Here is a 69,342-nt window from a genome sequence, read left to right as displayed (position 1 = left end):
AGGGGAGGAAATAGTTGATGAGAGTGGCACAAGTCAACACTGGGGTTCTCCGTGGTGAGTGCAGTGGTCTTTCAGGAGGGGCACTACAGGAACTGGAGGGATCTGGAGCCCCAGGCAGCACCCTGCCCCCCACACTCCACATCCGGCTGCTCTTCCAGTAACTACCAGGGATTTATGGCCCAGTTTATCACGTGGGGGAGGTTGAATAGCAGTGAAATCCCATGGGATGACCCCAGAGGCCAATGTGAGGGGTAAAGAAATCTTTCAGAGGTAACTTCTATGGAACAGGGACTATTTGAAACCTCATTTAAGCTCCACCCTTTTCAGCCACTTAGCCACCTAACATTGTCCTGGCCGTTCTCTGTTGCCACGGTTTGCAAGGTTGGTTCTCTGTTGCCACGGTCTGGAAGGTTAATTGACTTGCTCAGCTTGACTCCAGAAGCCAGATTGGCTTAGCCCTCAGGGGCCTCCACACAGGGTGCATTATTCAGAAGAGTACAGATTAGTGCATGCATGTGAAGAAAATGCCTGAGGCCAAGGGGAGAACCATCTGAAAGGATTAGAAGGAGCAGTGGTTGGCACTCATACAGGCAAAAGAATAGTACCTGCTCCCACCAACCAGACTGGAAAAACACACATAATTCATGAGGCACTGAGTAGAGTCCTTAAGAAGGTCTTGTCCCGTAGTTGTGCAGAATAATTAGCCCTAGACTGGGACTGCTTCAGGACCCCATCTAACAAATCATAAAGACAAGACCTGAAAGAATAAAAAGATTTCCAAGAAACCTAACTGCATCCCATGCATCCCCAAACGAAGTTCAAGAAGATAATACAACACGACCAGGCGCCTGGGTGGCTGAGTCAGTTGGGCGTCTGCCTTCAGCTCAGATCACGATCCTGGGGTCCTGGGATCGAGTCCCACATCGGGCTCCCTGCTCAGCAGGGAGTCTGCTTCTCCCTTTGCCCCTCCCGCCTGCTCATTCTTGCTCTCTCTCAAAAATAAATAAATAAATAAATAATCTTAAAAAATAATACAACGCAACCATGTAGGATTTATCCCTGGGATGCTAGCTTATGATTAACCTATGCCAATCAATCAATTTCATGCACCACATTAACAGAGTGAAAGATAAAAACCAATGATCATCTCGATAGATGCAGAAAAAGCATTTTACAAAGATCAACATCCATTCATGATTTAAAAAAAAACAAAACACCTTAACAAAATAGGTATACCAGAAACTTACCTCAACACAATAAAGCACATTTATGAAAATCCCACAGCTAACATTATAACTAATGGTGAAAATCTGAGAGCTTTTCCTCTAAGATCCAGTACAAGGCAAGCCTGCCCACTCTCACCACTTCTATTCAACATAGCACTGGAAGTCCTAACGAGAGAAATGAGACAATAAAAGAAAATAAAAGGCACCCAAATCAGAAAGGAAGAACTAAAATTATCTCTGTTTTGGGGCACCTGGGTGGCTCAGTCATTAAGTGTCTGCCTTCAGCTCAGGTCATGGTCCCAGAGTCCTGGGATCGAACCCCACATCAAGCTCCCTGCTCAGCGGGAAGCCTGCTTCTCCCTCTCCCACTCCCCCTGCTTGTGTTCCCTCTCTTGCTGTGTCTCTCTCTGTCAAATAAATAAATAAAATCTTTAAAAAAATAAAATTATCTGTTTTTGGATGACAAGATCCTATTTGTAGGACATGAAAAGATGCTCAACATCACTCATCATCAGGGAAATGCAAATTAAAACCACAGTGAGATAGCAACTTTACACCTGTCAGAATGGCTAAAATGAAAAGCATAAGAAATAGCAAGTATTGGGGCGCCTGGGTGGCTCAGTTGGTTAAGCGACTGCCTTCGGCTCAGGTCATGATCCTGGAGTCCCGGGATCGAGTCCCACATCAGGCTCCCTGCTCAGCAGGGAGTCTGCTTCTCCCTCTGACCCTCCTCCCTCTCATGCTCTCTGTCTCTCATTCTCTCTCTCGCAAATAAAAAAAAAAAAAAAATTTAAAAAAAAGAAATAGCAAGTATTGGTGAGGATGTGGAGAAAAAGGAACCTTCATGCACTGTTGGTGGGAATGCAAATTGGCGCAGCCACTGTGGAAAACAGTATGAAGGCTCTTCAGAAAATTAAAAATAAAATTACCATATGATCCAGTAATTCCACTACTGAGTATTTACCCAAAGAAAACAAAAGCATGAATTCAAACAGATATCCGCACCCCTATGTTTATTGCAGCATTATTTACAATAGCCAAGTTATGGAAGCAACCCAAGTGTCCATCAATAGATGAATGGATAAAGATGTGGTATATATACAATGGAATATTATTCCACCTTAAAAAAGAAGATCCTGCCATTTGCGACAGTAGGAATAAACCTAGAGGACATTATGCTAAGTGAAATACGCCAAAGACAGAAAGAAAAATGATTAGTGATCTTGCTTAAGTGAGGAATCTCAAAAAGTTGAATCCATAGAAACAGAGAGGAGAACAGTGGTTACCAGGGGTGACCCTGGGGAGGTAAGGAGGGTAGGGGAAATGAGAAGATGTCGGTCAAAGTTTATAAATTTGCAGCTATGTACGATGAACAAGTTCTAGCGATCTAACATACAGCATGGTGATTATAGTTAATAATACTGTATTGTATACTGGAAATTTACTAAGAGAGTAGATTTCAGGGGTTCTTAATACACACACACACAAAGGTAACTATGTGAGAAAATAGATCTGTTAATTGGCTTGACTGCAGTAATCATTTCACTATGTATATCTACTTGCCTAGTGGCTATTACCAATGGAATATGACAAATGCATATATGTTTCTCCAGAATACTTTTTTCCATCTCTAGGAACGCTGGAAGGGCAAGGGCTCTGCCTGCCTTCAGTGCTGAGGATATACAGCAGGTGACTAGAAGTTTATTTCATATTCAAGAAATATCTTCCCACGAGGAAAACAGTAAGCCCGCATGGCTTGAAGTTCAAGTTGTGCAATGCATTCAAAAAGCAGTTCATTTGAGGCTACATAAACTCTTTCAGAGAATAGAAACAAAAGGGTAAAATCCCCAGTCCAGTTTATGAAGATAGCATGTTTGTTTCCTAGGGCTGCCCTAACAGAACGCCACAAACTGGGGGGCTTAAAACAACAGAACTTTATCGCTTCACGTTTCTGGAGCCTGGAAGTCTGCAATAAATGTGTTGGCAGGGCCACGCTCCCTCTGGAGCCTAAAGGTGACCCCTCCCTTGCCTCTTCCTAGTTTCTGGCAGTTTGCCAGCAATCTTTGGCACTCCCTGATTCCAGATGCATAACTCGACCCTCTGCCTTGTTACCACATAGCATTCTCCCTGTGTCCCCCTGTCTTCACATGTCTTCTTTTTTTTTTTTTTTTTAAGGATTTATTTATTTTAGAGAGAGCGAGCAAGCAGGGGGAGGGGCAGAGGGAGAGAGGAGAGAGAGAATCCATAAGCAGACTCCCCAGTGAGCACAGAGCCTGATGCGAAGCTTGATCCCAGGACCCTGAGATCATGGCCTAAGCCGAAATCAAGAGTCAGCCCATTAACCAACCGAGTCACCCAGGCGCCCCTTAATTTTTTTTTATTACGTAAACTCTTCGCCCAATGTGGGGCTCAAACTCACGCCCCCAAGATCAAGAGTTGTGCACTTCCCTGACTGAGCCAGCCAGGAGCCCCTGGCCGTCTTCTTATAAGGACTAAGGGCCCGCCTTACAGCAATATGACCTCATCCTAACTAATCCCATGTGCAATGACACTATTTCCACATTAGGTCACATTCTGAGGTACTGGGGGTTAGGACTTCAACATCTTTTCCGCAGGAGCACAGTTCAACCCATAACAGCATAATGAACAACAACAAAAATTTCAGGTTTATCTCATTCGGGAATATAGATGCAAAAATCCTAAATGAAATACTAGCAATATGTAAAAAGGATAAAGTATCATGACAAGATGGGTTTATCCCTGGAATACAATGTTGGTTTATTATTGGAAAATTGAACAATGTAACTTACCGTATTTACAGATTAAAAGAGAAAACTCATGATTGCCAAGAAAGACATAGAAAAAGTATCTGACACATTTTAGCAACCATCTATAATTTTTTTAAAAACTTAGCAAAGTAGGGGCATCTGGGTGGCTCAGATGTTAAGCGTCTGCCTTCGGCTTGGGTCATGATCCCAAGGTCCTGGGATGGAGCCCCACATCCTGCTCAGTGGGGAGCCTGCTTCTCCCTTTCCCTCTGTCCCTCCCCCCTACTCATGCTCTCTCTCTCTCTCTCAAATAAAATTTTTTAAAAAAATTTAACAAAGTAGGAAGAAATGGGAACTTCTATAACCTGGTAAGGATCTCTACAAAAAAAACCATTATTCTCTTGGGGCGCCCAGGTGGCTCAGTCGTTAAGTGTCTGCCTTTGGCTCAGGTCATGATCCCGGCATCCTGGGATTGAGCCCCGCGTCGAGCCCCGCGTCGAGCTCCCTGTTCAGCTGGAGGCCTGCTTCTCCCTCTCCCACTCCCCCAGCTTGTGTTCCCTCTCTCACTGTCTCTCTGTCAAAAAATACAGTCTTTAAAAAAAACAAAACATTATTCTCAGTGGGAAATGTTGAAAGATTTCCCTTTAAATGAAATTTTAAAAACACTGCAAGTGTTCTACTATCAATGTTTCTCTCCACCATTGTACTGAAAATTCTAGCCAATTCAGTAAGAGCAGGAAAAAAAGGGTATAAGGGATCAGTGGTCTGTAGGGTCAGCGATCGTAGAGAAGTAGGTTTATGAGGCTCAGGTCAAGAGCTCAGGCTGCAGGGTGACAATGTTAAGGATACTTAAAACAGAGCTCCTGGATATTTCAATGTACACCCTCAGGAAACTACACGGCCTCCTTTCTAAGCTAACAAAATTTAAAACTTCCCGGATACCTACCTGGGCTAACAACCAAGAGATCTGTATCTGGACGATGACCATGCTGGCCTTTCTCTGAGCCAAACCGCTGAAGCTGATAAGACACATGGAGATCAGATTTTTTTTTTTTTTTTGCACCCTGCAATATGCTACAGACCTGCTTCACCAAAAGCCACGCCCTCTCCACAGTGTCCCCCCCACCCCCATCGTCCAAGTCCTGAATTCAGAGTGGTGTACCCCAGTGTATTACCATCCTTTCCCCCCCAAATTGTGCATGGCCTTACACCCTGGCGATGCTGAGGATTTTCCACAGTAATATTAAGATATTATACATATTATATACTATATATATTATATGCTATATTATCTCCATTTTATAGATAAGGAAACTGAGGCTCAGAAGGAGTAAGAAATGTAACCAAAGTCAAACCATGCTGGCATGAGATAATAGAAAATATATATATTGGTCTCTGCCCCCTGGTTCCTCACATGGAGCTCCTAAAACCCTTGAATCTCCTAAGTGATAAAAGCACAAGAGCATCTCTTGTTCTAATATTTGCCTCTGACCCTTGTTCCTGACACAGGGCTCCTGAAACCCTTGTAAATTCCTAAGTGATAAGAACATTAAGAGCGGGGCACCTGGCTGGCTCAGTCAGAAAAGCATGTGACTCTTGATCTTGGGGTCATGAATTTGAGGTCTACTTTGGGTGTAGAGATGACTTAAATAAATAAAACTTAAAAAAATAGAACACTAGGAGCATCTTTTGTTCTAATGAGGTGACTCTAGTTGAGCTCCTGGGTGGGGCTGGTTACCAGAAAGACCAAGCCATGATTAGGAGCCTGGGATTTTCAGCCCTGCCTTCCCCCACTTCTCCAGAGAAGGGAGAGGGCTGGAAACAGACTTAATGACCAATCATGCCTACATGAGGAAGCCTCCATCAAAATCCCAGTAGCATGGGGTTCAGGGAGCTTGCAGTGGGGGTGAGTGCATCCACACACTGGAAGAGTGACACACCCCAACTCCACAGGGACAGAAGCTCCTGTGCTCGAGACCCTCCCAGACCTTGCCCTATATATCTCTTCATCTGGCTGTTCATCTGTATCCTTTATCATGTCCTTTCATAAACAGATAAATACAAGTAAGTGCCTCCCTGAGTTCTGTGAGTCGCTCTGGCAAATTAATCGAACCTGAGGAAGGGGTCGTGGAAACTTCTGATTTGTAGCCACAACTTCTGGGGGTAACCTGGGACCTACGACTTGCAGGTGGCATCTAAGGTGGGCAAGGGGGCGGTCTTGTGGGACTGAGCCGTTAACCTGGGGGATCTGACGCCATCTCCAGGTAGATGGTGTCGGAATTGAGTTCGATTGTAGGACGCCCACCTGGTGTCACAGAGAATTGCTGGATGTGGAGAGAAACCTCCACACCTCTGGTGACCAGCTGTGTCAGAAGTGAAGTGTTCTGTGTAGAAGCAAAGGAAGAAAAAACCGAATTCAGGAAACAAACCCAAAATCGGGCCCACATAAGCACCAGCACCACGGCCCCTCTCCCAGGGACTTGACGGCCACAGATCCTCAGCAGCCGCCTCACAGGCCTCCAACCACTAATTACCTCAGGAACTCAAATCCTTAGGGCCACGTCCCTGACACCACCGGCAGCTGACCTTCCACAACTGCCAATGGCCAAACCATAGGGCACGTCAGAACACACAGAAAAACAAAAGAAATCCCTCAAGTCTTGACTGTCAGGGTCTGAGACTTGACCCTCTGGGAAGCTAACAAGTTTTATAGCTGCTGACAGAAGGCACAAGACTCGTGGGGACTTTACGGAGGACTTTCTCCTCAGGGCACAGCAGGATGCTGGCACTCCATGTCCTCCAAGTCTCGAAGGGGTGATGCGGAGGGGCCATGGTGGATGCTACCCATGCAGTGGGTTTCCAGTACAGCCAAGAAACGCTGAGCTTGGAGAATCCAGCCTGCTCTTTGTCCCGGAGGGAGACATTACCTCATCCCGCCAGGTTGTTCGCTGTCAACACAACCCTGAGAAATGGCCAAGGTAATGAGCGGTCAGGGCCTTGTATTCTTAGACATCCAGGAAGTAGTCTACGGCCAGGCTATTATCCTGCAACCCACACGGAGGAGTTTAGGCTGATTTGCTGGTGTTTGGTGTCACTGTCAATGATTATAGGGACTACATGGGTCCAAAAGCCAACTCCATCCCCAATGGAAAGATAGTCTGTTCCCCATTCTTCCCCCCTCAAATACAAATCTATAACCCAAAGGGCACAGTTTATTCCGGTTTAGGATTTGTTGTTAGCCTTGATTGGAAAACACCATTCCATTGGTTTGGTTAAGTCCCATGGGTGGTGGCATCAAGGGCCTGGAGCCAATTTGCTGAGCTCTGGCATCATCTGAGGCCATTCAGGTAGCAGGAGAAGAGAATGAATTTGTATCAGTCAGATCTAAACAAGGCCATGTTGGCCCGTGTGTGTGTGTGTGTGTGTGTGTGTGTGTGTGTGTAGGGATGAGGGAGATTCAGGAGCTGACATTGATACATCAGGCACAGCAGAATAGTTTAGGCCTGGCCATGTTCACATGAGTTTTTCTGTTTTTGTCATCCCGAGGAAGTGATGACAGACCGAGCAGGAGGTCAGATTGCCAGCTGCGTCTGCTGCTTGACTCCGGGAGACCGTGTGACTGTTTCTCCAGGCTTCAGGGCTTGATCAAGGGGGACCAAGAGAGGATTAATCGTCTCCTCACCTCACACCTCTCAGAGGCTAACCCACGTGCTCCCCAAGTCCTCTCCTTGCACTGCCAGGAAATCAGTGTGTCCTATCCCAGTGCCTGTAACTTCACTTTTATCCAATCATCTCCTACTTGGACCCAGATCTTTTATCCAGAAGGGTCAGGTGCAAAAAGACCAAAGGCATTTTTACGAAATTTACAGGGTTTTGTTGTAGGGGTTTTTTTTTTTTTTTTTTAATGTCTTCTATCTTGGCCACTGGGGGTCACTGTAGGGGAACTCAGGGAGCGTGTACTCAATCATGTGATCCTCATCCTTATGATCTAGCACCGTGTCCATCCAACAAGAGAATCCAGGTGACTGAACCAAAAAGAAGTTTGAATCTCCTAGGCCTCTTTTGGGCTGAGCTGCCACCCAGATGGTTACCAACCAGGTTAGCCTGGGTTTGCCATGAGGAGGAAGAAAGATGGTGTCCAAGACTGGCAGAGCAGAGTCTCTGATTTTCAAACTAGGTCTCTAAGACCCCCCCCCCCCCCACCTTTTGTTCTGATCATCATCTAGGAGGTATCCAATAGGAGATGATCCCTTTTTGGTGATAGCCACCTTCAGTGATCAATCTGCCTTACTAAGGTGTGTGGACCAAGAGGAGGTGAGAGGGGTAGTCTGAGATTCTTCTGAGTCCATTTTTGAGGAGGCTGTTCAATGGTCATCAGCTATCTGCCAATGGTAGGGAGCTTGGGATGTCTATCAAATACTTCGACTCTTGACCCATTGTGGGGTGGCCTTTGTAACAAAAGGTACACCACTGTCAAGACTGCAAATGGTCTGCATCAGAAACATAGTCTTTAACTTTGTGTCCTGTCTCTGATGATGGATGCACTGTCATGTCCAGCATTTGGGGCAGCCCCGGCGCCGTCAACCACTTGATTCCAGTCGGTCTCGTCAGAGAACAGGCCCTTACTGTGGGCGTCCACACGGGTGACCCAGACTGACCTCAACCACTAACCATCCATTACTGATCCCCACAGGCCCCCATCATTGCCCCCAAGCCCCCATCAATCACACCAGACACCCTCTATCAGACAAGACCTGCCCACACAGTCTCTCAGGCCCTAAAACCTCAAATCGAGTTCCAATTTTATGCCAACTGCCGTGAAGCTGCTTCTGAGAACCACTTCTATTTCCTGTCCCCACCTCTAAGCCCACCTTCCCTAAGGGGTGCTCTTTTTCACAGGTCTAGTAGTGAGACTGCCGTTTCTGAGCAGCATGGGAAAGCTAAATTGCTCTAAAGCTGTGATTTTCAAGCTTTTTAAAAGTATCATAAGTCTTCTCAAAAACAGATAAGGAGAGGACACTCCTCGTGGAATTGAGGTTTCCTCGTTAAGCCAACCTAGGTCGGTCAAGTCCAAGACCCCGCCTTTTCTGCGAACCAGTCGACCCGCCCCAGCTCAAGCAGACATACTTATTGGGTGATACGAGTGTCAGTCAAAGCAAGACGTTCCCCGGGACGGCCAAAAGACCCGTGCTACTTAAGGGCAGCCGGGCTCAGACGTTCTCACTGGTTGAAAAGGCTATCAATCAAGTTCCCACTCCCGCCCCCTGGCCGCGGAAGAGCCGCGGATCGGGATCCCGCGCTCCTGGACAGGCCGGCGGGTCGATCAGCTTTCTGCCGTCTCGCTCAGCACACTCAGCGACTCGGGAACCAGAACTCTTGATTGGCTGCCCGCTGCCCTTTCAGCCGGAGAGCCCACCCTCTAAAGGTGTCCTAGCTGCTCTGATGAACAGCTGATTAACCCGAGGGCCGCCACCGGCCCACCGAGCGGTCACAGCTGGCTCCGCCTCTTCCTGAACACCTAATGGCACACAGACAGGCGGGCCTGCAAAGAGGCCTTGAGCCCAGCCCAGCTTCTCGGCTGGTCCCCTAAGGTGTCGGGTTCGGTCCCCGGGAAGGGAGACAGTGAGACAGTGTCGTAAGTGCGCAGTGGGGCGAGGAGTCTGCGCAGCCCCCACGCTAAGGAACGCGAAGGCCTGGGGGCAGGTCCAAGACACTTGTGAAGAGTAACTCAAGAGGGCTGCTACTTGGTTTCTCATCTAGCGCAGGGGGATTGACTTGGATTCAGACCGCGGGAGTTCCATCCCAGTACAGGAAATTTTACCCGCGTGTGTGCGTGTGTGTGATTTTTAAATATATATGTATATATTCACACTTTCTGTAATTGTGTTTCCTGTATGATTTTGTAATATGGTAATGGTGGTACTGTAATTAGCTTCCAACTCTAGTTTAAAAGTTAAAAAACAGGGATGCCTGGGTGGCTCAGTCGGTTAAGCGTCTGCTTTAGGCTCAGGTCATGATCCTGAGGTCCTGGCATTCCTGGGATCCGGTCCTGCATCAGGCTCCCTGCTCAGGGGGAGCCTGCTTCTCCCTCTGCCTGCCGCTCCCCCTGCTTGTGCTCTCTCTCTCTCTCTGACAAATGAATAAATAAAATCTTTTTTTTAAGTTAAAAAAACAAACATAAAAAGTCATAACTGTTATAATCTGTTATTGGTCATACAATATATAAAATATGTAAACTGTAACATCGATAACCTAAATTGGGAGGGGGAGAAGTAAAAGTGTAAAGTTTAGGACTGCTACTGAAGTTAGGTTTCTACCAGCTTCTAATACGGTGTTGTTATAATTTGAAGATACTTTATGTAAGCCTCATGGTAACCACAAGGGAAAAACCTATAGTAATTACAAGAAAGAACATGATAAAGAAGTCAAAGCATACTGATACCAAGACAGCAAAGCACCAAAAAAAGACTGTAGGATAAGAAACAAGGAACAACAGATCTACAAAAGAGCCAGAAAACGATGAACAAAATGGCAATAGTAAATCCTTACCTATCAATATTACCTTAAATGTAAATAAATTAAATTTTCCAATCAAAAGACATTAAATGGCTGAATTGATTAAAAACAAACAAACGAACAAACAAGACCTAACAACGCACTGTCTACAAGAAACTCACTTTAGCCTTAAGGACACACATAGACTGAGGGTGAAGGCATGGTAAAAGGTATTTCAAGCAAATGGTAAGCCATAAAAAGCAGGTGTAGCTATATTTATATCAGACAAAATAGACTTTAAGCTAAAAATGGTACGTTTTATTAATCAAAAGTCTTTTTCAGATCCCAAACTGACCCCTCTGAGCTTGTTTTGTGTTGTTGTTGTTCTTTTTCTTTTCCAAAAAAAAAGTTTCGCCCCAGAGAGGCCACGTCTGTAGGGCAAGTGGAATTTTTCTGGAAAAGGGAGAAAGCAGATTCCAGGTGAGAAGAATGATGGCCCAAAGGTCGATATGACTTAGAATCTTGGCAGAAGCAGAGGCTGAAAAGTGTGCTTGGAGAGTTTTTTTCATTTAGATGGAATCTGTTCAAATCCACACGCGCGTATGCGCCACACCTCGGTATGACATTCAGAGCCCCGTGATCCAGACCCAAACAACCTGTTCTGTCTCATCCTGATGGGTTTAGGGTTTTTGAAGATTGCCTTCCTCCTCCCCTCCCAACCTTCCTCCCTCTCTCCTCTTTCTACCTCCTCCCTTCCTTCTCCTCCTCCTTCTTCTCTCTCATTAACAGCCTAGTTTATTTTTGTTTATTTTTTGGTAGCATGACCACAGTTAAAAGGACAACACACCCAATTCACTTTGTGTGTGCTGTGGGTTGGGGGGGCTCAATAATAAAGGTAGAGAATGAACAGCAAGGGGGATTAAGATTTTATTATTTATTTGACAGAGAGAGACACAGCGAGAGAGGGAACACAAGCAGGGGGAGTGGGAGGGGGAGAGGCAGGCTTCCTGCTGAGCAGGGAGCCCGATGTGGGGCTTGATCCCAAGACCCTGGGATCATGACCTGAGCCGAAGGCAGCTGCTTAACTGACTGAGCCATCCAGGCTCCCCGGGGATTAAGATTTTAAATAAGGGGAGTCATCTCTGAGAAGCTGATCTTTAGTAAAGACGTGAAGGAGGGGAGGGAGTTGGAAAGAGAATAAAAAGACAAGACTATAGCATTTCGAGGCCCCCAGAGGTGTACCTGTCCTTGACACCTCGTAGCCTCCATCAATGGCTCCTCTTTTCCCAAACTTCAACTGAGACCCTGGATCCTCATTCTGACCCAGGCAGAGTTCCCCAGACCCTCTCTACCTTTGAGATGACTGACTCCAAGAATCCTGCCACTTTTCCGACAACTACTGCTAAAGGCCCTGACTGGCCTAAATCATTTTTCTTTTTTAAGATTTTATTTATTTATTTGACAGAGACAGAGACAGCGAGAGCAGGAACACAAGCAGGGGGAGAGGGAGAGGGAGAAGCAGGCTTCCCGCTGAGCAGGGAGCCCGATGCGGGACTCGATCCCAGGACTCTGAGATCATGACCCGAGCCGAAGGCAGCCGCTTAACGACTGAGCCACCCAGGCGCCCTGGCCTAAGTCATTTTTCAAACCTCGTCTTCAGAAAATGCCACCTTCCATGCCAGACCCCAAACCTCCCAGAAGTGACTGCTAGAGATTCCGAAACCACGTCTATTTCGAGTCCACAATCTAAACATTCCCCCAAACCATAATTACCACGATTTCATTTTTTTAGGGCACTTATTTAAAAACGTCCATGGTCACCACAATAATGTGAATAAAGATTCATTCATTCAACCAATATTTACAAACATCTAAACTGTATCAGGCAATGTTATAAAAGCACTCTCAAATTAACCCTCTCAATATCCTTAGGAGGGAGTTAATGTCATTAGCCCATGTTGATAGAAGAGTAAAAAGGGGGGTGGGGGGCGCCTGGGTGGCTCAGTCTGTTAAACGTCTGCCTTTGGCTCGGATCATGATCCCAGGATCCTGGGATCGAGCCCCACGTTGGGCTCCCTGCTCAGCGGGGAGTCTGCTTCTCTCTCTCCCTCTGCCCCGCCCCCAGGTCGTGCTCTATTTTGCTCTCTCTCAAATAAATAAATAAAATCTTTTTTTAAAAGGAGAGTAAAATGGGAACAGAAGGTCACACATTTGGGGAGGGGGCTGTGATTTGAACCCAGGCAGTCTGGCTCAAGAATCTGTGCCCTTAATCACTAAGACTGTCGTGATCATGGCTCTTGTTTCAAAGTTCTCTCTTCAGTTAGACATTTCCTTTAGGTCTTTTTCAAATGTCATCTCAGTGAGGCTTTTTTCCTGGCCACTCTAGCTAAAATTCACACATTCACACACACACACACACACACACACACACACACACACTTTACCCTTTCCTGTGTCATTTTTCTCCTTCACATTTATTATACATTTTACTTAGTGATCTAGCAATTAGCATTACTCAAAATTGTTATTTGTTCTTTACATATGTTATCTGTCTTTTATAGAAGTCAGCTCCAAGAGGGCAAAGAATTTTGCCTGTTTTATTCACTGCTGTAACCCCTGTCACACAGCAGGCACTTGGTAAATATTTGTGGGATGAATGAATGAATAAATGAGGGAATGAGGGAATGAACCCTTCCAATGACGGCTGATTCCAAGGTGCCTTGTCTGGATCCTGGTTGGCCCTGGATTCGCTCTTCTGACTCATGCAGAGTCCTCTGACCTCTGATATATTGACTCTGCTTACAAATATTAACATTTAAAATAGGAATCATACCACTCTGATGAATTTCTATTAAGATAGTTTGCCCTGGGGACACCTAGGGGGCTCACTCAGTTGAGCGTCTGCCTTCCGCTCGGGTCATGATTTCGGGGTCCTGGGATCGAGCCCCACGTCTGGCTCTGCACTCAGCGGGGAGCCTGCTTCTCCCTCTCCCTCTCCCCCTGCTCCTGTTCACGCTCTCTCTCTCTCCCTCTTTCTCTCAAATAAATAAGTAAAATCTTAAAAAGAGAGAGAGAGAGTTTGCCCTGGCATGAATTATGAGCCAATTTAATTCCTTGTTCAATGCCCTACAGTGGTGCCCTTAACCCAAAGCCAGTTTGGGCCATTTTCACTTTTCTGAAACTGTTTACAGTGGGATGAATCACTTTCGGGTTAATTTTTACAGTGATGATTTGATTCCTGCATCAATTTTCTTGTCCGCGTCTTGTTTCAGCAATAATGGCTTTGCCCCAGATATCTCCTCGGAGTCAGGCTGCTCCTTGAACAGCTCAGGCACATTCTTGCTTCGAGGACCCTACTGGTTGTTTCCTCCACCAGAAATACTCTTTTTTTTTTTTTTTAAGATTTTATTTATTCATTTGAGACAAAGAGATAGAGAGAGAGCATGAGCAAGCAGGGAGAGAGGCAGAGGGAGAGGGAGAAGCAGGCTCCCTGCTGAGCCAGGAGCCCAATGTGGGGCTCAATCCCAGGACCCCAGGATCATGACCTGAGCCGAAGGCAGACGCTTAACCATCTGAGCCACCCAGGAGCCCCAAGAAATACTCTTATATCTCTAGCTCATCTCTTGTTTTCCTCACATTTCTTTCCTTTTTTTTTTTAAGATTTTATTTATTTATTTATTTGGCACAGAGAGAGACAGCAAGAGAGAGGGAACACAAGCAGGGGGCGTGGGAGAGGAAGAAGCTGGCTTGCCGCTGAGCAGGGAGCCCGATGCGGGGCTCGATCCCGGGACCCTGGAATCATGACCTGAGCTGAAGGCAGACACTTAATGACTGAGCCACCCAGGTGCCCCCCTCACGTTTCTTTCCTGGAAAAAAAAAAATCACCTTTCTTTTTTATTTGTTTTAAATTTTTTTATTAACATATGATGTATTATTTGTTTCAGGGGTACAGGTCTGTGATTCATCAGTCTTACGCAATTCACAGCGCTCACCATAGCACATACCCTCCCCAATGTCACCAGCCACCCCATCACCCAGCCACCCCATCCAGCCACCCCATCATCACCCAGCCACACCATCCCTCCCACACCCCTCCACTCCAGCAACCCTCAGTTTGTTTCCTGAGATTAAGAGTCTCTTATGGTTTGTCTCCCTCTCTGGTTTCGTCTTGTTTCGTTTTTCCCTCCCTTCACCTATGATCCTCTGTCTTGTTTCTCAAATTCCTCATATCAGTGAGATCATATACTTGTCTTTCTCTGATTGACTTATTTCACTCAGCATAATACCCTCTAGTTCCATCCACGTCATTGCAAATGGCAAGATTTCATTTTTTTGATGGCTGCATAATATTCCATTGTATATATATACCACATCTTCTTTATCCATTCATCTGTTGATGGACAACTGGGCTCTTTCCATAGTTTGGCTATTGTGGACATTGCTGCTATAAACATTGGGGTGCAAGTGCCCCTTCGGATCATCTTTCTTTTTTAAAAAATCATTTTTCAACAAGGCCTAAGCTGACCACCCTATTTTTTTATTTTTAAAGATTTATTTATTTATTTGAGAGAGAGAGAGAGAGAGCACACGAGCGGGGAAAGCGGCAGAGGGAGAGGGAGAGAGAGAATCTCAAGCAGACTCCTCACTGAGCACGGAGCTACCTCACTACCCTGAGATCATGACCTGAACCGAAATCATGTGACTACCCTATTTGAATACAAGCTTCTGTCACCTTACACTCCCGATCCCCCTTGAATTTATTTGTTTGTTTGTTTATTTATTTTTAAGTAATCTCCACACTCAATGTGCAGCTCGAACTCACCACCTGGAGCTCAAGAGTCAGATACCCCCTGGACTGAGCCAGCCTGGCACCTCCTGGTCCCCCTGAAATTTAATGCATACTTACCATCTCCCAACATACAAATAACGTCATTGGTTGCCTTGTTTATTGTCTGTCTCCCTCTGCTGGAACATAAGCTCTAGAAGGGCAGGAAGTTTTGAATCTTTTGTTTCCTGCTGTCTCCCCACTGCTTATAACACTGCCTGGCATCCAGTAGGCAGGCACTCAATAAATACTCGTTGAATGAATAGCTCCTGTCATGCTGAGCTTTTGTGTGTGTGTGTGTGTGTGTGTGTGTGGCCAGTTTTCACCGAGTCTACTATTTCAGGATCAAGAAGTGCAAGTTCACGTTTTATGGAGAACATTGGATCCTTCTACCAGTTTTCCCTCAACACATTCTAAAGCTCAGAGTTGTGCCTGCCATCAGTTTACTCTGTGGTGCTTACGTCTAGCAGTAGCAGTCGTGAATCTGGTAAGATATTTTGGTTTTATTTCCTAGGTAATCCAGGACAAAAAGTGTAAGCAATGCCCCTTATGCAGTCCAGAATTACCTAAGACGAGCTTCGCTAAAGCTTTGGGTCAACTTTGTGTAGTGCATAAAATCTAAATTTCTAACCGTGGCCCATGGGGCCCTATGGATCTGGCCCCTGACTGCCTCTACAATCTCATCTCTAGCCACTCTTTTCCTGGAAGAGCCCAGGGCTTCCAGTGAGCGCAGTATTCCAGCCACACTGGCCTTCTGGTGAAACTTATCTCCTCTGTGGGTTTCTGTGTTTGCTAACTCCGGTCTTACCCACCACCTTGAGGGAAACTCCTTGAGGACCCAGACTGTTCTAGTGGCCGTTTCTCCAGAAGCCGACCCTGACACAAGAATCAAAGTCAAGTCATTTCTTCAGGACAGAATTCCAGGAAGCTCCTGTAAGGCAGTGGGGAAGTAGGGCAGCAAGACAGAGAAGAGAGAAGGCAGCCGATGGAGACTGTTAGTAAGCAACTTAGCGTTGGGAGTTAACCTGAGCGTGTTCCCACTGCGGAGTTCTGGGGGCCGGCAGAGAACACACACCTTAGAGATGTCCCATCTGAGGGCCCAGGGGGCAAGGGTGCTTATCTACCAGCTCCCATCAGTCATTGGTTAAGGGCTGCTGCTAAGGGGTGTTCATTTCCTGGCCCTTCCAGCCTGCCAGGCCCACAGACAGAACGGAACGGCCTGCTGCAGCTTGAGCGGAAGCCCTCCAGCGAAGACATACGGACACTGGCGGTTGGCAGTTGGCCAGCACACCCCGGAGCTGTAAGGACATGCGGATCCAGGCAGGAAACTGACTGTCTGTTACAGGGCCTGCGACTGTCTTGTTTGCTGGGCCTCGCACATAATAAATGCCCTGTGAGATTGAAGGATGAAGGAGGTTGGTATCCGTTATGTTGCCGGAGCAGAGCTGGGTCCAACAGATCAAGGTTCAAACATCCCTGGGGTCAAACGGTAGGGTGAAAGTCCTCTCTGTTTAGGCCCTCTGACCACTCACACCGGCCCCCGCCGTCACCCCCACCCTGGGAAATTCCAGAGGACAAGGATGCTGGTATGTATCAGTGTCTGGTACACTGTCAGGACTTAGCACATGGTAGGCAACAAACGTCCACCTCTTCAGCTCAGTGTGGTCCTTAAAAGGGCAGTGGCTCACCGGAACGGCTACAGTGAGGATGATGGAGGGCGCTGAGCGATGGCGGGGATGTGGCGTTCACCACCGAGGGATGTGGAGATTGGAAAATTGGAGTCATTTACTAAAGCTGATCCCATTTTGCCCCATGACTTAGGTCCTAGGTATATGCCCAAGAGAAATGAGTGCATCTATCCATCAAAAGATGTATACAGCAAGGGATGCCTGGGTGGCTCAGTCGGTTAAGCATCTGCCTTCTGCTCAGGTCATGATCCCAGGGTCCTGGGATCGAGCCCCGCATCGGGCTCCCTGCTCAGCGGGAAGCCTGCTTCTCCCTCTCCCAGTCCTCATGCTTGTGCTCCCTCTCTTGCTGTCTCTCTCTCTGCCAAATAAATAAATAAAATCTTTTTAAAAAATTAAAAAAATAAAAAATGTGTATAACAACAAAAAGATGTGTATAAGAATGTTCACAGAATCGGGGTGCCTGGGTGGCTCAGTCGGTTAAGTGTCTGCCTTCAGCTAAGGTCATGATCCCGGGGTCCTGGGATCGAGCCCCACATCGGGCTCCCTGCTCAGTGGGGAGCCTGTTTCTTCCTCTCCCTCTGTCCACCACTCCCCCTGCTTGTGCTCTGTCTCTCTCTCTGTCAAATAAATAAATAAAATTAAAAAAAAAAAGAATGTTCACAGAATCATTCTTAATAGCCCCACGCAGAAAACTACCCAAATGCCCATCAACACTGGAACGGATGAAGTGACATCTAGTCACACAATGGAAGAGATTACAGCAGCGAGAACAAACTACCGATTATATAACAATGTGGTTCCATCTCACAAACATCATGGTGAACTAAAGAAGCTGGAGAGAAAAACGTGTGATTGCATTTACATGGAAGTCCCAAGCCAGACAAAGCTAACTTACGTTGTTCGAGGTCAGGAGAGTGGTTACCCTTGGAGTGGGGGTGGGCGGGGAGGGGGGAGGGTTGGACCTGAAGGGAGCTTCTAGTGTTTGTTCATGTTCTCTTTCTCAACCTGGATGCTGGTTACGTAGGAGCATCCAGTTTGTAAAAAGTAAATGAACTTTGAAGACTGTATGTATATATATTTTTAAGATTTTATTTATCTATTTGAGAGAGAGAGAGAGAGCATGGGCAGTGGGGGCAGGGGGAGAGGCAGAGGGAGAGGGAGAAGCAGACGCCCCACTGAGCAGGAAGCCTGACTTGGGACTCGATCCCAGGACCCTGAGATCATGACCTGAGCTGAAAGCAGACGCTTAACTGACTGAGCCACCCAGGAGCCCCTGTATGTACATTTTAATTCAATGGTCAGAACAAAGAAGTTTTGAGGTGGCCGGTTGTGGCTGGGAGGGGAGGGAAGGTGGTATTGTTGCCATCAGGAAGGGAGCAAAAATATGGATTTTAGGATTTAGTCCAAGTGCAGGCTCCTGTTTGGCCAGAATGGAGGTTTCTTGAGGTCCTGGGAGCTGGATGAGGAGGAGAACTGGGGGGAACTGGAAGTATGCAGCCTCAGTAGCCGTAAGCCTGAAGGGCATTGATGGTAGGGCACAGTCCCTATATCAGAGGTAGCAATATCACGTTTCTCAAGCACATACTGTACCAATCCGTGCTCTAAGCGAACGGACATGCCCGAATACCTGCCCTCATGCAGCTTACCTCCTGGATGGGATCAGTGGGGGGATAGGTTGTCTGGGCCGATGGTAGGGTATGGCAGCAACAGGCTGAGGTTTATTATAGGGAGTAATCGCCCAATATACTCAGGTACTTGGTGGCTGGGATAACATGTCCCTTTCACTTTCAGTCCTGGTAACGGCAGGCTGGAAGGTGGAGAGTGCTCCCTTTACATGTTGGGATTCTCTGCTTTGGGGCCTATCCTCAGGTTGGGAGACAGGCCCCACAAGGAAGCACTTAGGAAGTGAAATTGCTCACTTCCAGGAAGGCTCTACATGGATGTTGCTCCCACCTTAGCCACAGGCCAGTGGACTAGGGCTCCTCCTGAGACTCAGTAGCTAGGGGTAGAGACATCACCTCTGAAGTCCCAAGCAGGAACAAGCAGAGATGGTAGCAATGAGCATGTGATGTGGAGTTTTGAAGTATGGGCTGTGGAACAGGGCAGAGATGCCAAGGGCATGAAGGGGAGCCCAGATGTCCAGACTTAACAGGGATTTAGGAGAGACTCCCTGGAAAGAAACAGACAGCCAGAGCAAGTCTCCTGAGCTCCATCTTCCAGAAGACAGAGAGACAGAGGGGGACAAAGACAGAGCCTGAAAGAATGAGCCCCTGATGCAAGGAGACAGCCTATTCCCAGAGAAAGAATGTGCAAGGGGAGAATTCCTGAGAGAGAGACAGAGAGAGACAGAGAGAGACAGAGAGAGAGAGAGAAGGGGAGCAGGCAGGCAAAGACACGCATGCATATACAGAGATGTGCATCTTGTGTGCGAGACCACCCAGACTGGGACAGAAGGGAAGAGAGAGGCATCCAGACTCACCAAGACACAAGACGGGCAGAAACTCCAAAGCGCAGAGAGAAACAGAGAAGGTGGGGACGGAGACAAATGCTCATCCTTGGCAATAGAAAAGCCCTGCTCTGACACACCACCCTCAATCCCCAGTCGTCCCGGCCCTTCTAAGATGGTTGCCATTGATTTCTTCCTATATGCCAAACCCCCATCCAGAGGAGCCCTGAGCCACCCTGTAAGAAGCCCGGACTATTCTGCTGGAGAGAGATGCCACATGGAAGAAGACTGAAGTGCCAGACACGCGAATGAAGAAGCCACCTTGGATGTCCATCCCAGTTAAAGATGCCTCCAGCCCCCCTGCCACCATCTGACTGCAACCACCTGAGGTCCCGAGAAGAGCCACCTAGCTAAGCCCAGTCGACCACAGGACCATGAAAGGTAATACTAAATTGTCATCTTCAGCCACTAAGTCTTAGGGTGTTTGTTACCCAGCAACAGATAACCAGAACACCGAGAAAAGGCTGCAGTGGCCTTTTAAGACCTGACACCCCCATTCCCACATCCCCCCGCCACAACAAAACCAACACCAGCCAGTCAGACTTTTAGTCCCTTTAATTAGGTGCTCTGAAGAAAGGGCAGAATGACAGGCAGGCGGTGGAGAAGGTGATGTTTCTTGAGCCCTGCTCGGCAACGGGTCAGTCCTCATCCTCCGGCAGCTGGATCTTGCTGGGGTCAAAGTAGTTGGATTCCATGATGGGGAGGCCATTGGCCTCTCGGAATTTAACAAGCCTCTCAGCCTCTCGGCGGGCCCACTCCTGCATTCTGGAGGCAGCAGCACGGGAGTAGACATGAGGGAGCCTCACTGGACACCAATCCCCATCTTATCTCCCCAATCCCCACTGGCACAAAGAACAGGATGCCTGGCACAGTCCCCTTCAACCTCCACCCCCACCCATTCCACTCTCTTGGACACCCCCCATGCACCTGTAATCAGGCAGATAAGCTACAAAGGTGCTGCCAAGGACCAAGACAATGGAGAAGCCAAAGAAAAAGACGACCCGCATGTTCCAGACGTCCACAACAGGGTCCTTGTCATAACCGTGGGAGTCTGGGTTCTGTGGCAAGAAGAAGAAGAGGTCAGTGAGGGCTTCCTGTGGCTCCACAAAAGCCTTATGCTGGCACTGCATAAGTTGGTCTCCAATTTCACCTCAGACCAATCTCTCCTCTCTCCTTTAATTCTTCTTTCTAGTCTTAGGAGTTGTCAACCTCCTTGCTACCACAGGGCCTTTGCACTTACTGTTCCCTCTGCCTGGAAAGCCTTTCCCCCAGATCTTGTCATGGCTAGATCTGTCTCCTCACTCAAAGTGTTGGCTTCATAATCACTTCCCTTAGGAGGCATTCCCTAGTCACCTTATCCATTACTTGTCTTAAACTACAGGAAATTGCCACTTTTATGGGTTAAAGATGGTTGAATATTGCCAATTTCCTATGGTTTCACCTAACAAAATTACCCCCTACCCCAAAGTCACTCCCCATCCACTTATCTTGCTTAACTTTCTTTCTAGCAGTTATTAGTTTACCAAGGTAGCATCTCCCCAGGTCCTATCACATTATCTTATTACATACTCAATATTACTGTTTCCAAATATTTTACATGTTTACCTTCTGTGTTCTCCACTATCATATAAGCTCTACGAGAGCAAGGGCTTTATCTGATTTCCACACTGCTGAACCCCTAGGGCCCTGAACCGCACCTGGCATACAGCAGGTCCTGGCTCCTTATTTACAAAATGAACGGATAAATGAATAAGCATCCTATATATCCAAGCCAGAGGACAGTACTGATGAAGAACCTACTGTGTGCCATACACAAACTTCAGCATATCCCAGGGAAGCGGAAAGTAGCAATAATGATTAACACCTTCTAATGCTGAATACCAGGTGCCGGCAGCCGTTCTGAGCATTTTGACTCACTGAATTACATGAGGCAGATGTAGCATTTTATTTTCTAGAAGGTGTCCTCATACTTTCCCCATTTTACAAAGATGCAACCACGGAGTTAAGCTACTTGACCAAGGTCACAAAGATGAATAACTGTGGGTGCTTGTATTCCAACCATGGCATTCTGATTTCAGAGTCTCTGCTATCACCACAGCACAGAGGACCTGATTCCGCGACACGTTCAGTTATGCGAGTTTGGGCAAGTCACTTAACATCTTTATGCTTCAGTTTCCTCATCTGTAGAACAGGCATGCTAACAGTACCTACTTCAAAATAGGGTTGTTTCGAGGATTAGATAAGATAACGTACGTAGAGTGTTTAGATTATTACTATTATACATGGGTGTTTAGTATTATTGTCGTTATACTATATTGCTTCTAACGTGTTCTGAGCATTGCCCACTTCAGGTTTTGATACCTGTCTGCAAAATAAAGCCAATCTCGCCCCTGGCCCTGAACTGAAGATTACTAGGGGACAAACAAGGAAATCAAGCTAGGCCAAGTTCCCAAGTCTTCGAGGATTTCACCAGCAGCGCAATCCTCAGCCGCCTAAGAACGTCCTCTACAGCGCCCGGTCCGCCGGCCCCCGATTGACCCTTCTGGCGTCCCGTTTCCACTCCCTCTCACCTTCTCATAGAGGTTTTCGTCCTCCGGATCTGGGTCCTCCTGCCAGCGTACGGTCGGTTCCGGCGTCCGCTTTCCAGCCACAGCCGACGGGGCGATCACGGCCCTGGACGAGCTGGATTCCCAGCGAACACGGGCTGCCGGGAAACGCGTCGCCGCTACTGCCAAAAGGCGGCGAGCGCACAAACCTAACAGCCCGCCCGCCATGACAGATTGTGCTGCTAGCTCTCAGGGGCGGGGACGGAAATGCGACTACGCGCAGCTGCAGTTGGCCCGAGCGCGACAATTGTCGCTCCGCCCCCGCTGCACTAAATAGGTCCCGAGTCTGGATTTGGTTTTCAAATGAAGTGAAGCGCTGAGCAGCCCTCTTTCCTTCCCTCTGTCATGGCCTCACGGGGGCGACCACTTTCCTAACCTCGGTCAGGCTAAGGAATTTCTGGCTGATAGGTCTGCTCATTTCCTTGATAAGAAAGCGTTGACATTTGGGTGGATGCAGGTCCCAGCCAATGGCACGGAGATTTCCCTCGCCCTCTGGGAAAGGGGGCGGAGCTTCCGTTTGTCTTTCATCTTTGAAGGAAGCCAAGCTTCTAAAAAGCGGGCCTCGCCGGATTGGCCAATAGCTACTCCTTTTCGCGACTTGCGAGCGTTTGGAAGGAGAGTGGGGAGGTGGCATACGCTTGCCAATCAGAGCCGGCCAGGGCTGGCCGTCGGCGGCCGGCGACCAATAGACGAGGCCGGCCAGAGCGCGCTCCCTTAGTAGGTGGATGGTGGTCGAAGCGCCGGCTCCCTTCTCGTCGTCGCCATTTTGTGCTGGTGATTGCGGCCGGCTGGGAGTAGGCGGCAGTGGGTTTCCTGGGGAGGGTAGCGCGCTTGGCGCTTCTCCCCTCCCCGCTCCTCCGCCCTTCTGCCTCCAGCCTCGGACTTGGGGGTGGTGCGGGCCGGCTCCGCTGAGCTGGGAGAGTTGGAGGAGGTGGCGGCGCGCCGAGGTGATGTCCGGGAGCCCTCCCTTGACAGCCCGGGCCGAGAAGGTGAGCGTCGCCGCTGGTCGTGGGGGCGGAGGTAAGGGGCCAGGGGTGGGCGGGTGCGGAGAGGAGGCTCGAGGGCGGACTACGGGACGTGGGCCTGGGCTACGCGCGGAACCGAGGGATGGCGTGCATGGCCTGAGCCCGGGAGGGGGTGTCTCCCCCCCCCTTTTGAGAGCGGAGGCGCGTGCGCGATTGGGGCACAGAATGGGTGCACGCGGGTTGGGGGAAGGGAAAGACCGATGGGAGTGGGCTTCCGTGGCTTACTGTGTCTGCGACACCGAACTTTATCCGTGGAGGGGCCAAGGTCTTTATCCATAGGGGAGGGGGTGTGCTATCTGCTCTGTGTGACTTGGGTACTTACCTAACCATGGGGAAGCATTCTGTGGCTCTGGTCCTTATTCTTGGGTGGGGGAGGAGGAGGAGGAGGAGGAGGAACAACGGGAACGTCTCTATGACTCTGGTCTTTATCCTTGCAGTCTGTGCTGTAACTCAGGTCCTTATCCATGGGGAGGGGTCCTTATCCATAGGGAGTCTTCCTGGGACTGGCCCTAACCAACCCAGTTGCTAGGCGGGGAGGGAGCGCAAGGAATGTGTGTATGACTTACTGCCCCTTCTTTGGGAAGGGGTTCGTATCTGTGACTCTGACGCTCATCCTTTGAAAGGGCCTCAGTGTGTGATTATGGCCTGTATTCATTGTTCCTGTCTTGCGATTTTGGCCCACAGTTATTCGGGGTGCATGTCTGTGACTTTGGTCCCTATCTGTTGTGGATACCGGTGTGTGACTCTGAGCTCTTTGCCAGAGTCTACTGAGGGTTTTGTATCTGGCTCTCATCCACTGGGGCCCCTGGTTGTGATTCTAACTCTTATCCATCTGGGAGCAGGCAGCTCTGGTTCCCTGTGGCTTAAGGAGGAAGAGAAAATTGGTTGTGTGTATACATGGAGGAAAAGGTGTGGTGGTAATCTAGTGTTGGGCAGGTGTTGTTACTGCCTAGCTTTGCCTGATTCCTGCTCAGAGGGTGGGGCCTGAAGATTCTGGGATACTTCTTGGTGACCCCTGGCCAGGTCACGTGGCTCTGGGGACTTACTTAGTTCTCATGGCAGCCCTGAGGGTTGGGTGAAGTGACTGCCCTTCCATCCTAGCAGAACAGCACAGGGGTTGGGAACAGCCTCAAAAGGGCTCCTTTTGCCTCTGAATAAGTTGGACCCAGAGCCCTGGGGAGAGAACCACCTTGGGACCTGGCTCCGCATAAGAGACAGGGCGCATAAGAGACAGGGCTCGAGGCTGAGCCAGTTGCAGAGTGAGGGCCAAAGCTGTGTTGGCCCGGAGCCCAGGGAGACGTCAGCTGTCTCACTGCCAAGTTAGCCCCTTTACCCTCTAGGCCTTTCGTGGTCTTCTGCTGTCTTGTAGGGGGCAGCCAACCTCTTGTTGGGAGGATGAAATGGCACCTGGGGCCCCATGGAAGGAGCCTGGTGGGCGCCTACAACTCCCGCTGTGAAGTCTTGCTTCCGTGCCTAATGTGCCTGATCTTAGACAAGTCATCCAGCACCGAGAACCCCCTGGGCAGGTAGCTCCAGGCTCAGACTTGTCTACCAGTCTCAGATGGCAGAGCCCTGATCACAGAATAGGTGGTACCACCAGATCTCTCTGCAGGATGCTCCCTCTCTGCTGAAGGCCCTGCTGTTTCTGTTTTATTTTATTTAAGTAAGCTCTACGCCCAGTGTGGGGCTTGAACTCATGACCCCGAGATCCAGAGTTGCATGTTCTACTGACTGAGCCAGCCAGGTGCCCCTGGCCTTGCTATTTTAGGGCTGTGGGCTGTAGCTTCATGTTTGTGGGGAAAGGAAGGAGCAGGCCAGGTAGGGGCTGCCTTCCCACTCTGGTCCACAGGAGCACCAGGAAGTTGGGAAGTAATGTCCTTGGGCTAAGGGACAGCAGAGAGCCTTGACAACAAGGGTTTCTCAAGGAGGCCCCAACTGCCTTGACCCCTTTCTTCCTTCTCCTCTCCCCAGAGTCCCTGCAGGAGGCATCACCCAGGCTGGCAGATCATGGTGGCAGCAGCGGGGGTGGCTGGGAAGTGAAACGGAGCCAGCGGCTGAGGAGGGGCCCCAGCAGCCCCCGCAGGCCCTATCAGGACATGGAGTATGAAAGACGGTGAGTTACCCACTCCCACCCCTACCAGGCATCCTAGACTTATCCCCGTGTAAGGATTGGTCCAGGAAGGTGCTAGGAGGGGACTTCCGGGCAGAGGAAACAGTGCAGCAGATGATTGGTTTCTTTTCAGCAGACATTTACTTGGCACCTGTTGTGAGCCAGGACCTGTGCTAGGCTCTAGCAGTGCAGTGCTGAGTGAGACAGATAAGACTGCAGCCTTCTGCCTCAGTGTCTCACAAGGGAGACCACACAGTTTACAGGTGACTAAGAAACCGCTTGATAGGTGCCATGGTTGGTTGTGGAGTTGGGAAAGGATCAAGAGAAAGGGAGGAATGGAGGCAGAGGCCCAGGTTTCCAGTTTGGGTGACTCAGATGTTCACCACCACCAAGGTGTGGACAGCCACTGCAGGAGGAGAGGCAGAGGTGGGTAGCAGGTGGGTGGTGGGTTGTAAGTGCCTGTGGATTCTCAGGGGAGAGGTGTGGGCTATAGCTTTGGGTTGGAGGGATGGATGGGAGTGGTCCTTTCAGAGTCAGGCATTTGTGCAGGATAAGTATGGGGCAAGCCAGGTCAGATAGTGGGAGACTTCAGGACAAGGTGGGCTGAAGCTGGCAGGATACTTGTCTTAGAATGGGACACTCTCGAATGGTTATTTTTATTTTTTATTTTTTTTCCCGTGTGGTTATTTTTAAACTGGTATGAACAGGAAACAGTCGGGACACTTGGTAAAATACAGAGATCCTGGGCCAACCCTCACCATCCTGGTGGATCACTCCAGTTGATTCTCATGCAGATGATCTATTCCTGACATATTAAGAGTGCCTAGGAAAGTAGACCTAATGCTCCCAGAAAGCCTCTGTTAAGAGTCAGTAGATTTATAAAAAGTCAGGGGGGAAATAATTTTTTAAAATGTCTTACAAAGGGTTTCTTCTTCCACCACCCCCTCTAAAAATGTTTTCTGAAGAGCGAGCCCAAATTTGAGATGGGGTCATCATCTAGTGTTATTCAGTCTTCTTAAAAAAATGTCTTTTGAAAGCATTCAAGTTTTGGGTGGTATTCTCTGGAAATGCTCTGTGGCAGTTTCTGAGTTTGAGTAGGTGACATACTTCCTTCAGACTTTATAACCAAATAAAGCCACTGTCTTTCTTTCGGCTTTCAAAAGACCTCAAGTGCAGAGGTTTGAGTTAAATCATACCTTCTCAGTTCAAGGTGGGTTTCTGTCATAGGTCACTGCAGGGCCTTCTCTTGCCATATTTTTTTTTCCTTTTTATTTCCAATTCCGATAGCTGTAGGCAGCTGCTCTGTCCGGTTTGAAAGGTATCCTAAAATATGTAGCATTGTTTTGAGTGTCCCTGTTTTCAGTTTATACAAATGACAGAGTGCTAGAGTTTTCATTCTGTTCCTGAATTTTGTATTAGCACTGCATTTTTAAGATCTGTCTCCATTGCCATGTGTATATTAGTGCTTTGCTCCTAATTGGTCCCAAGGACGCCATGGTGTATGCCTGTTGCCTTTTACTTAATGATTCCCTCAGGATGGGTACCTGTAAGATTCATCACTTTTTTGTCTTGTAATCTGTGCATTCAGAAACCTCTGTTCCTGCCTCTGGATCGCAAAGATTGTTTTCACTCTATAGTTTTCCCTTTCACGTTCAGATCTTTAATAACATTTAAGAGTACACTTTTGAATATGGTATAAGGTAGGTTCTGGTTTTGTGTTCCTCCACATAGTAGGCATTTTTCCCAGTACCTTTTAAATAGTCCATTCTTTCTTTATTGATTTGTAGTACGTCATCTCATTTCAAGTTCCCTCATGTACGTGGATCTGTCTTGAGTAATCTGATTTGTTTCATTGGTCTGTTTGCTTAATTCTCATGCCAGAACCTTACTGCTTTTGTTATTATGGCTTTATTAGAATCTCTTAGCTCCAACTTTGCTCTCTTATTTATCAAAGTTGATTTTAGCCATTTGCAGGACTTCTATAAAAAATGTATCAAGTCCCTCAAAAACATTCAAGAATTTTGATTAAGATTGCATCAAATTTATATATTAATTTGGGGAGAACTGTCATCTTTGTTAATTGGTGATCTCATCCAAGACCTGTATGGAGAATATTTTAAAGTTCGTCTAAAGGACATACAAGGGGCTCCTGGGTGGCTCAGTTGGTTAGCGTCTGCCTTCGGCTCAGGTCATGATCTCAGGGTCCTGGGATCGAGCCCCACGTCAGGCTCCCTGCTCATCGGGGAGTCTGCTTCTCCCTCTCTCTCTGCCTCCCCTTGCCCTGGCTCACGCTTCCTCTCACTCTCTCAAATAAATAAATAAAAATCTTAAAAAATAAATAAAATAAAATAAATCTATGGGGTGTCTTTGTGGCTCAGTCAGTTAAGCGTCTGACTCTTGATCTCAGCTCAGGTCTTGATCTCAGGGTCGTGAGTTCAAGCCCTACTTTAAAATGAATGAATGAATGAATGAATGACATTCAAATCTGAATAAATGAAAATACAAGTCTTGTGTAATTCCTAGGTGCTTCAATAGTTTTCATTGACATCTTATTTTCTTTTATATTTTCCAAGCTTGTGTTTGCTGGGGTAGAGGAAAGCTGTTGATTTTTTTCTAAGTTATCTTACCCCTGCTGTACTGTCTTGTTATTTCTGATTATTCATTGTTGATTCTGATAGTCTTTCTAAGTAATTGATCATGCTGTATGCAAATAAATTCTGTCACTTCTTTTTCCTCACTTATAACGTTGTCTAGGACTTTAGTACCATATTAGATCGTGTCAGTGATGCTGGGTGCACAAAATAAGATTCATTTTGGCAGGTTGTAACAGAAAATCTGAAGAATAATGGGTTAAACAATGTAGTTTATTTTCTTTCTCATAAAGGACATCTGCAGATAGATGAGACATTTCTGTCTCATAAAGGACATCTGCAAGACATTAGCAGTCAGTCCCGGCCTGATAGGCAGCCCCGTCTGCTTAGCCATCAAATTGGATGTGTGCTGTAGGCTGTTAGAACGTAGCCTTTCATAAACCAAGAAAATAATCTTAGTTTGTCAAGATTGATCAGAAATGAGAATCGGGGGCACCTGGGTGGCTCAGTCAGTTAAGCATCCGACTCTTGATTTCGGCTCAGGTCATGATCTCAGGGTCCTGGGATCGAGTCCCGCATTGGGTCTGCACTTAGCACGGAGTCGGCTTGAGATTCTCTCTCTCCCTCTCCCCCCGTGCTCGCTCGCTCTCTCAAATAAATAAATCTTAAAAAAAAAAAATAATCAGGTGTGCCTGGGTGGCTCAGTCGGTTAAATGTCTGCCTTCGGTTCAGGTCATGATCCCAGGGTCCTGGGATTGAGCCTCGCATCCGGCTCCCCGCTCGGCAGAGGGCCTGCTTCTCCCTCTCCCTCTGCCTGCCGTTCCCCCTGCTTGTGCTCTCTCTATCTCTGTCAAATAAATAAATAAATAAAATCTTTAAAAAAAAAAAATCAGTGTTGGGTTTGATGAACATTAAAAAAAAAATGAGAATCGAACTTCATAATTACGTGCTTTTTTTTCTCCTTTTGTCCATCAGTTTCACAAATCACATTAAATTATATCCTTGCCATTGTTGAGTTACACCTTCCTTGATCATGGTGTGTATGTTTATAACTTCTTATTTTGAAAAACATTTCCAATTTTCAGAAAAGTTGCAAGTACAGTAAACTCCTGTATATCTTCTCCCCAGAACCACTAACTGAAACATTTTGCCACATTTATTTTACCTACCTATATGCCTCACCATCCCCTTCTTCCCCCCATCTCTCTCTATATATAGAGATGCAGATACATATCTAGGTATCTATATATAGGCAACTTTTTTTTCCTGTATCATTTCAGTTAGTGACTGACGTGACCCTTAAGCATGACAGAATATATGTCCTAAGAACAAGGACTCTCTCTTTCGTAACTATAGTACACTTCTGAATATCAGGAAATTGAACATTATTATAATAGTTTTATCTTCTAAAAAGTCTGTATTTTTATGTCATCCCTTGTCCTTTATGGCATTGGTTCCCTAATCTAGGATCCTGTCCAGGATCACACACTACACTGTATGGAGCAACTTTGTATTTTTGGTTCCCTTTACTCAGGAACAGTTACTAAGCCTTTCTTTTTCATCCGTGGCCTCAGTATGTTTTAAGAGCACAGGTCCTTGGCTTTGTAGATGCTTCTGAATTTGAGTTTTCCTAATGCTTATTCATGGATTGTTGGCAGAAAAATTATTTAATATGTACATTTTTAAAACACTTACATTTGATTAGGTACTGTATTATTTAGGATATTTGCATCTGTGTCCCTCAGTAAAGTGGTCTTAACGATTGCCTTTTCTAGTACCCATCTGACACTGAGTCACCATAGCCTCATGGCATGATTTGGGCAGCTTTTGCCATTTCTCTCTTTATTGGAGAAACTTGTATAAAAATTATCTGTCCCTTGAAAGCTTGTTAAAACTGAGCTTCGAAAGGGCCTGGGTTTGTAATGATCGTTTTGTCTAGTTCTTCTGCCAGTTTTGGCAGTTTATGTTTTCCAGAAATATATTCATTTTGCAGAGGTCCTCACATATTAGGATTCAGTCCAGATTTGTGGAAATGTATTATGAACCGGGTCTGTCTTTGGAAGGTATTTCGTCAAAGTGCTCTGTGGCCAATGAAAACTGTCCTTTACAAATGTCCAAATCTGTTCTCTTCCCAGGTTTAAATAGCTAGAGTTCAGTATGCAAATTTATTTAGTTTAGGGGCACCTGGGTGGCTCGGGTAAGTGGCCAACTCTTGGTTTCAGCTCAGGTCATGATCTTGGGGTCCTGGAATCAAGCTCCTCCTCAGACTCCATGCTCAGCAGGGAGTCTGCTTGAGGATTCTCTCTCCCTCTCCCCCTCCCCCTCCCCCCTGCTCATATGTGCTTGTGCGCTCGCTCGCTCGCTCTCTCTAAAGTAAATCTTTAAAAAATTTATTTGGTTTAGATGCTGAGTGTCAGAGTTCAGGGTTTCATCTGAACATTTATCAACTGTTCGGTTCTTAAATTCTGAGGACTAGAGTTCACCTATTGAGGGATAACTGTGGTAAGCAAACACACTGCTCATATCAGAAACCTTAAGGGGCGCCTGGGTGGCTCAGTCGGTTAAGCATCTGACTCTATTTCGGCTCAGGTTATGATCTCAGGGTCATGAGATCGAGGTCTGTGTCGGGCTCTGTGCCACGCATGGAGGCTGCTTAAGATTCTCTCTCTCCTTCTCCCCCTCTCCCCCTCCCCTTCTCTAACAAACAAACAAAACAAAACCCTTAAAAATACGTCACTCATACCAACCACTTCTTGTCCAGGCATTTATCATAAAGAAATAATTTGGGTTCCAAGCCAAGCTCACAAGGACAAGGACTTCATTTTATTCACAGCAGTTATCCCCAGCACCTAGAACAGTACTTGACACATAGCAAATGTTACATTAATACTTGTTGAATGAATAAATGAATGAACAATTATGAAAAATTGGAAACCAACCAGATGTCTGGAAACATTTTATTTTCTCCATTTGTTAATTATCTTTGACCTTTATGGTGTTTTTCCAGTATTTTATTATGAAATTTCAAACATACTGCAAAGTTGGAAGAATTTTACAGTGAATAACCTCTATACCCATCCACTGGATTCTACCATTAACATTTTACCATGCTTGCTTTATGACATGTTTATTTGTTTATGGTATTTTTTAACCCATTTTTAAGTTTTTACAAAGCCAGATTTATCAGGCTTTTTTTTTTTTTAATGACTTCAGGGTTTCGTCTTGCTTAGAAAGGCCTTCCCCGTTCTTGGGGTGATTCATTTTTCTTATGTTTTCCTTCTAATGTCTTTACAGTTTCTATTCAGGGATTTCAATTTTTTATTCATCTAGAATTTACTTGGTATAAGAAGTGAGATAGATAAACAACTTTTATTTTCTTAAACTTTTTCTGTGAAGGACCAGAAAGTATTTTTGACACTGCAGACCACGCCATCTCTGTCACAACTACTCAGCTAAAAGCAGCCCCAGACAATATGTAAATGAATGGGTATAGCCGTGTTCAAGAAAACTTTATTTAGGTGACTGGATTGGGTCCACTGGCTGTGGTTTGCTGATCTCTGGGCCAGACCGTTATTGCAACTGGTGTTTATTGACTAATCCATTTTCGCCCTGTTCATTTGAGTTGCAACCTTTGGGTTACTCTAAATTTCCATGTGTGTTATTGTGTAGTGTGGACTCTGTTCACTTTCACTGATCTGCCCATTTGTGTTTCAATGGTTCCACCTTTATATATAATATGTTTTAATATTTGGTGAGGTTCTTTTCCCCCTCATTAGTCTTTTTTTTTAAACAGAATTTTCCTGACTCTTCTAAATTGTTTCTTGTCCTTTGCTGTTACAAACAGTGCTGTTGAATGATGCTTTTGTATGTGTGCAAGTATATTAGTATATTAAATTTCCAGGAAAACTGGAGGTCAGGGTAGATTTTTAGTTTTACCAGCTATTGCCAAATTCCCCTCCACAAGGGACTGTTCCCGTTTTCACTCCTACCAGCAGTACAAAAGTGCCTATTTCCTTACCAACACCGTCTTGCCAAACATTTGGACTTTTACAGATCTGTCGTGTTAGAAATGTTCTATCACAAAGCTTCCTTACAGAAGAATTCCAAATAATATATGTAGATACTCCACATACCAGGAGGTAGAGCTTAATTCTCCTCCTCCTGAGTGTGGGCTAATCTTAGTGACTCACTTCTAAAGAACAGAGTGTAGAAAGGGAAAAAGAGAAACTATAGTGGAGGAACCTGGCATACCCCACCACAACCACATGGTCAAGGTCAGCATCGGCAGTGATAAGTCACGTTGGTATCATGGGCCCCCTTATACAGTGCGATCAGCAGGGCAAGTCACCTCTCTTGTATTCTCCCCCAAAATACCATAACTTCTAATCACAAAAACACAACAGACAAACCCAAGTTGAGGTACATTCTGCGAAATAGCTGACCAGTGCTCTTGAAAACTGTCAAAGTCATTTAAAAAAAAAAGGCAAGACTAAGAAACCTTCACAGGCCAGAGGACACTAAGGGTGCATGATGACTAAAAGCAATGTGGCATCCTGGATTCAATCCTGGAACAGAAAGTGGATGGTAGTGGGAAAATGGGGCACCTGGGTGGCTCAGTCATTAAGCGTCTGCCTTCGGCTCAGGTCATGATCCCAGAGTCCTGGGATTGAGCCCCACATCGGGCTCCCTGCTCAGTGGGAAGCCTGCTTCTCCCTCTCCCACCCCCCCCCCCACTTGTGTTCCCTCTCTCGCTGTCTCTCGCTCTCTCTAATAAATAAATAAAAATCTTAAAAAAAAAAAAAAAGTAGTGGGAAAACAGGTGAAATCCTAATAGTGTGGAGTTTAATTAACTTCTTAGTTTTGACAAATGTGCTGTGGTTACATTTGTCCCCTGTTAACATTAGGGGAAGCCGGGTGAAGGGTATACGAGAATTATGTTATCTTTGAACTTCTCTATAAATCTAAAATTATTTCAAAACAAGTTTGACTTCATCAAGATTAGAATCTTAACATAAAAGGACATGGTTCAAGAGAGTGAAAAGACAACCCACGGAATGGGAAAAGGTATTTGCAAATCATATATCTAATAAGGGATTAACACCCAGAATAGAAAAAGAACTCCTTCAGCAGCACAGGAAAACCCAATTCAGAAATGGGCAGAAGACTCGAATAGACGTTTCTCCAGAAAAGACACACAAGTGGCCGATAAGCATAGGAAGAGATGCAGAATGACAAGTGTTGGTGAGGATGTGGAGAGATGGGAACCATGGTGCATTGCTGATGGGAATGTAAATGGTGCAGCTGCTGTGGGACACTGTCCAGGGGCTCCTCAAAAAAATAAATCTACAACTACCGTGTGGTCCAGCAGTTACATTCCTGGGTATTTACCCAAAGGACTCGAAAGCAGGGAGCCAAACAGATATTTGTACACCAGTGTTCGTAGCAGCATTAGTCACGACACCCAAAACAGCCAGTAGGTGGAAACACACTTGATCTTAGCCAAAAGGCCGAGAAGTGATCAGCAAGTGGAAACAGCACAGGTGTCCTTCAGCAGATGCATGGCCAAACAAAGTGCTGTATGCGGTACCTACGTACACGTGCGGCCATAGCAAAGGAAGTTCTGACTTATGCTACAACAGAGATGGACCTTGAAAACATGATGCTAAGTGAAAGAAGCCAGACACAAAGTAACAAATATTGTATGATTCCACTTACACGAGGTACCGATACCGAGAACAGGCAGATCCATAGAGACTGAAAGTAGAATCGGGGGGAGGGGGGGATTAATGTTCAGTGAGTAGGGAGTTTCTGTTTGGGATGATGAAAAAAAGTTTCCGGAAACAGCCGGTTATGGTTGCTCAACATTGTGAGTATATTTTGTGGTAAATTTTATGAGATCTCTATTTTACCACAATAAAAATGACTAAAAATACACAAAAAATAAATTGTAGACGTTTATTTTAAAATGGCCTGTCCAGGGGGCGCCTGGGTGGCTCAGATGGTTAAGCATCTGCCTTCGGCTCAGGTCATGATCCCAGGATCCTGGGATCGAGTCCTGCATCGGGCTCCCTGCTCAGCAGGGAGCCTGCTTCTCCCTGTGCCTCTCTCTCTCTTTCTCTCTGTCTCTTACGAATAAATAAATAAAATCTTCAAAAAATAAAAAATAAAAATAAAATGGCCTGTCCAGGGTAGTTTTAATTTTCATCCTTCATTATGAGACAGAGCATCTTTTTAAATTTAAATTGTTTGTATTTCTTTCCTGTGAATTCTGTTCCTCTTCCTCTTCCCATGCTTTTTCCCAGTTAATTTGTCCTGACTGGGCTCATGATGTTTTTTTTCTTTTCCAAGCAGAAGTGTTTTATTTTTATATAGTTAACTTTAATAATCTCTTCTGTGGCTTCTGGATTTGGGTCATAGTTTTCCCCCATTTCAAGATTATCAAGAAATCATCTCGTGTTTTCTTCTACTTTTATGGTTTCAGTTCTATTAAATCTTTGACCCATTTTATTTATTAAAGATTTTATTTATTTATTTGACAGAGACACAGTGAGAGAGGGAACACAAGCAGGGGGAGTGGGAGAGGGAGAAGCAGGCTCCCCGCCGAGCAGGGTGCCCGATGTGGGGCTCGATCCCAGGACCCTGGGATCATGACCTGAGCTGAAGGCAGATGCCCAACAACTGAGCCACCCAGGCACCCCGACAAGTTTTATTTTTATTATTATTTTTTACTCTCGGACCATGCATTTTATTTTTTTTTCATATTTTCCTGATTGTTTTATTTTTATTTTTTAAGAGATTTTTTTTTAAGAGATTTATTTATTTATTTTACAGAGAGCACACGCACATGCAGGTAGGGGGAGGGGCAGAGGGAGAGAATCTCAAGCAGACTCCCTGCTGAGTGTGGAGCCCATCGTGGGGCTCAATCCCAGGACCCTGAGGTCATGACAAGCTAAAATCCAGAGTCGGCCACTTAACCAACTGAGCCACCCAGGTGCCCCGATTGTTTTATTTTTGAATTTTTTTTTTTCCTCATGAGAAGTGTACTCTTCAAACCCCACCCCCTATTTCTCCCGTCCCCTCCACCCACCTCTTTCTGGTGACCATCAGTTCTCTATAGTTAAGAGTCTGTTCTTGGGGCGCCTGGGGGGCTCAGTCGTTAAGCATCTGCCTTCGGCTCAGGTCATGATCCCAGGGTCCTGGGATCGAGCCCCGCATTGGGCTCCCTGCTCAGCGGGGAGCCTGCTTCTCCCTCTCCCACTCCCCCTACTTATGTTCCCTCTCTCGCTCTTTCTCTGTCAAATAAAATCTTTAAAAAAAATAATTTTAAAAAGGTGTTTCTTGGTTTGCCTCCCTCTTTTTTTTTTTTCCCTTTGTTCATTTGTTCTGTTTCTTAAATTCCACATAGGAGTGAAATCATGTGGTATTTGTCTTTCTCTGATTTATTTCGCTTAACATCATACTCTCTAGCTCCATCCATGTTGTCTCAAATCTTTGACCCATTTTAAACGTATCCTGGTTTATATGTGTGAAGTATAGTCATAAGATCTTGGCGCTTGTCTAGGTATTTAACCTTTTTGGTTCAGTTATACTTGGGATCTTCCCATTTCTAAACAACGCCTCTCTGAATAGAGGCAACATATCTGTTTCTGCATGTTACTTTTGTCCCCAGCATCCTTACTGATTTATTGGTTGTAATCATTTTTCATTTGATTCTCTTAGGCTTTGCAGGTATATCGTCATACCGTTTACAAACAATGGTAATTTTACCTTCTCGTGTCCAGCTTTTAACCTCTTTTCTTCATTCTCTTGGTTCAGCTAGCGCCTTAGAGCAGCGTTCGTAGTGGTGTTGATACTAGACATTCTAACAGTGTCATTCCCGACCAGGATTGGGACCCTGCTAGCAGTAGTCTACTGCGGTGTCTGTTTTTTCTTATTTTAAGTAAACATGTATTGGTTGCTTTTAGAATACTTTTTAAGTCATTATTTCATCAAACAAAAATTATTGGGCACCCACTGAGTACCAGGTACTGAGCTTAGTTTTGGGGAGTAGGGCAGTGGACCCTCTGGATGTGGTCCCCTCTTTGCCAGAACTCATAGTTTAGTCCTTTTTTAAATCATCAAAGAAGTGCATGTGAGGGGCGCCTGGCCGGCTCAGTCAGTGGAGCATGCAACTCTTGATCTCGGGCCTATAATTTCAAGCCCCACGTTGGGTGTAGAGGTTACTTAAAAATAAAATCTTTAAAAAAAAAAGAAATGTACATGAAATCAACTTTGGGATAATTATTTTATGGTAATCGCGGTAGGAGAAATTTTAACAAAACAGCCGCCAGGGCCGGCAGGGTGACGGCAAAGCAGGGGGGCAGGGTAGCACAGCGCGCAGAGAGGCAGAGGGAGAGAGGGCGGTAGGGACCTCTCCCCGCAGACCCCGCAGACCCCACAGACCTGGCAGGACCTTCGTGCGCATTTTGGTGTTTTATCTTGAGAATGAGGGGGAGCCGTTGAAGGGAGTGCAACAGTTGGGCTTGGTTGGCTTTGCCTTATAGAATACTCGCTCACATTCAGGGCGTAGCGAATGAGCTGGGAGAGGCGTGGTGGGGGGGGCGGTGAGACTAGCCCTGACGCTACATCTGGGGGCCTCGTGAAGGAAGACAGGCGTGGGCCGGGGAGGTGGCAGAGGGAAGGAGAAGTGGATTGGATTTTTGAGGGGTGGGGACCAGCTCACCTCCTGGAGTCAGGATTTAGGGAGCCCCATTGGGAGTGGGATCTAGGGTCTAGAGGGAGTGAGTGGGTGGGAGCCCGCCCTCGCCTCTTGCACCTTGCAGAAAGGACTGCCCTCTGATCCCTCCCCGTTCTTCCCTCAGAGGTGGTCGTGGGGACAGGACTGGCCGCTATGGAGCCACTGACCGTTCGCAAGATGATGGTGGGGAGAACCGCAGCCGAGACCACGACTACCGGGACATGGACTACCGCTCATATCCCCGCGAGTATGGTAGCCAGGAGGGCAAGCATGACTACGACGACTCGTCCGAGGAGCAGAGTGCAGAGGTGAGGGCCGGGGAGGACAGAGTCCTGCGGGGCTTCAGCTTGTAGCACCATGTGCAGGTGCCCTCGGCTCCCATGCCTTCAGACTGCGCTCGGTGGCTTTGCCTCACCTGGAGAGTCTGTTCCTGCTCCCCTCTGTGAGGGCTCCTCTCCCGAGTTGGGTCTCCCTGACTTCCACATGCTTGGCTCTGTACTTCTGAGGGCCCCTGGCCATCACCTCTCTCCCTTCTTCCCTTTTTTAATTGGGGTCCATGGTTCGCTGCAAGCCCTTCACTGCCTGCTCCCAGCCAGTTTGGGGCCCTTGAGGAGCCTCTTGCATGGGACCCGGCATGTGTGGTTGGGAGGGCAGTGGGGGGACTGGATATCACCCAGCAGAGTAGCCCTGGGAGGCCAACCGTGGGCATTCACAGGGGCGGCAGAGCCCCTCTACAGAAGGGAAAGACCCTCTAGGGCCTCTCCTTTGAGCTCGGGGTAGCCAGTTCCACATTGCATTGTTAGCCCTGACCTGAGGAAGGGAGGCATGATGTTCACCATCTGAGGAGGAGAAGCAGACTTGCCTTAAGGGAACCCCAGTTTGAGAGGATAGTCAGGGCCCAGATCCAAGTAAGCAGGCAGGTCTCTTATCCAGCAGGGTGGGAAGGGTACTTTTGCAACCCAGCCCCCGGGGACAGAGTGTGGGCGTTTAAGCTTCCCCACTGGCAGCTGTGATCTGTACCTGGATGACTCCAGGGCACCAGGGGGCCCTGGGTGGACCCGTTGGGAAGAGTGCAAGTGGAGCACTGAGTTATCTGGTCCCCCTGAGGGCAGAAGGGCTGTGAACCCTGGCCTGGCCTGCTTAGGCCTGGCAGCATGGCTTGGGCAACACGCAAGAACTCAGCCACTGCACCCTGTAAGGGGGGAGCCTAGTGGTGACAGAGGACTGGCCAGGCGGAGGAGGATCAGGGCCTGGGGGCAGTGCTGAGGCCCTCACACCTTTGCAGGCCCTTGCTGACTGGCTCTGGATGAGATACTAAGCTACTTCTAGAACCCTGGTCCAAGCTGGAAATCATAAGGCATGAGGAAGAGTTGTGCACATACTAGCTGAGCTGGTAAGGGAGGAGGAGGGGGCAACAGAGGGCAGGATTCAGCACACTGACCCCAGACCCGAGGAGGTTTAGGCAGTGTCTGGTCACCCGTCTGTAATACTGCCGCCGGCCTCTCCCCGCTCCCACCAAGGCAGCCCCCAAAAGACCTCCGGGGACAGTTCCCCCCCCCAGAAGCCTTGCAGTCCAGGGCCGACCCCTTTTGCCTGCCCTGAGCCTTTAGCCGGAGCCCGCCCAGCCCTGGCTTTCAGAGCCTGCCTGCCTCAGAGAGCCAGCGGCCAGCCCCTAGGCCCCCCCCAGACTGACTGCCCGTCTGGTGTCTCCCGTCTCATTCTGTCGGCCAGGATTCCTACGAGGCCTCCCCGGGCTCCGAGACTCAGCGTAGGCGGCGGCGGCGGCACAGGCACAGCCCCACCGGCCCGCCAGGCTTCCCCCGAGACGGCGACTATCGGGACCAGGACTATCGGACCGAGCAAGGGGAGGAGGAGGAGGAGGAGGAGGAGGAGGAGGAGGAGGAGAAGGCCAGTAACATCGTCATGCTGAGGATGCTGCCACAGGCAGCCACTGAGGATGACGTACGTGCCCCCCCCCATGGCCCCGGGCAGGCGGCAGAGCAGGAGGCCAGGCTGGGTCTCCTCCAGGGCCCTCAGCTTCTCCCTCACCCCGACCTCAGCATCTTTCATCCCTTTTCTCCCCCAGCACTGATCCGTCCTCTGGGCAGGCCCTTGTACTCTCCTGGTCTGGAAGGGAGGATTGTCGGATAGGCTGCCTTGGCCAAGGGGCTGTGGTGGTGGGTGTGGGAGGGAACAGAGCATTCCTCCAGAACATTCCACTGGTCATCCATCCATTCTGCATACGTTGATTGAGGGCCAGATGCTCACCGGGCCCAGAGCCGGCTCTTCCTGCTGGCAGAGATGATGCAGGGCCCTACAGCCCTGGGGATGGGGAGGGTCCCCATGGGATTTTCTGAGGTTTTATTCACATTCTTTCCCCATACCCTCACCCCCTGCCCTCCTTTGTCAGCAGCGTCAAATATCAGTGGCCTGGCCACAGAGTTCTGGGTTCTTTGACTTCCTTCGCTGCTACTGACAGCCTTCCCACCCCATGCTCCGTGACATTCCCTTCCATATTCCTCCCTTTTCTTCTCTTCCCTTCTCATAGAGGCTTCCCCTAATGAGCCCCAGTAAAACCCCAGAGGGCCACTAGAATAGCCTCCTCCCTAGCCTCCCCGAGTCTCCTCTCTGCCCCCTCCCCTGAATTCTCTGCCCAACTCTTCTCTGAAATCTACCGGCTGCCCCTTTTGTCACAGAGAATATCCCACCTGTGTATTTGGGAGTTTTCTCACGGCTGGCCCAGCTGCTGTGTTCAGGGTCAGACGGTAGCTCCACGCTGACATGTGCTAAGGATTGAGCACAGGGTGGGCCACAGGCCAGGTCTCACTTAATCCTCCTCACAGCCACCCTGCGGGCAAGGTACTCTGCGTGTTTCCGTCCTACGGATGAGGAAACCAGGCCCCCAGCAGTGAAGCAGCTTGCCCCAGGTCCCACAGCCAGTGAGTGGCAGGCCAGTGAGTGGAAGAGTGGAGCTGGGGTTTGGCCCTGGGCAGCTGGATTCCAGAGCCCACATTCTTGCTGTTTCCTGAGCCCTCCCTGAGTGTTTGCAGTCCTAACGAGCTCCCCTGTGTTTCTTTTCATCCTCCAGCACGTGTGTGTGTGTGTGTGTGTGTGTGTGTGTGAGAGAGCGAGCGAGCGAGCTTTTTCACCTGATGAGGAAACTAAGGCCCAGAGGCAGTAAGATTGCTGCCCGAGAATGCCCAGCACATGCTCCCAGGCTTCTGCAAGAAGCACCACTGGCCTAGAGACCCTGCCTCACCTGGTCCGAACCCCAAATTGCCTCTGCAGCTTCCCTCTGGCTTCACCCAGGAAGCTTTCCAAACCCTGGGACCACACCTTTTGGTCTCCACCCCAGGATACTGCTCCATGCGTGGCCTGGGGCACACGGCGGGGCTCTGCTCAGATCCCAGTCCTTCCTGTTTTGGTATTCGCGTCACGGGTCTCTTGGGGCAAGCTCCAGCTCTCCTCACTGCCACTGCACCAAGCCTGTTGACAGACACCGCCCCCCCCACCCCCGCAGGCCATTCTTGAGCTGCTGGCTTGGCTCGCTGCTCTCTCATTGCTCTCCGCCTCTGAGGGTCACCACGCTGCCAGGCCCCCCCCCCCCTTGCACCATGCCCCTTTCATTTCACTCACTCTCTGCAAGTCTGGGGCCGAGTGCTGAGACCTGGTGCTGGTGCGGGCCCAGGGCCATGGCCACTTGGGGAGAAACCCCAAGAGAGCAAGAAGAGGCAGTGCGTGCACATCACCGGCAGCCCCTCAGGGTCCTGGAGGCCTCCGGTGGCCCCCCGCGTGCTGAGCCTGCCCCCATCCGTATCTCCCCGTACAGATCCGGGGCCAGCTGCAGTCCCACGGAGTGCAAGCACGAGAGGTCCGGCTGATGCGGAACAAATCCTCAGGTGAGCTTTTGTTCCCAGTGCCCCCCCCCTTCCACTGGCCAGCCGCAGCCTCCAGTCTCCCTCCTGCTTCTGCCTTCTCCCTCACCCTCCCTGTCCTGCCTTCCTGCCACAGCTGGGAATGGGCAGCTTGGGGTGCCCTCTCTTCTTCTCTTCCCCTCAACCCGTCCTCCTCACAGCTCTGGGGCTGTCGGGGAGGGGGGGGCAATACTGAGCTGAGTGCTCCCCGGGGGCAGGGCCAGGGCCAGGCTCCAGGGCACCTCCTCTTTGGGACTCTTAAGTATCTGAGGTGGTAATCCCCTCCCCATATACTCCCTTCCCTCTCCCTTCTTCTCCTTCCCCTGCCCCTCAATCTCCCCCACGTTTTTCTGGTGACAGCCTGTGACCAGAAAGTAGGTCTGACACGGTCCCACCCACATGTCCCAAGAGGGGAGGCAGGGGATGGCTCTTACCCAAGGGTGCATCCCAATGAGCAGCCAGGATTTCTGGCTTCACTTGTTCCCTCCCTCCCTCTTGCAGGCTGCTTGGAGCTGGCCTGAGGTTAGCAGGGTGGGGGGGTGGGAGTTGTCTCTGCAGGACCTCTGGCCCAGGCTCCCCAAGGCAGGCACAGTGGGGCTTCACTGCCTGGGCTTCTCTCTCCATCTCTCAGTCTCTCTCCTCCCCACACCTCCATATCTCTCTCTCTCTCTCTCTCTTCCTCCTCCCCCCTCCCTTTCCTTCTCCCTGCCCCTCTTTTCCTCTCTGTCTCTCTCTTCTTCCCTCTCTCCCTCCCTCCCCCACCCCAGATCATACCATTTCATCTTCCTGTGCATCCTAACAGTTACTCTTACGGAGATCAAGCATGCCTCCCCCAAGTCCTGCCATGTCTAAGCCCTCCCTGTGTGTACCTCTAGAAGAGGAGCTGCTCTCCTGCAGCCTCAAGCCCTGGGTCCCTTTCCCAGCCCTGGCCAGGCCTCGAGTCTCTCTTGGTAGCATGTAGGTCTTGCTCTGCTTCAGCCCAGCCAAACCACACACTGACAGGGTTCTGGTCGCTCTCTGTCTCCATAAGGTGGTATCCTAGGTGTGGCCCCTTCTGGCACTTCTCCCAGGCACCCACTGATTCTTTAAGGTCTGCCTGGCCAACCCTGGCCCCCATTCTCCTGCTGTCTAGGAGGACTTGCACTGTGGGTGGCTGTAATCTTCCTAGCTTGGTCCTGAGCGGCTCCCTGGTAAGGCCCACCTCCCCTGCACTGTGCTGAGGCTGAGGTGACATTGTGTCCCTGACTCCCCCTGGTTCCTGATGGGCCTGGAGCCTTCCCAGCCTCACCAAGCAGCCTGGCCCAGGTTCTTTTTTGCTTCTTTGATGAAACACCTGTCACAGGACCCCTCCTGGGCACCGGCCTCGTGCTGGGCCCCACCCTTCCATTATCTGTTCTGGCCCATGTGGAGTCAACAGCCTGCCCATCTGCCCTCCTTCCTTCTCTGAGACAGATCTCTACTTGTACCCTTTCCCTCCCACCTCCTCCTCTCCGTCTCCGTCACCCTAGGCAGGTCTGCCTGAGCCCCTCTCTCTTTCTTCCCAAGCTGGCGTGTGTGTATCTCCTCCTCCCCCTCCCACCTCCGTCCCCCGTCCCTCTTTCCTACTCCTCCCAACCATCTACCTTGCCTCCCACCCCCTGGTCTTTCTCTCTCTGATTACTTCTCTCTCTCCCTTTCTTCTTTTCTCCTCTCCCCCTTTCCCTCTGCCCCCACCCCCGGTCCTCTCCCCTCGGGTCCCACCCCCGGGAACGCCGTGTGTCCAAAGCTGTTGACTAACCCACTGCGTCTGTATCTGAATGCTGTCTCCAGGTCAGAGCCGGGGCTTCGCCTTCGTCGAGTTTAGTCACTTGCAGGACGCTACACGATGGATGGAAGCCAATCAGGTTGCTTTGCCGCACTTGAACCCCCCCCCAAACAAATACTACTTTGTAATCGAGCGCTCCCCATCGCCTGATTCTTATGGACACAGTTCCCTGCCCTGTGGCCCTGTGTCCCATCCCCCCCGCCCCCTCTCTCTCCCCCTTCCTGACCCTCACTATCTCCTCTTCCCATCTCTTGCTACCCACTGGGCTTCCCATCAAGAACCCACACTCACCACTGGCCCCTTCCCACCACCAGGCACTAGCTCTGCCCCTCCACCTCCCAGCTGAGCTTTTGGAGAAAGGGCTGCCAGGGGGGAGGTTTTCTTCCACAGAGGCTCCCACTCCTCGGGGGCCACCCTGCTCCGGGGTTAGGCAGAGCCAGGATTTCGTTCCACTCTCAGGCATCACTGGAAGTCTAGCCACTGGGGACCTTAGCTGTTGGCACACTAACTAGCAAGTCCCGTTTTGCCATCTCTCTCCCTGCATGTGAGTTCGGCCTTTTGACTTCCCCGTGCGAGAGGCCAGCACCGCTCTGTTGATCTGAAGTACCAGTCAAATGCGATAGAACTCACTTCAGATGCCCCAGCCCTCCCCCTGCACCTACCCCCAGACAAGAGCCACCGCTTGCGCACTCCGCTGAGGGCAGGCCTGCCTTCTCAGCAAGGAGTCATGCTGTCAGGAAGGGAAGGGAGCCTGCTCCCCCGCCTGGCACGGTCTCCCCACCCAGCAGCTTTGGGACCTTCAGAGACCCAAGGACCTGCTCTGCTCACCTGCCCAGAGCCTGGCTCACTGGTGTGGGACACAGGAGGAAGGGTCAGAGGTGGTGGAAGCAGGGGCTCAGCAGGGCGGCCCTGGGGCCATCTCTGCCCTAATGCCGGGGGGCCCAGGACCCAGCCAGCCCCGGGAAGACAGCCTCACAGCAGGAACTTCCATCTTTTAAATATGGCTCTTTCTTTTTCCCCTTCTCCAGCACTAGCGCGCGTGCGCTCTCTCTCTCTTTCTCTCCCCTCCTCTCCCTCCCCTCCCTGTCCCCCTCATCCCGAGTGTAGCCTGTGTAGTGCTGGCCCTGGGTGTGGCCTGGCAGTGTCAGGGCCGAGTGGGGGGTTTTCCCCACTGTCCGCCAAGCGTCGGTCAGCCGAGCACTGTGTGCCTGGTGGCGTGTGTTCACGTGTGCGTGCGCGTGCCCGGAAAGGCAGCAAACAGCTGCGCCCAAGGGCTGTGGCGCTTTCCCTCCCTCCTTCCCTTCCTTCTTCCCTCGTCCGTTCTCCGACCTCCCTCCGTTCCCTGTCCCTCATCCATCCAGCTGAAGGGCTCGCTCACTCTCTTCTCCTGTGCTGAAACGGTGCGTGGGGCACCGCTGCCTGGGCCTCACTGCGCTCTGCTTTTTCCCGCAGCACTCCCTCAACATCCTGGGCCAGAAGGTGTCCATGCACTACAGCGACCCCAAGCCCAAGATCAATGAGGACTGGCTGTGTAACAAGGTACAGGGGCGGTGGGCAGTGGTTGCCGTGGATAGAGGCAGCAGCGGCGTCTGTCGCCCTGGGGCCTCTGCGTGGCATGGGTGTCGAGGACCGGCTCAGCTCAAGGGGCCACCGTCCCTTGCCGCCTGCCCACCCACCCACGTGTACTGGGCTCTTACTTGGCGCCAGGCTCTGCCCTCAGGAGGCGCAGTCCTGCCCAAAGTCCCAGTAGGCTTTCCACGAGTACTTACGTAAGCGACCGACTAGTGACAGTGGAGGCCCGCCGTGGGGTGTCCGTGTCAGATGTGGACTTCCGAGCCGGGCTGGCCGGGATTAGAGCCTCCCACATCCTCCTTGGTCTCTGCCTCACTTTCCTCAGCTCCAAAACGTGAATAGCGATGACCCCTTTCCCCCAAGGTGGTCGGGAGGATTCCCGAGTGGCGCTGAGAGGTTAACTGTTGGAACAATGTCTGGCCCACAGTTAGCTCCCTTTGATGTCCGCCTGTTCCCCCAAAGGAAAGCACAGGCTGCTCTGGGAGCCTGTGTCGGGGGGCCCAACGTTGACGGCCGCTCTGGCAAAGCCACGTCCACCTGAGGCTGAGACCACAAGCTGTAGGATCTTGCAGTCGTATTCCCTACGAGGAAGCTGAGGCTCAAAGGGGGTGCCCCCGTGGGTTAGCCTTGCACCGTGACTTGCTCCCGATCACAGGGGCCATGGATGGTACCCTGGGTTCAGGTCTCCTCTGGGGCCAGCCTCCCAAGCGGCCCGGAGGCAGCCTTGCCACTCCACAGCCCCACCTTCCTCAGCCAGCTGGCAGTCCTGAGACTGAAGGGGGGCACTGAGAGCCCGCGACCCGCCCCGCAGGAAGAATCCTGCCTACTAAGGAGAGTGGCACCTGTTTGTTTTAAAAGAGAAAGTGTTATCAGGAGGCGGGTGTCCAGTGTCTCTGCAGGGGTAGGGACCAAGGGACAGTGGCACTCTGTCCCTCCTGTATTTTCAGGTACTCCTCAAAACCAGGGAATTCTCTCCTTTATCCTCCTTTAACTCCCCGCATTCTGTTGGTCACCAGGCCCTGTCGCTTCCATCACAAAAATGCTCTCCCTCGCGATTCCCACTGCCCAGACCAGCCGTCACCCTCTCCCTCAGCCGCCGCAGACCTCTCTTCTGCTGTGCTGGCCCCTTGCCTCTTTCTCTCACCCTCTCACTTGTAACATTCCTCGAAACTGCCTCTAACCGCGTTCTTCCGTCTCTGCTTAGAAACCCGCCCCTCGCCACTGAGCTTGAGCGTGACCACCCTCTGTAATCTGGTGTCACCTGCCCTCTCCAGCTCCCACTTCTGCCTCTCCTCACCCTCCTACACCAGCTACAGAAAATCTCTTGTGCCCTTTGCTAACAGTAGCTTCCCAGCAAAACCAGACCAAACCAAAGCAAACTTCTAGGCCTCCCAGACCAAACATCCCACCAACTGTCCCCAGCTGAGTGAGCCATGCCCCGCTTGGACCGTTCCCCTCCCAGAGTCCCCGCAGATGAACCTGCTGCCCCTCCCCCGTGCTACATCCGCTCCCTGCTGCTAGGCTGTGAGGGCGGCCCAGGCCACATCCTGGGCCTACGGGGCAGAGCCTGGCACAGGAGCGATGGCGCGGTCCCCGACCATGGAACAGACACAGAAACGTAGAACCTCCACAGATAGAAAAGCTGGGGGTTCCTGGAGGCTGCCATGACCAAGGCTGGTTTCTCAAGAACACCAGCCCAGTCCTCGAGATAAAGGAGGGATGGGAGTCTGGCCAGAGAGGGGCTGCTGGCTTTCAGGGGTGGAAACATTGAAAGTTTCTGAAGAGGGAAGCACATTTGAGGAAGAGGAACCCGCTAAAGGGACAAGAAGGGGGCAGTCCTGGCAGTGGGTACCTCAGAGGAGGTGGCACTTGTAACAAGGGTGGGGGAGTTGTTGATTCCTGAGTTGAGGAGGTGGCACTGAGAACAAACTTGAGACCACATGAAGGGAAGAGTCACAGACTGGGAATGACAGCCAGAGGCCCCCTGCCACCCCTGACCCTGGGACCTTCCTTCCTGGGTCATGGTGCGGTTCCCTGGGGGGATCTCTGGATCCCGGTTTGGAGGGTGCCGCAGAAAGCCCCACCCCACCCTGACGGCCTGGCCTGTGCCTCGCAGTGCGGTGTCCAGAACTTCAAACGCCGTGAGAAGTGCTTCAAATGTGGTGTGCCCAAGTCAGGTGAGGCCCTCCTACCCTCCCCCCTCCCCCGCCCCCGGGACATTGGTGGAAGGGGGAGGATGGTGACCGGCCTTGGAGCTGCCTACCCCTTTGACGCCAGCCTGTCTTCCGCTGCCCCTGACAGAGGCAGAGCAGAAGTTGCCCCTGGGCGCGAGGCTGGACCAGCAGACGCTGCCGCTGGGCGGGCGGGAGCTAAGCCAAGGCCTGCTCCCCCTGCCGCAGCCCTACCAGGCCCAGGGTGTGCTGGCCTCCCAAGCTCTGTCACAGGGCTCGGAGCCAAGCTCGGAGAACGCCAATGACAGTGAGTCCATTGTTCCTTCCTTTCTCCCTGCCCTAGGGTGTCTGGGCTGGGCTCTCCGAGGCCAGAGAGGTGGCGGTGACCAGGACTGAGTCCTCCCAGGGTCTCTTCCTGGTTGGGGGACAGACATGAAGTAGGGAGAGCAGGGGAGGAACATTGCCCGACTCGACTTTGGGGGTGTGTTGGGAAGGTTCTCGGCAGGTGAGCGACTGAGCTGGGACTTGGACTGACAAGCAAAGTTTATCCAGGAGGAAGAGGTGAGAGGAAGCAGCAGGTGCAAAAGACGTGGAGGCCAGAGGAGAGGGGTAGTGGGGAGACACCAGAGGGTAGGGCTGGAGCAGAGTATCAGGGGTGCCCCCTAATGCTGGGCCCCTTCCTGCAGCCATCATTTTGCGCAACCTGAACCCACACAGCACCATGGACTCCATCCTGGGGGCCCTGGCACCCTACGCGGTGCTATCTTCCTCCAATGTTCGCGTCATCAAGGACAAGCAGACCCAACTGAACCGTGGCTTCGCCTTTATCCAGCTCTCCACCATCGTGGTGAGGGCGGCACAGGGGGGGGCCGGGCAGCCAGGGTCCCGGCCCCCGGGGCGGGGAGGAGGGACCCTGACCCCAGCCGCCTCCCCCCCCCATCCGCGGCTCCAAGCCTGGCAACGGGGCAATGGAGCCGGGGACCTCCCCGGGCCTGACCCTTCTGCCCCTGCCTCCCCTCCTCCCCATCCAGGAGGCAGCCCAGCTACTGCAGATCCTGCAGGCCCTGCACCCGCCGCTCACCATCGACGGCAAGACCATCAACGTTGAGTTTGCCAAGGGTTCTAAGAGGTCAGGACCCCACCTCTGTCCCTTCCTAGCTGGCCCCCCAGCCTGGGGCTTCTCATCTCACTCCTCGTCTCTGACATCCTCCCCAGGGACATGGCCTCCAACGAAGGCAGTCGCATCAATGCTGCCTCTGTGGCCAGCACTGCTATTGCCGCGGCCCAGTGGGCCATCTCACAGGTACTCAAAAGACTCCCCTCTGCCCCAGCGTCCCCACACCGGGGCCACAGTCTCGACCCTCCCGCGCCCTCTCTGCAACCAGGAGGGCTGGCTTGCTGTCTGGCTTTCCGTGGACCCCAAACCCTCACAGTGGCTGCTGCGGGCTTTGGGGGCCTCGCCGCAGCTCCCTTCCCAGTCACCTCCTCCCAGGCTTTCAACTTCAACACCATCGTGGCTGCTTTTCGCTTCTATTTGGTGGTTATTTTATCGTCCTGAATTGTTACAACTTCTTTAATAAAACGGAATTTATAAGTGGCTGAAAGAAAATTAGGAGATGAAAATAAAGAAGGGGAGGACAGTGTCTTCCTTGACCTGACACCCAGCACTTGAACTACTCCACACACGTACCAGTGTCAGCCCTGGGAGCCTTTTGGCACAACTCTTCGGTCGATTCTTGTTTTTGCCGCTGCCCTGCCCTGCTGTGGCCAGGCGGCCCTCACACTTCACCTGTCTGAGAGGCCTGCATGCTTTCTGTCAGCAGACAGACACTAGCCTCACCTGTGGGCAGATGCTTCTTAGCAGGTTCCCCTCCCCCTGCGCCCCTTCCTCTGCTAATAAGCCCCTCCCACTGCCCCTCAGGCCTCCCAGGGTGGGGAGGGTGCCTGGGCCACCCCCGAGGAGCCACCGGTCGACTACAGCTACTACCAACAGGATGAGGGCTATGGCGGCAGCCAGGGCACAGAGTCCTCCCTCTATGCCCATGGCTACCTCAAGGGCACCAAGGGCTCCGGCATCACTGGAACCAAAGGGGACCCATCTGGAGCAGGTGAGTCCCGGCATCTGTCCCTGAGCCTGCAGCGGGGGGGCGGTAGGCATGGGGTCCTGGGCCCCGTCATTCACAGGCATTCTCCTTCCCTCCCTGTCCCGTATGGCAGGTGCAGAGGCCTCCCTGGATCCTGGGGCAGACCCTGTATCACTGCAGGCTTTCTCCCGCGCCCAGCCTGGTGCCGCCCCTGGCATCTATCAGCAGTCAGCGGCTGAAGCAAGCGGCAGCCAGGGTGCCGCTGCCAACAGCCAGGTGAGGGAGCTTGGGGGCTCCTGGGGTGGGGGGCACACAGGGGGCATCGGCAGACACTGAGCCCCGTTCCCCTGTCTGGCCCTGTGACCAGCCGTACACCATCATGTCACCCGCTGTGCTCAAATCCGAGCTCCAGAGCCCTACCCATCCCAGCTCTGCCCTGCCACCAGCCACCAGCCCCACCGCCCAGGAGTCCTACAGCCAGTACCGTGAGTAGCCGTGGCCTGCGGGTGGGGGGCGGGGAGCTCCTTAACAAAGCAGAGAGGAGTGTGACCCCCCTCCTTTCTCGCCCCCCCCCCAGCTGTTCCTGACGTCTCTACCTACCAGTATGATGAGACATCTGGCTACTACTATGACCCCCAGACTGGCCTCTACTATGACCCCAACTCCCAGGTGATAGGGTGGCGCAGGGAACGGGTGGGGTCTGCAGTTCCCCTTCTTGAGGTCTCCCCTCATGCCCCCCTCCCTTGCTCCTCTCCCAGTATTACTACAATGCTCAGAGCCAGCAGTACCTCTACTGGGACGGGGAAAGGCGGACCTACGTTCCAGCCCTGGAGCAGTCGGCCGACGGGCATAAGGAGACAGGGGCCCCCTCGAAGGAGGGTAAAGAGAAGAAGGAGAAGCACAAGACCAAGACAGCCCAACAGGTGAACACTGGGGGTCCAGCAGTCACTGGCTGGCTGTTTGGTGGCTTCCGATGAATGCATTACTCTCTAAGCTTCTGCTGCTGAGGGAGGGGGGCAGATGTGCGCATGGCAGTGACTGTGCTCCAGAGAGACCGGGCTCCGGCCCGGCTCTGCTCCTTGATGCAGGACATTGAGCCAGGGCCAGTCTCCGCAGCAGTACGTGGTAGGGTGCCCACCTCCCTGAGTGGCCAGTGCCATCCATCCAAGTGAGCCCAGTCAGCTTTCCTGTGCCGCCCCCCCCCCCCCCGCCACCGGCGGGAACCCTCCTGTTGCTACTTGTGTGCCCGAAGCCAGGCTAGCCCTGCCTGTGGAAACGAGGGGGCACGCGGACCTCCTTTGGGCCCAGAACCCCACTTGTGGGTTTGTGTCCAGGTCTGTCCATCCCAGAGAACTTATTATGGGCCCATCAGGGTGTGGAAAATGGCCATTGCCACGTCTGGTGGGAGTGGGCAGTTGGAGGGAACTTCGGTGTCTTTCTGTGGAGGAAGGGTATGACAGTCTGGGTGCAGCACTTAGAAGCAAGAACTAAGTGTTCCCTTGGCAACCTGGTAAATTCTAAAAGTGGTGTTGTGCCTGGAGGTGTGGGGGGACAGAATATGGAATGTAGCATAGTATCCCATGTAGAGGTTTGAGAAAGCCGTTATCTGCACCGTAAACTGATAAGATGGAAGCACCCAGAGAGCAGAGTCGTGGGCGTGCCTATGAGGAGGACAGGCACAGCCCAGGAGGGCTTGGCAAGGGGCACTGACGACAGAATGACAAGAAATGGGGACTTCCATCGCCACCTCCTCACCCCCTGCTGGAAGCTGCAGGGCAGGAAGGGGCAGTGGACGGAGCTGGTGGGCCCAGCCCCTGGAGGGTCCCTGAGAGCCTCACCCCCACCCTTACCCCTAGATTGCCAAGGACATGGAACGCTGGGCCCGCAGCCTCAACAAGCAAAAAGAAAACTTCAAAAACAGCTTCCAGCCCATCAGCGCTCTGCGCGACGATGAGAGGCGGGAGTCAGCCACCGCAGATGCTGGCTATGCCATCCTCGAGAAGAAAGTGTGTGGCGGCCACCCCTCCATCCCCCCCTGCCCCTGCCTCGCCATCTCCGCCGTCCGTCTGTGCAGTCCCTGAATGTGTGTGTGTCCCCCCCCACCCCCACCCCAGGGAGCACTAGCCGAGAGACAGCACACCAGCATGGACCTCCCAAAACTGGCCAGTGACGACCGCCCAGTGAGTGGCCCGGGCAGGAGGAGCCGCGGAGGGGTGGGGGCTCCAATCCAGCCAGGCCTGACCTCCCTTCCGCACCCTCCTGTTCTCTAGAGTCCCCCTCGGGGCCTGGTGGCAGCCTACAGCGGGGAGAGTGACAGTGAGGAGGAGCAGGAACGAGGGGGTCCTGAACGGGAGGAGAAGCTCACAGACTGGCAGAAGCTGGCCTGTCTGCTCTGTCGGCGCCAGTTCCCCAGCAAGGAGGCGCTCATCCGCCACCAGCAGCTCTCTGGACTACACAAGGTGACCGAGGGAGGATTGGCAGGGAGCCTCAGCCCGGCTTGGCCCAGCCCGGCCCAGCCGCTTCACGCCTCCTCTTGTCTGTCCCCTTGCAGCAAAACCTTGAGATTCACCGGCGAGCCCACCTGTCAGAAAACGAGCTCGAAGCACTGGAGAAGAACGACATGGAGGTGAGGTGTGACCCATTCCTGGACTCCATCCCCTCTGCCCCTTGCCAAGTGCCTATTCCCTCGGGCAGCTGGTGCTCAAGTCCCTCGGCGGGTGTAGCCTGCTGCTCGCACCCCCGATATCCTGCCCACAGAGACCTCAGTCAGACCTGTTAGCCAAATCCAGCTCCCCCATTCTCTCTCACACACACACAACACACAACACACACACACACACACACACACACACACACGTGTTTTCAGCAAATGAAGTACCGGGACCGTGCGGCCGAACGCAGAGAGAAGTACGGCATCCCTGAGCCACCAGAGCCCAAGAGGAGGAAGTACGGGGGCATGTCCGCAGCTTCTGTGTAGGTGCCCGGGGCCAAGGGGAGGGGCCCGGGGCCGGCGGGCCAGTCACTCACACTGTCCCACTGGCCCCTGCAGGGACTTTGAGCAACCCACGCGGGATGGGCTGGGCAGTGACAACATTGGCAGCCGCATGCTCCAGGCCATGGGCTGGAAAGAGGGTAGTGGCCTGGGCCGCAAGAAGCAGGGCATTGTGACGCCCATTGAGGTGAGTCTCCTGTGATCCCATCCCCATCCTCCAGCATTCTCTTCTCTGCTGCACCCCCATCCTGCAGCCGACCTGACAGCCTGCCTCTCTCACGTAGGCCCAGACACGGGTGCGGGGTTCCGGCTTGGGTGCCCGAGGCAGCTCCTATGGGGTCACTTCAACTGAGTCCTACAAGGAGACACTGCACAAGACAATGGTGACCCGCTTCAACGAGGCCCAGTGAGCAGCTGCAAGAGCTGCTTCTGCATATGTCGGGTCCAGCCTGGGGTAGGGGAGGGAGAAGTGTGGGTGGTCTGAGTGGGGCCCTGCACCTGTCTACCAGCCCACTCCCCATCCAGAGAGGCCCTGACCAAGTCAGACTTTGAGTTGGTGACTTTTGTTGGAAAACTGGGCTGGGATCATGCTCTTCTTTTTGTAATAAAAGCTGAAAAGTCCATAGCTTGCATGTCTCTTTCTCATGCACCAGCGTGGTTTGTGGCCCCCACGCAGGGACATAAACACAGGTGGACGAGGGGCCTCATCAGGCCAAGGTAGGTGGCAGTGGTAGCATTCACGGTGTCTGGTGCATGGGGGCTACCGGCTTGGGATGAAGGTGGGGGTTATAACAGGAAGTTCTGGCTTGTGCCCCGACCCACAAGATCCCGGTCACGGCCCCCTCGCCATTGTCAAGTCCAGCAGGTCTCCGTATACCAGGAAATCCCACACCAGCAGGGCACCATCGGGCTTGAAGTCCCCTTGAGTCAGAGCCAGCACTGGGAACCTCCCACCCCCTGGCCTTGCCACCCAGCAGCTGCACCCGTTGTACAATCGCAGGGCTAAACCTAAACCACACTTGGCCCTCCCTGGGCCTGGGGACTGCCCAAGGGCATCTCTAATCGGACAACAGTGGGCACTCTGGCCCCAGTCACCCCTGTGCCCTCAATGGGCAGATGACCCCAGAGGGGTGGAGCTAGAGAAGCTCAGCCTGCCAATCCCAGGTCAGAGATGCTCCATCAGGACCAGTTGGGCCCGCACTTATTCCCATTCTCTCCACGACTGTTAGCACAGGACCCACCCTTATGGTCACTGCCGACCAGTCTGCACCCTGTGATTCCCAAGTATGTGTGTGCTCTCAGCACAGGTCTGGTGCAGTGGAACGTGAAGCTGACGCTGCCCTCTCCCGGCTGGCCCTGAAGGTTTGGGCGGGAAATGGGGCCAGGAACCGCCCCGCCCCCAAACAGAGGCTTGTGAGGTGAGAAAGTGAAAGGGGAGGTGCTAAGGGAAAAGCAATGGGCACAAAGCCCTTCCCCCACTTATTGGCCTGCATTATGACATCTCCCTGCACCAGCTGTAGGAGGCAAGGTGAGAAAGAAGGGGCCCCCAGAGGTGATATGGTGGTGATTTGGGGTGGGGGTGTTGCCCAGGGACAGAGGAAGGGGGTGTGGGAGAGGGGAGAGGGACAGGAAATAGGAATAGAAGGAGGCCACCTGTAAGAACCTGTCTCAGGATGGGTGGGTTTTAGCCTGGAGGCGCCCACATGTTCCCTTCCTGCTTCCCACCCCCCAGGGCTCTCAGAATCCCACAGCAAGGAACCCTTATACATGGTTGGAAGTAGTAAATGGTGCAGCCGCTGTGGAAAACTGGTTGTTTCATATAAAAGGAAACATACACTTAGTCCATGACCCAGCAATTTCATTCTTAGATATTTACCCCCAAATAAATGCAAACACGCCAACAAAAAGACCTGTTATATGTACATGGAAAGCAGCAGCTATGCTTACAGTAGCCAAAAACTAGGAACCCAAACATCCAACAAGAGGAGAATAGATAAAATTACGGTCTATTCATACAATGGACTACAACTCAGCAATAAAAAAGAACAAAATACTGATATAAACATCAACATGAATGAATCTCACAAACATGAGTGAAAAAAGACACAAAAGAGTACACACTATACAGTTCCATTTATGTGAAGTTCTCAATCAAAACATGGTGGGGCACCTGGCTGGCATGCAGCTCAGTAGAGCATGCGACTCTTGAGCTCAAAGTTGTGTAAGTTTGAGCCCCGAGTTGGCTGTAGAGATTAAAGTCTTTTTAAAAAGAAAAAAACACAACATTTTGGTGATAGAGCACAGAGTGGAGGTAGGGAGGGTGTCTTTCACTAGAAAGGGTTGCAAGGTAGCTTTCTGGAATAATGAAAAAGTTCTAGATCTTGATTGGGTGTACTGGCCACATGGGTGTATATGTAGGTAAAAATTCAAGTTGTACAGGGCCCCTGGGTGGCTCAGTTGGTTAAGCGACTGCCTTCGGCTCAGGTCATGATCCTGGAGTCCCGGGGTCGAGTCCCGCATCGGGCTCCCTGCTCGGCGGGGAGTCTGTTTCTCCCTCTGACCCTCCCCCCTCTCATGCTCTATCTCATTCTCTCTCTCAAATAAATAAATAAAATCTTAAAAAAAAAAAAATTCAAGCTGTACAATTAAAATCTGAGCATTTTATCATATGTAAGTTAAACACAAAACTGGAAAAAGACCACCAGAGAAAACCTCAATAAGAAGCAAGGATATAAGAGAACAGAAATAGATGAAATAAGGGAAACACAACAGATGAGTAAAATCAAAGGCAGAATCTTTAAAACAAAAAGTAAAAGGAAAGACAGACCTGGCAAGACTGATCAATTAAAGAAGACTGAAAATGCGAACACACCAAATACAAAATTAAAAAGGGGAACTTACTACAGATGAAACAGAACTTTTAAAAATAATGAACATATGTCTGAAAATCTAGATGAAATGAATACATTCCTGGAATAATATAAAATGCCAAAACCATTCCATGGAGAAACAGATTAGTTGAATAGAGCAAAAAGTAATAAATTGAAACAGTAGTCAAAAGATTTCCTCTCCCCACCAAAAAAAAGGGGGGGGCGGCAAATGGTTTTTACAAGTGTGATTTACCCAACTCCCAAGGAATAGTTAATTGTTATCTTACTGAAGTTGTTCCAGGTACTAGAAAAAGAATAAAAGATGTCTATTTTATGAAGCTAGTGTAATCTCTATCCCTGAAACAGGTAAGATAATACAAGAAAATTTCAAGCCCATTTCACTTCTATCTGTAGATGTAAAAATCCTTAACAAAATCTTAGCTAAATGAATCCAGTAGTATATTTAGCAAACATGTTTTGATTAAATAGGATTTATCCCAGGAACGCAAAATTGGGTCAACATCACAAAAGGCTATAAATGTAGTTCTCTACCTTAATAGACCCAAAGTAAACAAAACATAATCATCTGAAACACAGAAAAAGCGCCTGATAAAGTTCAAGACACCATGAGTCCATACCTATATAAATGAATGGGTAAAAGAGTAAATAATTGGAGAAGAAGGGAAATAATTTTCTTTACAGTAGAACATCAACTAATAATACTAATAATTGTCAACAATGTTGGAGTTAGAAATTTTATGAATGCTAAAACTAGTGGTTACACTAGCAGTCAGTCACACTTTGATGATGAACAGGATATTCACATAGATTCAAAGTCTCTCCCTATGAAATACATGTCAGTTAATTCCAAAGGGAAAAAGAGTATCTTTACAGTAGAGAAACCTGGCAGATACCAGCTTAATGAAGGGAACACAGCGAACAATATCAGTATTAAAATCATGAACCATCTGATAGAATGAAATGAGGAGTCAATGACACTTCTGTGATCTTCCCATCCCAAATGCGGAACCTGAATCTAACCACGAGGAAGCATCAGACAGAACCAAACTGAGGGACATGCTACAAAATTCCTGGCTTGTCATCTTCAAAAGCGTCAAGGTCATGAAGGTCAAGGGAAGACTGAAGAACTGTTCCAGACTGAAGGAGACATGCCATTTGAAAGTTCAAATGTCACCTCCTTAATGAGGCCTGCCCTGTCTACCCTATTTAAAATTACAAACCCTTCCCCACCATCCTCCTGTGCCCCGCTCCTTGTATTACTTTTCTCCATAACACTTCTCAACTTCTAACATCCTCTATATATTTTTTCCTTTTCTATATTGCCTCCTTCACCAGAACAAAAGCTCCACGTCTCGCCTTGCTCACCACTGTGTCCCTAATGCCTAAAACAGGGTTTGCCATATACCAGGTCTTGGAAGTATGAATAAATACACATACCACAACTGTTCAAATCACTCTCACTTAAAAAAAAAAGGCTAGGGAAAAAAAAGACACAAAAACAAAAACAAAAAGGCTAATATATAGAGTTCCTAAAAATCCATGAGAAGTACAGCAACCCAATAGAAATGAACAAAGGACACCAACAGAAAATTCCCAAAAAGCAAGAACCATAAATATCTTTAAATCTATGAAAAGATGCCCAAGCTCACTCCCACAGAGTTCACAAGACACACTCATTCGTGGCTGGAGGCAAAGTGAAATGGTACATTTCTCTCTCTCACCCCCACCTCCCCCTCCCTCTCTTTTTCCTGCTTTCTTACCTCCATGGGCTTCTGCTCAAGCTGTTCCCTCCAACTGGAATGCTCTTTCCTCTCACTTGGGAAAGTCCATATCCTGCCTCAGTGACTCCCACTGATCCATTTGAGGGCAATCAATTCTTCAGAGAAGAACTCGGCCACACCCATGGCTTCAGCTGTCTCCCCTGATGGTCCCCAAATCCATATCTCCAGCCCCAGACCTCCCTCGATCCCCCTGAATTTCACACCTGGTCCCCAACTGTTCACTCAACCAACACATACCAGAACTTGGACGTCCAACATGCATCTCAAATGTAACACATCTGAAGACAAACACCGGATCTTGCCCCACACCTGGTTCCTAATGGAGTATTTCCCATGTCAGTTGATGACAACTCCATTCCTTCAGCTGCTCAGGCTAATAACCTGGGGCGTCAGCCAGGACTCCTCTCTACTTTTCATGTCCTCTATCTGATCTCTTGGCAAATCCTGGCATCTTTACCTTCAAAGTCAGTCCAAAACCGAATCTCTCCTCACCCCTTCCACTTTTACCATCTTAGTCTGATCCTCTCTCATCGCTTCTGGACTCTTGCAGTGGCCTTTCCGCTGGTGTCTCTGCTCCCATCTTTCCCCTTACAGTTTGTTCTCTCTCCACCCAGAGCAGCCAGCTTGTTTACACTGAAACATAATTTATATAATGTCACTCCTCCACTTAAAATCCTTTCACGGCTCCCCACGGATCTTAGAACAAAACCCAAACATCTCAGCCTGGCTTACAATACCCTCCTTGACACGGCCTCAGAGCTCATCACCAGTGTTCTCCCTTCCACACTCCTCTCTGACTACCCAGACTTCTGCACTCTTCCTCAGACAGGAACTTACAACCTCAAGGCTTTGCACCCAGTGATCCCTCTGTCTGGAATGCTTTCCCCCATGTGACACATGGCCTGCTTCCTCACTTTCCACATGCCACTTTCTCAGAGAGGCGGTCCCTGACTACTTTACAGGGAGTATCTGGGGAGGTCTCTCCGAGGTGAGGCAACAGATAAATAAGAAGGAAAAGATCTGATGTAAGAGTGTTCTTGACTATTGCAAGGGCAGTCTCCTTTATATGTTCTTTGCTGTGTTCCCAGTGCTCTGCACTTAGTAGGCACTCAAGAAATCCTTTTCAAATGAATAAATTTGGAGGTTGTTGACAGGATACAGGATACAGAATTTGGGATAAGGTGATAAAGATATTTTCTGTTAAACACCTTTGCTCAAACATCACCTTCTCAGCAAGGCCGCCTTTGATCACACGAAAAATGCAACCTGACCCCACAGATTTCCCCTTATCTTGTTCTATTTCTCTCCATAGCACTTGGCAGTTGTCACATACATCTATACAACACGTATTTACATATATCTTTATATATTCACATATGAATATAGAATACACGCAATATTTAAGACATTTATTATACACCGATGTAAATTATTTACATATTGACACTAGCTATCATGTTATGTCAACTATGTATTTATATGTATATTTTATTACATATAATTTATATTATACAGTCATATATCTATCATAATAAATATTTATATGAGAAACTATAATTTTTACTCATTTGCTGTATTTATGGTCTATCCCTCTCGCTAGAATTCTGCTCCGTGAGGGCAAGGAAAGAATCCCTAGCGCCTGGCCCACAGCTTGAACTCCATAAATGTCAAATGAATGAACTCCTTTGGCCGTCTGAGCCTCAGCCTTCCCATCTGTAGGATGGGTGTGCCTTTACATCTGGAGGTACTCCACGTTCCACTCCCTTTTCCCATTCCCTCCCCCACCTCCAGCACAGCCCCCGGAATTCCACAGCCCAGGTTTACATTTTCCCATACTCTGGGCGCTGTAGCCCACCACGTGCACCGGGCACTGGCCAGACAGGACTACCACCCCCAGCATGCCTCGCGCGCTCGGGAAGTACCACAACCCGTAGGGTTGTCTGGGTCTGACACGGGCGCCGACGGCGCGGGAGCAGGGGCGGGCACCCCTCTAGCTAAGCATCTGTGGTACGTCCCAAACCGGGGGCCCTTCAAGGCCCCGCGCTTCCGAGCTCCGCGCAAACTCTGGTCTTGTACGACGGAGCTGGTTTGCTCTTCCGTTGCCCCGTGGCTTCGGCTCATCTCCAGCAGGAAGGCGAGGCTTCCGCCCGGCGCAGGGGGTGAGCTGGAGCACGGTGCCCCCAAACCCTAGGCAGCATGTGGGGGAGGGGGCTCAATTTGGGGGATCCCCTAATGGGCGCATTTGGAGCTCTGGGCCCGGGGTGGCGTTTCGGGGTGGCTGTTTTTGAGGAGTCCCTTAGGAAGTGGCATTTGGGGACACCGGGATGGGATTTTGAGTCTGTTTTAGGGAGTATCACTGGGAGGCAGGGTTTAGGGGGATGTTTGAGGAGACCCTTAAGGTCCGTGTATGAGTTCTCTGTCCATGAGGCAGGATTTGGGGGTACTCCCCAAAGGGAGAGGCGAAGTTTGAGGTTCCTGAAGTCAAGGCGGCATTTTGGGACAGCTTGTTTCACGAAAGGTCCTGTGACAGTGGGAACGTTCGGGACCGACGTGGCATTGTGGATGTATCTATGGCCTTTGTGACCTCTGGTTCTATGATGAGGTCCCCCCGCGCTTGGGTACTCGGGGCGAGGCGACTGGACAGGTCGGAGCCCACACGTTTTTAGGGCGAGGGACCCCCCAGGCCAGGCTGTGGAAGGGACGCTGGAACCCAGTGTGCTAGGCTCTTCCCGAGGGGACAGCGTGCTACCGGGCCTTCGTTGGCCGCGGCTTTTTCATTATTCATGAGGAGGTGGGGCCGTTGAGGAAGCCCATTTTTGCCTCTTTCGCACCTGGTCCGCTGGAAGTATCGGCTTGTGAATTATTCACGAGGGAGCGGATCAGCGTGCTGGAGGGGTATGCTGAAGGGGAGTCCTGCAGTCCGCCGGGCAAACTAGAACTCATTGATTAATCGGAAAGGTGAGTAGCGCCCCGAGTTTTCTGTGGCTTTTCTAGGGGCGTAATTGTGCATAATTCATGAGGGGCGTAGCTTTTACGGTTTCATCTGCATGACCCGCTGTTAGCTTTCCCTTACAGGTTCCAGGATTTAAGCCTTAAATCTAGCGAAGGGAGGAGGCCTCCTACATTGTTCATTCCTTATGGGCCAGTAACTCCAGATTATCAACACAGGCTCTAGATTCAAATCCCATCGATCCTTGCCAGCTGTGTGATCTTTGGCAAATCTTTCCGTGAGCCTGAAAATGGGTATGGGCATAATGATAATCAGATGAGTTTACACTAATTTCACCCTCTATTAGCCCATTTAATCCCCACAACAATCCTAGGAGGTAGGTTGTTATTATCCCATTTTATAGATGAGGAAACTGGGACACCGGGAGGCTAAGTAATTTGCCTAAAGTTAGTTACTCACAGTCAGTGAGTGGCTGAGCCAGGATTCAAACCCAGTCAATCTAGTTCCGGAGTCTGTAGTCTTAATCAAACGCCATAATGTCTCCCCTCCTCCCCCCGCCCCCCGCCCGCCACCACCACCACTTTAATGGCCTGTATTACTGCTAGTTTTAGTCATATAGCACTTGTGCGTGGTACTGTTCTAAGCCCTTTCTGCCCATTTACTCATTTAAACCCCATCACAAGGTAGGTTACTATTGCTCTCATTTTATGGGTGGGGAAACAGTGGCCCAGAGAAGTGAAGTGTCTGGCCCCAGTTCACACAGCTAGTCATCGGTGGGTGGAAATGATTTTTGTGAGGGTTCAAGAACTCTCTAAGGAGGTCACCTTTGAGCTAAGACCTGAAGGCCAGGAAGGAACCGATTTCCTGCTCTGCATTCCTGAGATCAGTGGCACAATGCATGGAAAGGACACATCACCATAATATGCGATCTGTTAACATGATCTGTTGTTATTTGAGAGAAATGTATTGGGTGCTTATTGTGCGCCTGAGGCTTTGGTATACAGTTGTATCTCTGGTGACCTGGTCCTCTATCCTGCCTATTCAGTGGACATCGGTGGCCTTAGCATTCTGTTTTCCATTGTCCTTCTAGGCGGTTGGTTGTCTCAACGCATTTTGTTTGTGTGTTTGTTTTTCTTTTTAGTCCTGAATAAGATTTCATTGCCTGGTCAAGACATTGTTTTTTAAATAATGCCCCAAGTTGGGAGTTTCTGTAGTGGCTGAGTATACCCTCACCCATAACTAATTTTATATTAATATAAATATATATTTACATAGTTCTTTTATGTTAATATATAATACTTAAATTTAACATCGCCCTGTGTTAGCACTGCTAGCTCACACCTTGATCCGTATTCTCTGATTTTCATAATAGCACATTTTGCCTTTATGAGGTAAATGGGTTCTATTACTATCCCCATTTTACAGTTGTGGAAACTGAAGCACCTGCCAAAGGCATATTAGTCTGGATTCGGTTGGACCAAGGCAGCCCTGATGTTAGTCAGGGGTGGGGAGAAGGCAGCTACACTTCCCCCTGGGTTTCCCCTGTGGCTCTCTGCAGCATCGTCTTTCATTATTCATGAACAGGAAGGCGTGGCTGTGTTGCCTCGGCTGGAGTACTATAATCCCTACTAGCTGGGCAGGGCTGTCTTGAGTGTTTCTGTCCATCCAGCCTCATACATAATTCATAAGTAACTAGGTGGGACCTTTCTTGACCTCTCTGAGTTTCCAGGTTGAGCTGCTGCAGCATCATCATGCATTATTTATGAGCCGGGGGAGTGTGTTTTCCCTGTGGTAGCCCTTTTTCCCTGCTTACAGGGTATTAGATGCAGCAATAGGCGGACCTGTACCTTTTGTTCCAGCCCACCGGGCCTCGTGCATTATTCATGATAAGATGTGGCCTTGGTCTCCTTGGCTTCCGGGCTGCTATAAGATCATTAATTATTCATGAGCAACGGGGCGTGGCTGCCATGTTTTAACATTGGCTTTTTGGTTGCAGGGAGTTAGTCCACCAACCTCATGCATAATTCATGCATAATTCATGATCAGGAAATGTGGCCTTGAGGTCCTTTCTTAGTTTCCTTGGCAGCCTGGCTGCAACAATGTATTCATTATTCACGTTCCATGGGTCGTGGCTTCTATGGTTTTTTGGGCTTTTTGTTTTTTTTAAACTTGTTTTCCTAGTTGCTGCCATCTTCGGCACAAGGTGGCGCTCTTCCTCTTCGAATGAGTTACAGCAGGCAGGGACCATTATACATGATTCATGAATGGGCGCGGCCTGCCTGCATCCGGGTTCCTGGGGGGTGGGGCTCAAGGTTTTGTTCCGGCCTCGGGCTCTGCGGCCGCCATCTTGTGTCGGCGGCGGAGGTGAAGGAGGTGGCTGGGACGAGCACTACCGCTACGGCCGGGGGAGGAGAAGGCGGCCCAGGCGGCGACGATTCTAGGCGGCCCAGGCGGCAGGGAGGAGGAGGAGGAGAAGGAGGAGGGTGGCGGCCGGGCTTGGCTTCGGCTCCTAGAGGAGTTGGCGGCGGCGCGACCCGGGGAACCGGCATTGGTAACAAACGGCCTTTCTCAGCGCCTTGGCCGGGGCAGGGGTTTCGGGAAGCATTGGATGAACCTGGGTCGGCGCTGGGCCAGGCTGATGTCGTGATGGGCGGTGGTGACTCGGATGCTTGGGATCCGTGGGGAGGAGGGAGGGGGACAGATCTTGGGGCGGGGTCGACATTTCCCATCCTGGACCAGCCCTCGGGCTCCGAAGTCTGACCTTGGGGTCAGATCCCCCCCCCCTCCCAGGATCTGGTTTTAGAGACTCAGGCCCAGTATCCCTAGTCAGGGACCGGGAGCTTGTCCTGAACCTTGTATTGCAAGTCAGAACGCCCCTCAGTCGCCAACAGAGACTTATGGAATTGACATTCCTGGTCGATCGAAGCCCCCCACCAGTGTATGCCATTAAAGCTCTACCCCCAGAGTCTACTTTCAGACCCTCCTAGTCTTTCAGTATTTGCTCTCACAGCTTCCAAGAGGGGCTAGACCCCGGGGAAGGCCTTCATTTCTGTAAGTCTTCTTTAGCAGCTTCCTTCAGATCGCTCTGCCTCCTCCCCAACTCACACAGGCATTATCTGCCCGTAGAGCCTCCAAGGAAACTAGACCCTGTGAAAGACTATTTGGGCCTGGCCTCCATGTCAGAGACCGGTTCTCCACATCTCCAACCCCAACCTGGCCCTAGCATCTTCCATCAGAAAGCCCCCTGGGCCCAGCATTTCTAATCAGAGGGTCTCCTCAACATTTACCTTTAGAGACTCCTTTCCTTTCTAGCATCTGCTTTTAGAGACTTTCTGTACTTTAAGGGAATGCTCTTTTTCATGGTCTCAGTATTCTCTTTGGAGACTGCCTCTTGTGGGCCTCAGCAGCTCCCTGATCATACACTCCTAACTCCCAGGATGTTCCCTCAGAGCCTCCCGAAAGACCAAATACCAGGGCGGAACTGTTTGGATACATAATTCTCCATCACGGATCCCCCGGCCAGCCCCTGCCCTTGCAGACCCTGTTGCCTTCCAGCCCCCTCCATCAGACTCACCTCAAACCCCACCCTTCACTCAACCTCTGCCTTCAAAAGCCAACCAGGGTTGCAGCTTCTCTCACAGATCCCTTAACCTCACATCAGGCCTCAGAATCTGTCCTCAGTCTTTCAAGGTCCCCAGCATCAGTTAGAGGCCTTCAGGTTCGTAGGACCCCAACATCATTGTCAGATGTCACTTCCCCCAACAGGCCTAGTTGTGTTTAGTCAGAGTAGAAAACCTCCTCCTCAGCATCTACTCTGAGAGCCTCCATGGGATTCCACATAATTGGTCAGAGAAACCCAATCCTACTTGGAGACCTAGTATCTGCTTACTGAACTTTTTAGGGCCAGAACTGTCTGGGCTCAGCCTCCTCTTTCCACTCTGTTAGAGCAGCTGCCGTACCTAGCATGTACCAATCAGAGATCAACACGAGGCCCTTGTACTCCATTAGAAATCCCTCCCCAACCCCACCCTAGGACTTAGCATTCACCTTCATAGATAGTCTCCTGGGACTCTTGACATCGATGTCAGAGACACCTCTGTCCCTACAAGTCCCTGTTATTTTTGGTCAAAGGTTTTTCTGTGCCAACAGCATCCATCTGCAGAGACCCCTAGGGCCCCAACATCCTCCTGATGGAGAACACACCTCCCCCCAGACCCCAGCATCTTCCTGCAGCCTCCTTGGGCCCCAGACTCCCCCACCCATTCCCTGTGTAGCTTCCATGGGGCCCAGCTACTGCCCTCCTACCTCCTTGCAGCCTCAGGGGGCCTCTAGTGCAATTTCCTGGCCTTTCCCTAAAAGATCCTTTCCAAAGGATCAATCTGGCCTGGCCCTCCCCTGCCCGCCTTCCATGACTTCTAACCCCCTTTTCCATCTCCTTCTGAGCCTCCATGGGCTCAAACAACTACCTCCTGACTCCTCTTTTATGTTCCCAGGGACTTCTCAGTTAATCCCTCCCAGGAGGCTTGACAGGCCCCAGCATCCTGTGCCCTAGCTTCTCCATCCTGATAACCTGACCCTGTGCCTGCCCCCTCTCAAACCTGCTCCAGGACTCCTACCTCAAACCTTCTTTGGTTTGGGTGGTAGAGAATGCTCAGGCTTCAGAATCACCAGTTTGGAGACCTCAGGCAAATTCTGAAACTCTCTAAGCCCCAGTTCAGCTTTGCTGAACAACAGATAGTATATGTGTTCTAATTGGGGCCTGAGCATATGTTGAGGGAGAAAGGGTATCAATTTTGTACTGGGGGTAGGGGGAATTTTTAGCTCCTCTCGGGGGTTTCTGCCCCAGAATCCTCCTGCTTGCCTTGAGACTGGGCTGTTGCAAATCTCTGCAGTTGAAATCTTTTCTGGAACAGTTACCCAGAACCTGCGTAGACCCTTGCTGGCAGCAACAGGAATGCAGAGATAAAAAGTGCAGATATTAAAGATCTCTCTGGCCCTGGGTCATCTCTGATTTAGGAAGCAAGCGAGATGCTGTGTCCCAGACGAGCAAAGCAGTGACAAGGCAAAGAGATAACTAAGTAATGGAGGCCACTGCAGGTGTCCAGGGAGGAGCTTACTGATGTCTTCAAGTCGCTGAGTTCTGACCACAGAAGTTGACTTTTTTTAACCTTCTCAGCAGCTCCTTGAGGATAGTTCTGTTTGTCCCTGCCTTTGGAGAAAATGGGGCTCAGTAAATGAGATCCCTTCCCCAGGTCAGAGACTCAGTAAATGGAAAAATTATGATTTGCTTTTGTCTCCATACTAATTCACCAACTTTTTCTTGTCTAGGTTAGTGCTCTGCATTCCCAGTAATTAGGTTGGTTGGCTCCAGGGCCTTAGCCAGCCTCCTGCCTTCTGGGTCCTCCTCCCTCACACCTCATCCCTTAGCCCCATGGGCTGGGTCCCGAGCTTGATCCTGACTCTGTTCTCCCAGGAGGCATTTGGCAAACAGGCCCACACCAGCTGCGTGACTGTGCGCAAGTGACTGAGTTCTCCAAGCCTTTTGTTTTCTTACTTGTGATGTGGGCATGAGGTTATCTCGTTCATGGGCATTGTTGGGATTAGACAAAGCCCTTTACCCTGTGATTGACGGGCAGTGAGCTCTTGGTAGATGATGGGGAGGGAGCTCCTGTCTTCTTGCCTAGTGTCAGAGTGTGACAGGTGCCAAGATGGAACCTTAGGTACACTGGGGGTGCTCAGTGTGATGGGGGGGGTCAGAAAAGGCCCAGTGTAGGAGGACAGTGGCTTAGGAGAGCATTGGTGGTGAGGGGAAATGGTCGAGGGTCCTGTTGTCTCCGGCATGTGGATCCAGTCACACACAGATTTCACTCCCACAGCAGGCTCAATCTATTGTTCTGTCTCTGGGACCCAGTATGTGATGCTTGGCAGGTTAACTTGACCTCGTGAGCTCAGGTTTTCTCATTTGTCTGGCAAGGGTGCTCAACCCCGCCTTGCAGGGTCAGGACCATGGAGGGGAGGGAATGTGATAACACCGGGCGGCAGCCTAGGCTTCAGGGTCGGCAGATCCTGGTCCGGGCCCTGCTTGGCCACTGTGTTTGTGGGAACCTCGGTCAAGTCACCACATGTCCCCCAGTGAATTTTTTTTCCTCCAGTGTGAGTTGGGGGATGTTATTGATAGATAGTAGTCCAGATCTCACGGAGACGCCCTGAGGACAAAGTGAGGCAAGGGTCATAAAGTGCTTACTTAGTATGACATTTGGCACAGGGAGGATTCCTGATAAATATTCATCCACCATTATTGTTAACCTGTTTAAGGGGCTCCACGTGCAGACAGGGCTTGGGAAGTGTGTGTGTTGTCTCTCCCCGTGACCTCTTTCATTGGCCTGGGCCTTTCCCCTCCCAGAGCTGGGGGGAGGGGTGCGGTGGGCTTTAGAAAACTCTCTTCCCTGGGCCCCTCCGGGGACTGGGTCTCTGGCAAGGTGTCTCCCACTATCATGCCACCCTGATGGAAGTCTAAGCTGTGTTTCCCTCCTGCGCCCCTGTGGCCGGGGCTAAGGGGGAGGAGAATGGCTGCTTGTTGTTGCCTGTCCGCTCTGTCAGGCTCTGTGGTTTGGGCTCTCTTTCATCACTTCGGCAACTCCATGGGGTAGGTAAGTGGCCCTGTCAGCCCTGTTGCACAGGTGAGGGAACCGAGTCCACAGGGCTTAAATGAGGTCTGTCAAGGAGTGGCAAGGTCTGACCTGAGCCTACAGCCTCCTCTGACTTTCCCACAAGGACATTCTTCATGTCACTCCTCTCACCCCGCAGGACTGGAGTCTCTCCCTCATGCTGGGCTGGGGAGAAAGGCGAATGGCCTAGTGGTCAGCAGCATGGATTGCAAGCCAGACCACCTGGGTTCAGATCTTAGCTCTGACAGCTGTGTGACCCTGGGCAAGTCACCTCACCTCTCTGTACCTGCCTCCTCTTCCGTAAAATGGAGATACCAGCCCTTAAGTCTTCCCTTCCCCCGACAGTCACCACTAACCAGCTGCAGCACTCACATGCCCCAGGCTCACCTCTGACCCTCCTTTTCCCTTCCAGATGTCCAGCTCGCCGCTGTCCAAGAAACGTCGCGTGTCCGGGCCTGATCCAAAGCCGGGTTCTAACTGTTCCCCTGCCCACTCCGTGTTGTCCGAAGTGCCCTCGGTGCCAACCAACGTAAGCGTCTTCTTCCTGCACCCTGGCAGGCAGGGTGGTGGGAGTGGTGGGTGGGAGAGCCTTCCGTATCACTGTGCATCTGTCCACGCCCTCCTCTGTAGCTCCCCAAACCTGTTCTTCTCTTCTATTCCTAGGGAATGGCGAAGAACGGCAGTGAAGCAGACATAGATGAGGGCCTTTACTCCCGGCAGCTGTAAGTGGGGCCTAGGTTGGGCCAAGCAGCGGGAGGGGCATTGGGAGGACAGGGTCTGGAGGGCCAGACTTTGACCCGGAACACCCCCCAACCTGGCAGGTACGTGTTGGGCCATGAGGCCATGAAGCGGCTCCAGACCTCTAGCGTCCTGGTGTCAGGCCTGCGGGGCCTGGGTGTGGAGATTGCCAAGAACATCATCCTTGGTGGGGTCAAGGCTGTCACCCTGCATGACCAGGGCACTGCCCAGTGGGCTGACCTCTCCTCCCAGGTACTTCTTGGCAGCCCTTCTCCCTGGCAGAGGTGCCAGTCCCCCGGGCTCTGCCACCACTCCCTTCCTCCCTGGCTCCCCTTTGCAGTTCTACCTGCGGGAGGAGGACATCGGTAAGAACCGGGCTGAGGTCTCCCAGCCCCGCCTCGCCGAGCTCAACAGCTACGTGCCTGTCACTGCCTACACCGGGCCTCTGGTTGATGACTTCCTTAGTGGCTTTCAGGTACCTTGCTGGGGGGAGGGGGCGTACCGCCCAGCCTCCTGCCCACTCTTCTCCCAGTCCATCTTTGCTTTGTTCATTAGTTCTCTGGTAAATGGGCTAGCTTCTGTGCCAGGTTTCGTGTTGGGGATGCAGGTGGGATTTAGACCCTGGACCTCCCTTTTCGGGGGGGTGGGGCTGTGAATGGGCAGACCCACGGAGCGTGGTGGTTATGAGCACAGGCTGGAGCCAGACTGCCCTAGCGTGGGTCTCCAGTTCTACTAGGATGCCCTCAGGCAGGCCACTCGATCTCCTCTGGTTTATTTTGTTCTTGTTTGTGGATTTGGGACCCGTAGTAGTACCCACTTCATTGAGTTTTTGTGAGGGCTAAGTGGGATACCACTTTGGGATACCAGCTGGCACGTGCTAAGGGCCGTCTGCTTGTTTGTTAAATAAAAACTGAGCCAGAAAGAGGAGCTGTGGGGGCTGAGATTCTGCCCTGGGGTGTCCCAGTGGGCCAGGGCGCCGCCGCCGAGCCTGAGGTAGTTGGAGGAGCTGGCCCTGGCGGGGAAGGGTGGGCATTCCGGCAGAGAGTCAAGTCCCAAGGCACCCGGTTTAGCAGGCACTGTCTCGAGAATTGGGAGCGAGCGGGTGTGGTAGGAGTGAGCTCAGACTTGGGCTGCGGAGGGAGGTTTACTTCTGTGTCTCACGGGGCAAGGCAGGGTTGTAGGCGGGCGGCAGTGGGTGTTGGTGCGTAAATGAGTTCCCTGTTCACGCTCTCTCCTCCTGGCCTCCTCCTGGCTGCCTCATTGCCTTGCCGGCTACCTTGCCTGCCCTGATGTAGGGATTCGCATTTCCCTTTTCTCTGGGTCTCACCCTGGCTGAATTTGATAAATAGTAGATACTTTGTAAAAGTATCTACTGAACCATGGTAGATACTTTGAAAGCTTTAGGACTCTTCTGAGCCCCACCCACCCCCCGGCCCCAGGCACCAGCCTTCCTCCATTATTCTCTCCCCTTTGCCTTGGTGCCGGGCCCTTGCCCTGAGCCTCCACCTCTCCACAGGTGGTGGTCCTCACCAACACCCCCCTGGAGGACCAGCTGCGAGTCGGTGAGTTCTGTCACAACCGTGGCATCAAGCTGGTGGTGGCAGACACGCGGGGCCTGTTTGGGTGAGTGCCCCCACCCTGGTTCCCCGACCCCTGCCAGGCCCGGGCCAAGACCCCTGAGCTGTCACCGCCCTGCCCCTCAGCCACTCGGGTTTTGGATGCTATGTGTCCACTTCTCCCCACGTGACATGAGCGCTGTGTGATTCCCAGCAGTGATAGGCTGAATTTGCTCAGCAAGTATTCACTGCATCTCGAGGGACACGTGGGTCCCCGTGAGCATGGGACTCTGGGGCATCAGCCCTGTTGCCTCCCTTTACAGGCAGCTCTTCTGTGACTTTGGAGAGGAAATGATCCTCACAGATTCCAACGGGGAGCAGCCACTCAGTGCTATGGTTTCTATGGTCACCAAGGTGAGGAGATCAGCTTCAGGGGTCCTGGCAGGCGGATGGGCAGCAGCAAGCCTTCTGTCTGCTCCTGGTACCCTGAACCCGCCTCTGAGGTTCATTTCTCCTTTAATAATCAGGACAACCCCGGCGTGGTCACCTGCCTGGATGAGGCCCGACATGGGTTTGAGAATGGCGACTTTGTCTCCTTTTCAGAAGTACAGGGCATGGTTGAACTCAATGGAAGTCAGCCCATGGAGATCAAAGTCTTGGGTGAGCTAGGGCTGTGGAGGAATCAGGGATGATAAGAGGTATGACCCTGGGCTCTGAGCGAGGAGAGACAGACACACGCTGGGTGTCCGAGATGAATCAGAGACAGACCCCCCTATGGTCCAGCCAGAGTTGGTGGGCCTGGGGTAGAGGTGCTGTCTCGTGTTCGAGCTGTTCATAGGAGAATAGGTCCCTGGTATCTGCACTGACGGGGAAAAGGTCTCTGGCATTTGAACAGAGCAGGTCAGAGGATCCACTCATGTCTGAGCTGATGTGGACAGGGAGCAGAGAATGTCTAATAGTGTAGACTTGGATCCAAGAGCACAGGATCTCGTGGGTTCTGAGCCTGGGTCTTGGGCAGAGGGGAGATGGTTTCTGATATCCAAGTAGAACCCGGGGTGGGGTCTTGCCTGCCGATGACCAAGCTCCCTGAAAATCCATGGATTTTCCCCTTATCTTGTGGGTGTTATGGGCTTTAGGGAGGGCAGATAGCCTGACCCTTTCCCTGTCTACCTAGGTCCTTACACCTTTAGCATCTGTGACACCTCCAGTTTCTCTGATTACATCCGTGGAGGCATTGTCAGTCAGGTCAAAGTACCTAAGAAGATCAGCTTTGTGAGTGTGGTGGGTAGTGGGAGGTGGGGGGTGGTTCTGGGCATTTCTAGGCTCTGATGCCCTGCCCCCCACAGAAATCCTTGCTGGCCTCACTGGCAGAGCCTGACTTCGTGATGACGGACTTTGCCAAGTATTCCCGGCCCGCCCAGCTGCACATTGGCTTCCAGGCCCTACACCAGTTCTGTGCTCAGCATGGCCGGCCCCCTCGGCCCCGCAATGAGGTGGGTGAGTGGGTGGGCCAACCAGGGCAGGTGACCTTGGCACTGAAGGCCCACTGTGCCTCTACCCGTCCACTCTCCCTCCCCTCTTCCCCTCCCCATCCCTCTTCCCGCAGTGGCCTGACAGGTGCCTTCTTGGTTTCTTCTGCCCCAC

General features: G+C 50.7%; 3 protein-coding genes across 10 annotated transcripts in view; 2 read left to right on the top strand and 1 right to left on the bottom strand.

The window, feature by feature from the left end:
- Positions 1-20,048: 20,048 nt before the first annotated feature.
- Positions 20,049-22,528, bottom strand: NDUFB11 (NADH:ubiquinone oxidoreductase subunit B11). Its single transcript, XM_006732166.3, has 3 exons — positions 22,079-22,528; positions 20,436-20,566; positions 20,049-20,273 (listed from the first exon to the last, which is right to left on the bottom strand). Exons 1-3 carry the CDS (start codon positions 22,280-22,282, stop codon positions 20,147-20,149), a joined length of 462 nt encoding a protein of 153 aa, XP_006732229.1. The 5' UTR covers positions 22,283-22,528; the 3' UTR covers positions 20,049-20,146.
- A 275-nt stretch (positions 22,529-22,803) lies between these two features.
- Positions 22,804-51,735, top strand: RBM10 (RNA binding motif protein 10). Of its 7 annotated transcripts, none has more exons than XM_081809331.1 (24): positions 22,804-23,134; positions 25,111-25,252; positions 36,702-36,885; positions 38,309-38,539; positions 40,407-40,476; positions 42,301-42,374; positions 43,748-43,834; positions 45,984-46,044; positions 46,169-46,345; positions 46,725-46,882; positions 47,070-47,167; positions 47,254-47,341; positions 48,032-48,146; positions 48,256-48,398; positions 48,490-48,607; positions 48,700-48,791; positions 48,881-49,045; positions 49,979-50,128; positions 50,237-50,302; positions 50,393-50,581; positions 50,674-50,748; positions 50,989-51,095; positions 51,172-51,301; positions 51,399-51,735. In XM_081809331.1, exons 1-24 carry the CDS (start codon positions 22,840-22,842, stop codon positions 51,522-51,524), a joined length of 3,141 nt encoding a protein of 1,046 aa, XP_081665457.1. In that variant the 5' UTR covers positions 22,804-22,839; the 3' UTR covers positions 51,525-51,735. The 7 variants fall into 7 exon arrangements, with proteins under 7 accessions (XP_081665457.1, XP_030882696.1, XP_030882697.1 ...); XM_031026836.2 differs by having other exon boundaries at positions 22,805-23,134; positions 47,960-48,146; XM_031026837.2 differs by having other exon boundaries at positions 22,805-23,134; positions 46,725-46,885.
- A 6,147-nt stretch (positions 51,736-57,882) lies between these two features.
- The window catches only part of UBA1 (ubiquitin like modifier activating enzyme 1), a 22,502-nt gene continuing 11,042 nt past the window's right edge, over positions 57,883-69,342 (top strand). Inside the window, exons 1-10 of one of the 2 annotated variants that reach the window (XM_081809381.1) lie at positions 57,883-57,945; positions 65,817-65,933; positions 66,068-66,126; positions 66,226-66,394; positions 66,483-66,617; positions 67,659-67,765; positions 68,022-68,112; positions 68,226-68,358; positions 68,873-68,970; positions 69,045-69,191. In XM_081809381.1, the coding sequence (XP_081665507.1) occupies positions 65,817-65,933; positions 66,068-66,126; positions 66,226-66,394; positions 66,483-66,617; positions 67,659-67,765; positions 68,022-68,112; positions 68,226-68,358; positions 68,873-68,970; positions 69,045-69,191 (1,056 nt within the window). In that variant the 5' untranslated portion in view covers positions 57,883-57,945. Of the gene's footprint in view, positions 57,946-63,955; positions 63,989-65,816; positions 65,934-66,067; positions 66,127-66,225; positions 66,395-66,482; positions 66,618-67,658; positions 67,766-68,021; positions 68,113-68,225; positions 68,359-68,872; positions 68,971-69,044; positions 69,192-69,342 lie in introns of those variants that run through there. The other variant, XM_081809382.1, reaches the window with a different exon arrangement.

The sequence above is a fragment of the Leptonychotes weddellii genome, chromosome X, assembly GCF_054177405.1.
Source record: "Leptonychotes weddellii isolate Sample4059 chromosome X, ASM5417740v2, whole genome shotgun sequence".
In the NCBI taxonomy this organism is placed as follows: domain Eukaryota; kingdom Metazoa; phylum Chordata; class Mammalia; order Carnivora; family Phocidae; genus Leptonychotes; species Leptonychotes weddellii.
The sequence above is the reverse complement of the archived record's forward strand: the minus strand, read 5'-3'. Positions and strand labels throughout refer to the sequence as shown.

Bases quoted from the DNA above. Each gene is read 5' to 3' on its own strand.
- NDUFB11 (XM_006732166.3), bottom strand. From the start codon at position 22,282: ATGGCGGGCGGGCTGTTAGGTTTGTGCGCTCGCCGCCTTTTGGCAGTA. The intron at 20,567-22,078 runs GTGAGAGGGAGT...TTCTTGCCACAG, and splicing joins ACGAAAACCTCTATGAGAAG to AACCCAGACTCCCACGGTTA. The intron at 20,274-20,435 runs GTGCATGGGGGG...TGCTGCCTCCAG, and splicing joins GCTTATCTGCCTGATTACAG to AATGCAGGAGTGGGCCCGCC.
- RBM10 (XM_006732157.3), top strand. From the start codon at position 22,840: ATGGTGGTCGAAGCGCCGGCTCCCTTCTCGTCGTCGCCATTTTGTGCT. The intron at 23,135-25,110 runs GTAAGGGGCCAG...TCCTCTCCCCAG, and splicing joins CGCTGGTCGTGGGGGCGGAG to AGTCCCTGCAGGAGGCATCA. The intron at 48,147-48,255 runs GTGAGTCCCGGC...CCCGTATGGCAG, and splicing joins AGGGGACCCATCTGGAGCAG to GTGCAGAGGCCTCCCTGGAT.